This window comes from Python bivittatus, unplaced genomic scaffold (genome assembly GCF_059951505.1).
Source record: "Python bivittatus isolate LINGU-HERP-01145 unplaced genomic scaffold, Pbiv_v1 ctg000700_np1212, whole genome shotgun sequence".
NCBI classification, from domain to species: Eukaryota; Metazoa; Chordata; class Lepidosauria; order Squamata; family Pythonidae; genus Python; species Python bivittatus.
The window spans coordinates 91,450,690-91,522,778 of record NW_028277098.1 but is presented as its reverse complement, the minus strand read 5'-3'; the positions used below and the strand labels follow the sequence as shown (position 1 = coordinate 91,522,778).

Here is a 72,089-nt window from a genome sequence, read left to right as displayed (position 1 = left end):
GGCAGCCTCAATACAACTGGACACATTATGTCTGTGTCAGCCAAGGTAGTGATGTCCTCAGACCTAACTAGTCTTGTGGACCTGCTCCATGGGCTGCAAGGGTGAAAGCTCAGGTCCAGCTGCTCCACTGCCTCTTCTTCTCTGATTTCCCTTTTAAAGTCTGCAATTATAGAATTTTGGAAACAGATTGACCAATTCAGGGAGGACTACCAGCTGGATAGTGCCAATTAGAAACACCAGAGGCAGCTGCTTGTTGTCATTATGAGTAGCTGTGAGTGTTTTGTGTGCACTCACAAAAATACACATGCTTTCACATGTATGGATGTTTGCATAATCATAATTCTGGCCATGGCTGAAATTTGGATGGGCAGAAGCTTATAAGATTCAGATTTATTTATTTATTTATTCAGAAGATTTATACAGCCATAGAACTCCTACAATTGTGACTCTTGGTGGTGGACATGAAGCAAAAGCCCCCCAAATAATATGCAAATAAAACCATACAAGGTCAACAAAAAACAAAATCTCTCACCCATCCTACACTCCACCTTCAGATGATGGGCTCATCTATCATCGTGGCCCGATGCTCAGGGGAAAGGCCAAGTTGTTAAAGCTTTCCTGAAGTCTGTTGGGGCAGGGCCATCTGTATCTTGGGGTGGGGAGATTGTTTCAAAGGACAGGCGCTGCAACAGAAAAGATACACATCCCCAGTCCCATCAGATGACATTGCTTCAAGGAGGGAACTTGGTACATGCTCATTCTGTGAGAGCATGTGGGATTAAACACACCTGAAACATTATTTATGTATAACTGAATACATGTTGATCATAATGAGAAGCTGATTTTTTACATTATAGCATGCTCTTTAAGCAACTTTTTTTTCTCTTTGCTTATATGGAAAGATAGATAAATAGATAGATGATAGATGATTTATCTACCACCTCAAGCTAAACAGATTCTAGCCATGGTACAGATATTAAAACAAATTGCAAAATAATATTCACAATAATACAAAACGCAAGACACGTTGTACATCACATACTCTTTGTTTCAAGTGCCATATATATATTATGTGTCTCTGCGTGTTTTTTGTATCCTGGAAATTGCTATGACCTCAGACTAATGCAATAAAGATCACTGGCTTATAATATATCAACTAGTACCTTTCCAGCATGTAAAACCACCAAGATTTCTTGATTGCTCGTTCTCTCTCTCTCTCTTTTTAATTTTCTCAAACTATGGTTGGAATTCAAATCCTTTCTGCTACTTTGACTATAATGAAAAACAAAAAGGATCAATATCAGAAGGTTGGAATAAACAGGAAGTAACTGAGGATGTAGGAAGGAGAGCAAAAAGGTTCATGAGTTCATTCAGGGGACCCACAAGTTATTTAGAACAAAGGAAGGCCAACAGTTTTTCTTGTTTGCAGCCTGGCTTAAGGTGCAAAATGAGAGACCCAGTCAGGGTGTTTTGTTTTGTTTTGGTTTTAAAGGAAGTTGTTCTGGTGAGGTACATCAGAGATGCAGAGAAAAAGGAGGTTAGGTCATTGCATCCTGTCCCAGAGACATCCTGCGCACCTGTGGACAACTTGGTTTCTGGCAACAAAAACTAGTTGGCAAAAATATGAGTCTTACCATGGATTCAGTCTTATTGGTGCCAACAAGCTGTTCAATTACCTCTCACTTGTAGCTGACTTCTGTCCTAGTCAGTGAACTATTTTTACAGTGGGTCTTGGTTTTATACAAGTGTGGAATCAAAACGCAGGACACAAATGAAGAATAATCAAGGCTTCACTGCAGTGTTTATTGAGCAGTACATACTGGAGGGGGACCCCACCAGAAGTTAGTGGGAGGCACTCCCCTACAGGCAAAATGGATGTTCTGATATTTATACAGTTCTATGAAAAGGGGAAGGGAAAAAGAACGTATACACATACATATTCATATGATGATGCAGGCATACCTAAATAAGCAATAATTCTCAAGTTACTCTCTGCCCCTCTATTGTCTGTTATCTGCTAGTAAAACAATAGTGTCACAGAGAAGAAGAAACAAATTAGTTCAAGGTGCCAAATGCCAGGAAGAAGGCATCCTCCCTCAGGGCAGATGCCCAGGTTGCTATGGGGATGTTTGTGATAAGAAGTTTACAACCGGCCTGGTTCACATCAGCTTCGATGATGCTTCTATATTCCTTTATGTTTCAATCTTATTAAGGTGATCCCATTCATCTGAGGCCTCTAAAAACTTTTCACCCAAAGATTCACTCAAAGATATATTTTTCTCACACAAGTAACGAAAGAAAATCTGCTCACCCTGCAGAAGACAGATTGAGAATCCTTTCCTAAGGTCTTTAACTATGGAAGAAGATAGGCAAGTCTAGGTTTCAGAGAAGGCCTCTGGAGCAGAGATTATGATAGGACCAGTCTTGGGTGTGGCTTCTATCATTAGGCAGAGTGAGGCAAAGGGTTAGGGTGGCAGTTTCTGGGGAACAGCAGTGGAAGTCCTCATGAACACTCAAAAATAATCTTCTTCAACTTGATGCAACTCCTAAAATTCCAACCACAATATCCAATACCTACAATGGCTAGGATTTGGGAGTCCCCTTGTCACAACACAGCTGGAGGACACCAAGTTGGGGAAGATATCTGATGGGTACCAGGTTGGGGAAGACAGACATTCCCTCCTGTCAAAAGATAGGATTTGGGGCTCCTAAGTTAGCCCACTGCCTTACATTTCAACTGCCATTTCATACATGGTTTGGAGACAGGGTGCCATTTCATTCTTTGCCTTAGGCAATAAAATGTCTTCAGCCAACCCCGATCAGAAGGAGCTAGATTTTGTTCCAGAGTATTCAGTTGTTGCCATTCATCTTGTAAATTAAATGTAAGCACTAAAAAGGCTGGTGGGGGGAAGGCAGGTTCATGCCCTCACATTCCTACATATTTCATCCCCATTCCTCATCATATGCCTCCCCATGGTTGCAAGCATTATGTATACAAAGCATGCAGCTATGCCTGTGCATAAAGAAGGGATTAGATCCAAACCAGGATTTTGGGTTAGGGACTGGGGAGTAACTCTTCTCTATTATGCCCAATTTGGAAAAAGCAGCCTTCATTTCTGCTGTTAGCCTTGAATAAGGCTTTCTCGTATACAAACCATGGGAACAAACTGGGGGTCCCTATCTGCTATGGCAGAGGTGAAAGGGTTAAATCCGTCCTCCACAACTTCCCTTCACATACATCTCTCCACACTTCCCTTACTAGAATCCTAATCTAGATGAGGTGTTTGTTTCCTGGAAATTAAAGGTAATGGGTAGGCTAGCTATATGCTTTCACCATTCACAGGTGTTTGAGGAGTTTGGCTGCATGCTCTATATAATGTGTGAAGCATCCTTTTCAACTGTCCATATATGGTCTTCTAACTCCACTCCATAATGTTGCAGCAACTAAGGTATTCAGTTTGTATAAGCAATTGCTTCCTATTCTTGTTGACCACAGCTCTCCAAGTTTACAGCCAGGGCTCTTTCATACCACTGGCAATTCAGGGAAGCAATGCCAGAGTTTGGGTTAGGATCTTTTACATGAATAGCATGTGGTCTATAACTCAACAATGGGGCCAGCCTTAGAGAGTCACACGCATTATATAGAACTGAAAAACTGCTAGAATCCAATGAAGTTTCCTTGGAACAGGCTTAACACCTAGTGCTTTCATGAACACATCCTTGTAGGTTTCTTGGGCAGTAACAAAGAAATGGTTTGCCATTGTCTTCTAGGCTGTTTTCTTGACATCTCAGTCTGGAATTGGGAGTACCTGGCAATCTCCCATCCAAGTACCAGCCAGGTCTGGCCTGCTTAGCTTTTGGAGATCAGCCCGGATTGGCTAAGTGCTGATACCCAGCTGGCAGATACATCTGCAGGGGGTCAAACAAGGCAAGATGGTGGCTGCAACCATGTGATTGAAGTAAAAAGGGGTGGGGCTTCAATTGTGCAATCACGACTGCCATCTTGACTCTTTTGTCACCCCTTCCCCCTGCAGAAGCCCTTGCTAGCTGGTGAGGTTCCTACTAAGCTGCTGCAATTTGGACAAGCAATCCTGCTGGGAAAGACATACTGTATTAAGACCCAGCAGTAATGCTGTCTTCTACTGACCCTGTGCAAACTCATAAAGAGATGCTCCTGAAATTCTTTAAAAATACTGCACCACACAACCTAGAGGTGCTAAGCCCATGCAAATAGAAAGAATTCTGTGTACATTTATTTAGTGGGCAGGACAATCCCCCAACCTAGCTTTGCAAGTTCTGCTGAAAGCGCATCTTTGCTGGGAAATGTATCCACGGAGGTTGTCCCAATCATAGCATCGCTCGAGAAGAAAGCCTTGATCCAAATGCTTCACCATCATAAGCCTTCTGCTTAATGACACGTTCTTTTATCAGCTGCAAATAGCAAAATTAACTTGCTGATCAGGTAGCATTGATTCTTCTGCCTCCCCCCTGCCCCGCCATTGGATGTGACAAGCCAACGAGCTGCAGTTGAACAAGAAAGCAGGAATCAGCGATCAGCATCTCCCCTGCTTTCTCTCTCTGCCTCTCGTGAAGGTGAAACAGAGGACTTCATTAATTTGCGTGCAATATAAATTCAAACGGCAGCACGAGGGAGCTGCAGCCGCCTCTGAACCACAGAGCCCAGCTGAAATTTCTGGGCCAATTCCTTGGCATATCTCCCATTTGCCTTCATCTGGATGCCACTGGCAAGAGCATCAGACAAGCAATTTGCTTTCCAAGCAGACCGTATGGCAATAACCACAGAATCCAGTGTGATTCTGTGTTCATTATTTGAACTGGGTCTGCTGTATGGGAGATATGCCAGGGCCAGTTAACTTGGGGAGATCTCTTAGGATCTTCCTTCTCCTTTCCTCTCTTGCCAGTCTAATGGAAGCAATGTGGCAATACTTAGAAGAACAGGGGTATATCCACACTGCAACTTACGTTGGTTCTGTATTGGTTTAGGTGCCAATACTATTGTGATGGAATGGAATTACGAAGGCCAGGCTCAGGGAGATAAACATTTTCTTAGCTCCCCAGAAGAGCGTGGGAGGAACAAGAGGATGAGACTGGCACCTCCCTGAGGAATTCACAGTGTTGTGGCTGGCTGACTTTGGGAGCTAGGGTTTCAGTCTGGGAAGATTCTTGCTAGAGGTTGTAGCTAATAAACATAGCTGGACTGAATTTGCATTGGCTCTTGGAGTTCCTTGGGCTAGGGCTGACAACTATTCAGGGACAGTAGGAAAATGCTAACGATCAGTCTCCCCTTCTTCCAGACCCCAGATACCACAAAGCCTGTGAGCCAATTACTTTCAGCTTCAAAAAGAGTAGCTGGCAGACTGTGTTTTGGTATTTGGAGATGCTGCTTCAGACAGGACATTTTCCAGTCAGGATGTTACTTCAAACATGGCTGACACTTTAATTCTTTATACAACACACCATAGAACACAGTATATTTGTGAGATGTTTGTTTGTTTATTTATTAAATTTCTCCCCCGCCCATCTCCCACCAATGGGGGACTCTGGGCGACTCACACAAAACATGAAAACCATAAATACATATAAATATATAAAGCATCAAAATTTTAAAAACATTACTAAAAAAAAGGAAAAGGAGAGTCCAAGAAGATGAAGAATCTGGGGCTGGAGACAGCAGGCCTCTATGGGGCTAGCCATCCCCCCGCTTGAAGTATTCCCTCCCCACAGATAACATCCCCACAGATGTTATTTGTTGCTTATATGATAGTGTACACACAGTAGTCCATTCAACAAATGCTTCTCACATAAGTCCCATCCTCGTTCTGATTTGGGTCATAGTATCTGCAGTTTTAATCCACATTTGCTTTTCACAACCAGGCAACTTCTGCATTTCCTCCATGATGCTGGTTCAGGCTGTGGTGCTATACAGACCATATAGGACAAGCATCTGGCTGGGATGCCCTTATTGGATCTTGCTGATTTTCTGGCTGAAATTGTAGATGGTTTACTTTCTTCTTTTTCAGTTGTTTCATCACTTGTGTTGATTTCAATCTCTGTGCTTTGTTGTACTGGTTGAAGCTCTTCTTCAGAATGGGCAGCTGATCTCACTTCACGAAACTTCAGACTGACCGAGGCTTCATCAGTAATCACACTGCTACTGATGGTTACTTTATTGGTGCAGGATTCTGTCCCTTTTCTGAGATTTGCTGTAGCCGACAAGGATACCTTCCTTTGCACAAGTTCCCACTTTGTACATTTTTCTCTGGGCACATGTACCTAGGCTTTCCTTCATGGGTTTCAGATCAGGTTTCTTTCCGTCCCATAGTTCGTATGGAGTTTTCTCTGATGCTTTGCCAGGCAAGCAATTTTGAAGATGGCAAGTAGTCATAATTGCTTCTGGTCAGTACATGGTAGGCATATCTGAATCAAAAAGTGTGCCCCTTCCGCTTTCACACAAAGTGCAGTTCATTCTCTCTGCATCACCATTTGGTTCTGGGTTGTATGGTCCAGTAGCCTGGAACATAATTCCATGTTTTCTCAGGATTGCTCGTGTTTGCCACTTGCATCCTCAGTCCCATTATCTACACAAGGTATTTCTGGCGTTTTACAAAACCCATGGCTTACGTGGGCAAGATACACTTCAAGCTTCTCTGGTCCTTCATCCTTGCTGTGTAGCAGGTAGAGTATGGGGTACCTGGAGTAGTCATCAATACATCTGAGAAAATATTTCTTCTTTCCTGGAGTCCGAGTTTTCATTGGACCACATAGATCTGTGTGAATTAGGTCCAGAGGCTGTGAGCTCTACTGTTGCTGGTTTTTGGAAAAGGTTTCTTTGTCATTTTTTCCTTTTCTACAACTAGTGCATTTCATTATCAGACCATGTGGGTCAATTTTTATGCCACTGGCATGCTGAACTTGTACTAGCCTTTTTATCAGGAGTGCACAATAATCTTCTTATGATTCAGGATTTCTGTGCCCAAGCTGCCAGTGCCACGTGTGAATACAGTGTGTATATCTTTCCTCTTTGGCAGCCTTAACCACTTCAATGCAGTCCAGCCGATACAGCTTATCCCTGATTTTTCCTTTTGCGGGTAAGTGACTCCCTTTGGTGATAATGCAGCTGACACCTTTGAACGTAACTACATTCCCTTGTTTAGTTAGCTTCTTCACAGATAACAAGTTCCTTTCAAGAGCTGGTACTTAGCACATTTTTGAAAGGTATCTTTCTGGTGACTGTTTGAGAGGCAGGGCAGTGAAGGTAGCCTTCCCCCACTCCTTCTGAGACCGTACGCTGTCCATTAGCTGTGGCAATTCTTTCTGTTTTGCTTTGGTCAAGATGAGTGAAGAAATTCTTGTCTTTGGTCATGTGACTTATAGCTCCTGAGTCAATACACCAGGCATGAAATGATGAAGCACCGTCCTTGGAGGAAAAGTATCTGAAGTGCCTTCCAGTTTAACACATTTGGCCTTTTGGGGGTTAGCTTACCTCTTTAGCTGATTCATCGTAGCTTTCCAGACTCTGGCATTGGCTTTTTTTTTTGACCTGGCTTTTTGTGCACAAAACATTCATGGGTTTCACGTTGCACATTACAGTTTTTAGTCTGATTCTTAGTTTCTAAAGTGGTTTCTCAAGCACCTTTGTCATTTGCACTTTCTGTTTTTCACTTGTATTCATCCACAAGCTTGCCTTTAATGTACTCCAATGTAAGCTCATCACCTGGGTGAGCATCAAGTGCTGTGACAAGTGTTTCATAACTGTCTGGGAGGCCGCTGAGCAGTTGTGCTGCAACATGGAAGCCTTTTATTTCTTCTCCTCCCACCATTTCTAATGTATATCTAATATAGTCCTTTCAACAGCGTTGTCTGGTACAGCTTTCTGATTAGATATAGTTTATTGCTGAGATTTGCTCTCTCGTGTACTTTTTGTAGCTCCTCCCACATTCCTTTCACCATTTCACAATTGCATATATGCACAATTTGATCATCATCTATGCTCAGGAAGATGGTGCTTTGCACCTTCTGATCTTTCTCTTGCAACTCCTCTGTAGATGGGTTTGGCCTGGAAGTATACACTTCCATGTATCTTCTCTTATTAGCAGCATCTTAATTTTAAACTTCCAAGACTGGTAATTCTGGTTAGTCAGATTAGCTACTGAGAACTTTGCGGAAGCACTCTTAGTAGCCATTACCTCTGCTTTCTGACCTCGCCTCTTGCCGACAGTTTCTGCTGTAGAGCTGAGCTGTGACTATCACTGAAGTAGAATTCACACGGACTGTAACTGGGGCCGCATCTGGGCCCATAACCGTTAGCAGAGCGCTTTGGTATCTGGAGATGCTGCTTCAGTCAGGACGCTTTCCAGTCAGGATGTTACTTCAGCCACGGCTGATACTTTATTCTTTATACAACGCACTATAGAACACAGTATATTTGTGAGAGGTTATTTGTTGCTCATACGACATAGACACAGACACACAACACATGGTGCCATGCGCCAGGATATAGGAAGAACAAACTACGTGAAACCCCTCAAATAGGCCATGAAAACAGAAGGGTTTGCTAGATAAATGTCAACTTCATTGAATGTGTGCAAAAATGACAGAATGAACATCTCTAAGATACCACAGACGATGACTCCAAAAACAAGAGAGGGTGCTCAGGTGAACAGGATAAGGTGATGGTACCCTCACTAGCTAAACCTTTTTAGAAGCTACTGAAATGAAAAGGAACTGTAGATTTCGGTGCCATCATACCGAGCAAGGTGTCATGCATGATCTGTTTCATCTCTCAGTTTTTCTAGAACTCAAAACTAGCCTGTTCGGCAGAGCTCTGAGCTTGCAGTGACCGTGGTTTAGGCACCAGGCTAGAAACCAGGAGACGGCAAGTTCTAGTCCCGCCTTAGGCATGAAAGCCGGCTGGGTGACTTTGGTCCGGTCCCTCTCTCTCAGCCCAACTCACCTCACAGGGTAGTTGTTGTGGGGAAAATAGGAGGAGGAAGGAAGGTTAGGTATGTTTGCTGCCTTGAGTTATTTATAAAAATAATAAAAAGTGGGATAAAAAAATATTTTTTAAAAATGAAGCTTTTCGTTCAGAAAGTGAACAAAGAAAGTTGTAAGCCTGAGTTGTCTCTATACATCCTGAATCTCTGGACATACAGGCATAACAAGTGACGCTGGAGGTGTGACTCTCTGTATGTCATAAAGGAATTACAGCACCCTGGCAAGACAGAGGGGGAAGATTTGTGAGGTGCCCCTCTTTTAAGCTCCTGAGTCATGTGGTGGAAGGAGAAACTCAGAACTGTTGGGCTTCTACTGCAAAAAAAACAGCCCGGCATCTCATTTCTTGTGCTGGGAGGGAGTGGGAAGCTGTCGCAGTGATGCTGGAGGATGCTGAGGGACTTGATAGTGCTGGTGGTGTGGATCTGTGTGTGCAAAATATGAGTGCATACAGTGCAGTTTGTACATGCGCAGCACTGAAAACCTTAAGCATTCATGATACAGACAGCAGTTCCTAAATTTATGCCAGCTGCATTTACCATGACAAGCTTTTGAGGGCTATAACATCAGCCAGAGGATGGCAACCTGTGGCTACAGGTCTCCATGGTGGAACTACAGGGACCACAACATTAATAGGAAGTTATTTATTTAAGAAAAATAAAAAATCAAACTATTGCAATACTTATTTTTGCATTTATCATTTTTTCAACTCCCTGGGACAATTCCATCTTTACAAGGTCTTGGAAAATCACCAGAGCTGATGTCAGTCTGACCTTGGGGAGAAGGCTCTTCTATAGGGCAGGGACCATCACTGAAAAACACTGCTTCCAGGCCTCTGCTTCCTCGCCTCCCAACGGTAGGGAACTGTCAATAGTTTTTCCTGTGAGGAGGGTGTAGCCCTGGAGGATACCTGGGAGCCAAACCACATTTACTGGTTAAAACCAGCACTTTGAGTTGGAAACATACTGGAAGCCAATGCAGGGCCCAATGTAGATCCCTGATTTATACTAATGTTTCACTAATTGCAGTTTGTGGTTGCCAAATCCCATGAGATACTGGTAACTTTTCCATCTGAAAATTTTAAGAGGTCTTGAGTGGCCATTTAAAAAATATTTTAATTTTAGTGCCTGCATTAGGGATCATCTACATTACCTTCCTGGATCACCAGTGGTCTCCAGACTACAGATTGGGGATTGTTGCTCTGAGCCAGGTGTTCACAAAGTGCAGCACATCAAAAAAATCAAACTATTGCAATATTTATTTTTTGTGATCTCCTTTTGTGATCTCCAGATCCCCGAGTATAGGTGTGGCAAAACCTGGGCTACTTTTGGGGAGTTTGGGGATCATTTTTAGGGATGAATGGGTGTTTTATTTATTGCAAACATTGAAACTCATTATGCCCCTAAAAATCTTCCAACCTCCTAAAATCAGGCCAATGGAAATTGTACTTTGTAAATATGGTTTTGACACATTACGCAAAGCCCAGCTGGGCCTCTGAACAGTCAGAAATTGCACCGTCCTGCTTTACTTAATGTTGGCTTGTTAAATAAGCCACAATTCTTCAGATTCACACAGTGCCTTGTTACGAGCTGCTTTGGGGAAACCATAGTGGCTCGGCTCACACAACAGGGCAAACTAAACCAAACCAATCACATTCTGATTTACTGCGAGGTGTGAACCCAGCCAATCTGCCTTTCTTTCGGCATGCAGGCTTTCCCCACTACCTTTGCTGCAGGCCTGCTCTGCTGATGAATCTGATTTTGCTCCCCCTTTTTAATACTTGTTAGAGCTTCCAGACAGTTAGCTGGAACAGGAATTAAAATCTGCACACCAGACACAGGGACCTGGGAAGGCCTTTCTCATGTTGCTTGACCTCAGTGAACCAGCTAATTCTGCCATTAGCAAAATTCACCACTGATCAAGAGAATAATAAAAAGCCTGCATGGGTATAATTGAAGCCCAGGGTCATCTGAATGCAATTCAGTAAGTGAACAAAGCATTGACAAAAAGGGGCTAACAAGGTGGAAAAGAAGCTGGTATGCCTATGTCAAAAAAGAATGACAAATGCTACAGTATTTTAAGCTACAGATTCTTGTGTCAGAACGCAGGCCAATAAAAGTTTTCTGAGCTGGATGGTGGCGTTCTTCTTTCAGCATTGTAGAACACTAAAAAATGTTGTTTTCATGTTTTTCTCCATGACAGCTAGAACCTTTCTTTCTTTTTAGAGGAAGAGGAGGAGAAGGAGAAGGAGAAGGAGAAGGAGAAATAATGATTGTGGTGATGATGATTGATGATGATGATAATGACGATGATGATGGCATTTTCATTGATTTGCAAAACTCCCAGATCTTCTTAAAACAGAGACTGTTGGAAGACTTATCTGCTTAGTCCTCCTGCAGAAACTCAAACTTTGGTTGCGTTTCCGAACCCTCCAGTTTGTGGCATTAATCGTCACTCCATCTGCACCCTGCAATAGCTGGAGGGAACAGCAATTAATGCAGGCTGCCATCTCTTCATTATTGTGATGACAGTCCTCAGCAAGCTGTATGAAATGGATTGGCAGCAGCGTACAGATGCAGGAAACTCAAAACGTGGTATGAAAGCACCATTTTTACATGGTACAGCTGGATTTGCAGAATGCGCAGCAATTTATCAGCCTGTAGCATCTGTTCCTATGCTGTCAGCGTTTGATTTGCAGATTCAGATGTCTTTGATAATAATGACTTAGGCTGGCTAGACAAGGGAAGGGGGAGCAGGAGGCAGTGAAGGGTAAAGTGTTACTTTTGCAATCTTCAGCCCCAAAGTAGAAACAAATAGTGTTTGATGAGATGGGAATTAGACAGGGATGGGGAGAAGTTTGCTTCGTTCACATGAAAATGAGTACTTAGCTAACATCACTCTTTTGAGCCAATACACAAATGGAAATGTAGCTATCATTTAAAATGTCTGCTTTTCCAAATCTTGCAATATAATTTGCCGGGTTTAACAAAATGTATATTAGATAAATGTTTGTACCAAAATTCACCTATTAAAAAAATGCAAAAAATGCAGTATTGGGAAATAGTTTGCAAACCTGGACATTAGGTTAATTAGGCTGAGGTCAAACAATCTAGGTTATGATATAGCATTATTAAAGAGTCACTAGACCAGTGTTTCTCAACCTTAGCAACTTTAAGATATGTGGACTTCAACCACATGGCTGGGGAATTCTGGGAGTGTCCACGTATCTTAAAGTTGTCAAGGTTGAGAAACACTGCACTAAATTAACTACTGAATTCCAAGTTCTATTACAGCTTTCCCCAGCCTGGTGTCCTCTAGGCAGGTTGAGAATACAACTCCCAGAATTTTAGAATACTCAACCTAGCCCACATTTGCCTCTCTCTCTCTCTCTCTCTCTCTCTCTCTCCTTCCCTCCCTCTCTCTCTTTCTCTCTCTCTCTCTCATTCCCACCTGGAAGATGGAACTTTGGAGCAAAGTTCTGCTGTATAATTGCCAACTTCGATATTTTCCTGGGTCTCCTGGCCCCATGTGGATCCATAGACGTTTCAAGGAGGTGGGGGGGGGGGGGAATAGTGACTGCAAATTACGACTTTACCATCCAGAAAAAGAAATTCCTCATGGCAATTAATTATGACGCATAGGACAACTTTCCAAAATTTCAGATATGCCAATGGGCCCAAAAGACTTTGAGACACCCATACAAGATAAGAGTCTGTCCTCCTCTGATTTAAAATCCACAACAATAAAAAAGCTGACCATTCTCTCAAATCAAAGTGCAAAGGGAGGGCAACTATTTAGTTTGTCACCACAAGATGGCGATCTAAGTAACCTATTTGTTTTCAGGTTGGAAACTTCTATGGATTTTTCATATGTTTAATGATCCAGTACTCCAAATCAGAGATGGGAACTCATCTCCCTCGATGTTGCTGAATTATGGCTGCCAGCATTTCTCATTTGGGGCATCCTAACCACGGCTAATGGGAGCGAAACATGAGCGAGATCTGGAGGATCGTGGGTTGTCTCTCCCTGATGCAGCAGGCCTACTGGGTTCGCAGAATCGGAAGGAAAACCATCTGAGTTTTCCACAACCATAATATAACAATTGTGGATCTGCCACTACTCCCTTATTTATCAATTTCACTATTTCTTAACCCATCAGGAAATAGGAAACCTGGTAAACCCTCAAGATATTTAGATTCCCATTCTCACAGTTCTTTCCCATTGGCCATGCTGATAGTGGATGATAGAAACTGAAAGCAAATCGCTTGTTATGCAAGGAGGGGGGGGGGTGCCCTGCTTTTAAAAGAAAAAGAAATTCCATGCGGAGCTAGCCAGAACAAGGCAGGGATATACTAAGGAAGTATTGCCCTTAAGCATTGGACCAAGAAATTAGATGAGCTTCTAGAGGAGAGATTTATGCAGACATCAACTGCCTCAAGACATGATGTGGTTTAATTTTTGTTAGTGACTTTGTGGTTCTTTTAACTGGATGTTAGCCACCCAGAATTGCATGGTGAATTGGTGGCTGTACAAGTGGGACGGACGGATGGATCGATGGGCGGATGGATACCTAAATGAATATGTTCAGCCCTTTGCTCCTCAACTATGATAGTCATCAAGACTAAGTTCATTATTATCCATAGTTTATAGTATCAAAAAGGTATATAAATGAATGTTGTACCTTATGCATATGTATACAGATAAAGAATAACTGGACTCATTTTCCAGCCCTCTGATGATTCTTGTTACTCTTGTTACTCTTCTGCACCCCTGTTCCCACTTCTTGGAATCTTTTTTGAACCTATCCCAAAAACTGGACACAGTACTTGAGGTGGGGTCTGACCAGTGTCTGTTCTGTTTCTAAAGCCAGAAGCGGAATCTCTGGGGTTTTGAATTGCTGCCTCTGTGGGTTAAAAGAAGCCAAGGGGATGGAAAGGATGATAATATTTGGTTTGTGATCAACTACAATTCCAAGATCCTTTTCACACTTACTATTACCAAGCCAAATATCCTAATTTGCATCTGTATGTTTGATTTCTTTTCCTAAGCAAAGAACATTGGCTTTTTTAGATTTTATTCTATTAGTTTCAATCCACTTCTATTAACATCTAAAGGTGATCCTTCCAGATAGTGCTAAACTTTCTCCAGCTCTGGCCAGTGTGGCCTATTGCATCGAACTGTGGAAGTTGTAGTTCAGCTGGATTGATTTTTTTTCCCCCTTGGAGACACTTCCATTTTGGTTTATTGGGAGACAGGGGAAACTTATAGTATATTGGCTCAGAAAGTTGACAATTTAATCAATCGAACAATATTACATTGCTTATTAAATTTTATCATCATGAGGATATGAATACAATATCACTGGTTGCAAAGCTTAGATGTGAATTTGATAAATTTGTTTAAAAAGCACAGTTTGGGGACATTAAAGATCATTCTTGTGTCTGAAAAGGACTGAAATTTATGAGTTTAAAAGGGCTTTATAAAATGGACAGTATTATTAAGATTATTACATACGTATTTAAGGACAGGAATCACTTGGTTGCACATGTTTCCTTTTCAAAACTTAAGGTTTATTCTTCTTTTTGCGTAAAATATGTGCTGAACACTGAGTGTTTTGTATGTGCCATTGAATGACAGGGTTGACAATGATAATTCTCCTGAACTGGATAGATCTGCCTAAAATGCAAATAAAGTAAAAGCTTTCTATTTGCTTGTTTAACAACGTTGTGTGTGTTCCTTGCTGGTCATAAAATATTTACTTTAGTTGATAGCAGATAAGTTAATGGCTCTAAATGAAATTATTCAAGACCAAAGTACAGCCATAGACGTGATACAGTAAACCTCAAGCAGGAATCTGATAAGTATCTTCACACCACCAAGAACTGGATCTGCATTCCTCATTGTTATGATGAAGGCAAGTCTTCAAAAGCATCCCTAAGAGGACATGGGTTTTTAAAGCAAAAAATACATTTGTGGTTTGGCTCCGACTACACCAAGTTGAGGCCTGGAGGATTAAAGTTTCAACTTATAATTTCCTTTATTTTAATTTATGAGGTTAGCATGGAAAACAGAAGAAAGAAGCAGGGAGATTAATGATTACAAATCAAAATTACTGCTTTGGGGTAAAAAGCCTAAAAGCCATCTCTGGTCTATAAGTGGTAAGATCTATAAATTGAGCAGGTATGAAGCTTCAGATATTGGAGGGTGGTTTTTCATCATTCTGGAGCCCTCAGAGAACACACCATGTAGGTGACCTAAAATGCCCAGTCAACCATTGCCAAAGGATTGGAGATCTTTCTTGTATCAGGGATATTTTTTCTTATATCAGGGGTGTCTGCGGGGGGTGCAAGGGAGCAAACCCCCCCTCAAGATAATGGCTGTAACCGCACAATCAAAGCTCTGTAGGCCAAGCCTTGATCCACCTCCCTAGGTAGACACCTAGATATTCCAGCAGCCTTAATACATATTTAAACCTTAAGGGTATCCCATTGAAGATTGAGGTGAGGATCTGGGCTGCTGTTTAACTTTTGATTAAATCTAGTCTCTTCCAGACTTGGACCTTTAGTATTGACTGATTCCTACCAATCTTCATGGTGCTGCCATTCAGAGGTTAAACTCTGTTCATATAGGTTTCCATGGACATCACTCTTGGTTTCAGGGCTTGATCATGCTAAAGTGAGCATCAAAGCAAGAGTTAATGATATGGAACACCAAATAGATGTCTCTGGTTCCAAGCCATGACAACATGGATAGAATAAATTGCTCGCGTAAACCAGCCAAATATCTTTGCAATTTAATAACTCCTGCACACAGGAAGCATACTCATTAGCAAGATGCAATAGCTTACCCTTTGCCATGGTATATAGAAAATACAGAAAAGTTCCCTTGGGTGAAAGAGTTTGGCCTTGTGGTTCTACAGGTCTAGACCATGCGCTCTTAAGGATCACTTTATTAACCTACATTTATTTATGACCACTTTATTAACCTATAAATAAAAAGAGCTAGATTCTGTGTGGTAGTTTGAAAAGTTAAAGAACAATATAACATTGAAGCTAAAATTTAAACTTGGAACACTGTAAGTTTGAGACAGGATTATAACAAGCTGACAATGATGCATTTTATATACAGTTATGCTCTGAGGGTCCCCCCCCCCTTTTTGTTCTGGTCTATGAGAAGCAATAAATAAATAATAAAAGCAAGAGGAGAAATATCTTACTCAGTTTCATGGAAGACTGTCACACAGAAGGGGAACATTTGGACTGGCTCATACAACTTGCTAAGTCATGATTTGTTTATATGAACCCAGCCATGGTGCATAAACTGTAGTCTGTGATTTACTGTGTTGCACAAACTCCAACAATTGTAGTCTATTCCATAAACTATGATCGAATGAAATGAAGCTGAACTCAATTGTGTTCTTAGCTGCCTCATATGAATTCAATCTAATGGGTTCAAATTACAGTAGAATTTTAAGAACTCATAAATATACTACATGCTTTCTTTGTTTTTATATTTTTATGTCTTTAATGGCCACCCAATAAAGTGATATGTGTGTGTGTAGAGAAACTCATGTAATAACTTAATAACTTAGTATATTAGTATGTTAATGTTTTATTCACATTGTTATTTTATAATTTAGTCAATTAGTTTTAAATAGTTAGATTTTTCAGTATTCTACTACTTAAGGTGTTTTGTAGTTGGAACCATTTTATTTCTATTAATCATTTAGAAAATATCTATGTAATCTAAATCTGAGTGCTGGAACCCTTTTACAAAACTTGTATAAAATGCTGGTCAGTGACCAAAATAAAGATTTGTGTTGGAGATGAACTGAAAATTCTTGATGGGAAAAGCAGTTGTGTAATGGAAATGATTCTCTAGAGAATTGGCTGGGTCTTCCTTGTTAAATATTTACAAAGGCTGGATGGCCATTTGTGGACTTCCTATGTTAAGGTGAAGATTGAACTATATACAGTTTAGATAGAAAAAAGAAAAAAGATCACGATTAAAGGCTAACACTCTCATTCCATCAATGTCTGGCATACCGGAATGGGTATTCATGAGGTAATATCTGACTTAAAATGGCAGATGGTATTCTCCTTTCTCGAGCCAACATACTGCTGAAGCCACACAATGTTTTCATGAGTGTCACAAAGTAGTGCATGCATTCGTTATTACGAACCATTATATTCAACTCAAATTTTTAATATAATAGGTTTTATGGCAGTCTGTTCATAAGTACAAGTTGTCCATAAGTCAGATGTCCTTAACCCAGGGATTGTACCTTCTAACTCTACTCTGCTCTCTGTCTTATTTTGTTTATAACATGTTACCCCCGTCTTCAGTTATTCCCTTAAGTGGCTTGCATAGAGTCTATACAAGCAATTACACCTCTTCCAATCAGTAAAATAACAAAGACAAGCAGTGATGAGCAATATTACTGTCAAGAATTAAAAGGTCTTTAAAAATCCAGCATAATGAATTTATTTTACTTGAAAGCCTTGGCCAAATCAAAGCAAATTTCAGCTAGTTCCAATCAGCTGGAGATGAACCTTCATTAAAAAAATAAGATAAATAAAATGCATTAAAAAGATGCATTAAATAAATAAATAAAATTTAATAAAGATGCATAAGAGAAGAAAAGGTGGCAGAAATTTATGAAATATTTGTTCATATTAATATTAATTAATATGAACTGATGTAAATTTGGAAAGTACTTTCATTTACATAGAAATACAATACATCTCTCCCTAATGGAGAAGACAGTAACCTCTAGTCCAGCTATATTTTTTACCTAGATCTTATCTGTCAATGGATACTAATCTAAAATCCTAGCATTTATTTTCTTCTGATTCCTTATCTTTAAACTTGCATTTCAACATTTGTAAGCATGCTGCATATAATCTCAAAAAATGGTTGCCACAATTGGTTGATTTACCAGAAGGCAAAATAGTGAAGTTGTTCCCTACCACACACCCTACCCTCCCAGCATGCTTTCTACCATCTCAACTAACCTTTGCCTTTTTTTCTGGGCAGGTAGACACACTTCCAAACAAAGTACTAAGCTGCAGCTTACATATCATTCATTTTGTATGAATGCCTCTGGGACAAGTTTTGCTCTGTGACACCCATGCTTCCCAGCTTCCCAGCGAGTAGCAGTTTCTAGCCAACTTTGGCTGATGAAGAGCAGGGTTGGACTCATTTAGAACTGGGGTGGGAAAGCTCTATGAAATCACAAGGGTGTAGACTAGTTTGGGAAGTTGTCCCAAAAGAAGACAATGGTATATCACTTCTGTATTGCTTCATGTGTCCACAAAGGTCACCATGAGTTGAGCCTGACACATGGAATCTTTTGAGCTTCTTCTTTAATGTTTTAAATACAAAACAAATGCAATAAAGAAAGAAATATCTGGTGAGGCATGAGTCTTGTGCTCATCAAGATCAGTGTGCACCGTCTTGGGGACCCAGGACATAGAAGGCAGTAGATGCCTTCAGAAGATTGTCTTTTGGAAGACAGAATTCTAAGCACCAGGCAGACTAAAGAGTTTTCTAGGCAAAGCTCTCCAGGGAAGGAAGATTCATAAATGGGATGCCATGACTGTAAATCAGCAGTGAGAAACAGAGCAAGGCATCAATGACAAGGCAAGTTCATAAGGGAGAAGGTCTGTCCCATAAGATCTACTGGGTCCATGTCTGTATCCCTGTTCTCTCCACACCCAACCAATTCATACAAATAATATGCAATCAAGAGTTAACCCAACCAGAATCCCAATACAGCTGTGAAGATCACTTAGGATAATTTAATCTGTGCCAAAAGTGGGGGCTGGGAGTATTATCCTCCTTGCTGTGTATTGATTCTATTCAAATGTTATGCTAATAGGGCTTCTTAGGTGGTTCAGCCTATACAGATGAGAGCTAATAGATTCCTGCAAATTATTCCAGTTTAAAATTAATGTGCTGGATTTGAATTTACCCCTATAAATCCACGAAGACTGTAGGACTGCTAAACTTCAGGTTTCTGCTTATTCAGTGTGTTACTCTGCATTTTGTGATAGCATTTTATTCATGTTTTCCCAGACATCCTTCTAGTTATAAATACTTCCTCTTTGCTTTATTGGGACAAAGGTGGAATACATAGTATATCACCCCAGGAAGTTTACATTCTGATCAAGGCAGCAGTTATTCTAAAAGTCATGTACAACACTGCATTGCTTATTAAACTTTACCCTAATGGGAACACTATATCACTAGTTGCAAAGTTTAGATTTGAATTTGATTGCAAAGTTTAATCAAGGTTTGTGATCTATGGCTGGAGGTAGCCAGCTCTGTGAATTTTTTTTCAGTATACAAGAACCTGGGGACACATAACATTGCGAATGAAAAACGAAAACATTGCCAATAACTATTTGAAGTGAATGCTGAGCTAATCAAATTGACGAATTAATTTCCGTTAGCAAATTACTTAGAGCTAAATAGCATATCACATTATCTAGGTTTTCAGGGCACAACAATTTGATACATGGATCATGTGAAATGGATGGCAAGTTTCAGAGGCTGAACTCAGCTCATAAAATCTTGTTAAGTTTCATCTGTTTATTACCCTTCAGTGGGGGAAGGAGAGAATCTACATCCTGTGACACCTTCACCAAGCTGGAAGTTGGAATGTGCTAGACTTTCTTCTCCTGAGCTGGAGGTTGAACTCCAACCCATCTGAAAGGCATGGGGTTGCTTTTAGGTGAAGGAAGCTTCATTGTTATGGGAGGACCACATTTCTGGGCATATTCCTCTGCATGTGGAAATGTCATTCCACTGAGTGGATTAAATGGAAGCACACTAGAGCTACATCTCAGTCGTACATTGGCCCTTTGCTTCCTGCAGGGAAACACTAACATTTTCCTAAACTATGGTTCATTTTAACCAAGCTTTATTGGCTAAGCCATAATCAGCTGGCTTCACACATTAGCCTAAACCACAAATCATGGTTTATACCTTGCAATCCTTGCTTACACAAATATTTAGTCTCAATCAAACAGGCTATGTTATGGTTTAATGCAATGTCTCTGTTCAGCCACTGGCTTTCATTAGCAATCTGCCACGTAATGGAGAATAAGCAAGACAATACTTAGAAACTTTCTCGTGTCCCAAGAGAACAGCTTTATTTTCTGACTACTTGCACTACAACAGGTCACCTGACTTTTGTATCTTGCTGACCCAATCACAGGTGTCTGTGGGTGAGAGCAGTGGAGGCAGATGGCATCACACGCATCATGTCATCATTGTGCAAATTATACAATTTGTGTGATGTTATCATGATGATCTGATGTCATGGTGGCTTTTCACGGATGGCTATGGACTCAGTCAACCACTAGAGTCCATAGCAAAGCAATACAGCCTGGGGCAGAAGAAAAACAAAGGCTTACAACAATCCAACTAAAAATTAGAAAGGCAGCAATTCAAGCAATTCATAGTATGAACTATGATATAAGAATAATGAAGAAGAAGAGAAAGAAGAATAATGATATTTCTTGGCCAAAGTGGAGCAGAAATTTTAAAATAACTTTAGTAATTAGATGGAGAGGGAATGGGGTATGAAAATAGCATGGATAACTGCTTCCCTCTAAATCAAGACTGGACTATGACCCTGCTTAAGCCAATATCATGTATTAAAGCTCATCACTCAGTCTGTGAGCAGAGCACCTCATTGATTCATTCATTGATTCATTCATTTTAAAGCAGCTCTCATCTGACACCTCTGGGTGGTATACAGGAGCAAGCCCCCCAAAACTAGACTAACTCAACCATTAAAAACCATTAATGAACACATAGCCACTCCTAATCATCCTTGGGTCTGAAGAGTGGTTGAAACAGAGTTACATGATTTGCATAATTTGCCCATGGATGACTTGATGTCTGTGATGTCATTGTTGACATACCAGGCACCTGAGACGTGGAGATTAAAATTTAGTTATTAAAAATTAGTAGTATATCTACTACTCCAATCCTAACTCTAAAGAATTCCTTAGTTTTATTCATGGGGGTTCATGTATCTCTGTAGGGGACTGTGGCATCATGTTTTCTGGTCTCCCCAGTTCCACTCTCTTCCCTCCTGAATTCCTGTAAATGTTCTTGCTTACTTACCAGTTCTGTGTATATATATATATATATATATATATATATATATATATATATATAAATTTTATAAACAACATTAGCCACTCAGAAAACAATTGGCCTAGTTTGTGTTTTGTCAAATAACTTCATTCCCCATCTCTTAAACAGGCTAACCTTTTAATACCACTGTGAGCCTCCTGGCACAAATAGCCTTTAATAGAGAGGAAAAACCAACTGAAATTGGTGGAGGTGATTGTTCCACAGAGTTATTCCTTCTGTATTGTCTTGGCATTCATGGAGTGCTTCTGTAAAACAAAGGTACAGTCTGAGGAGCACATGTGGACCCAGCACCCAAAACTATTTTTAAAAAGGCGATACCAAATGTTAAAGGAAAATATTATTAAATACATGATTGCTATTAACTATATTTAATTTTAATTACTTTTAAATCTTAATGAGATCACATTGAACCCATCCATTGCTTTGTGGAGGATGAACCTAGTTAGCCATTAGAAAGCCAAGGGTGGTCCTTGGCCCAAAAAATGTGACACAACCTTTGATCACACTATTGTGGCCATCAATCTTGACTTTTTGAATCACACACTGTGGACCCCCTTGCTCAGAAACCTGGCTAGAAATCCAAACCTATTCACATTACAATATCTGCACTTACTTGGGAGTACTCAGCGGGACCTATATAGGAATTTACCATAATTATACTGGGGTAGGAGTCCAGATGCCTTTTATAAGAGACTGGCTTTTTTATATATATATCTTTTACCAGTCTAATTTGTTCATGAAATTGTGAGAATAAAGTACAATATTGAATTTCACACAGTTGCTCTTCAGGCAAAAATGTTCGTTTTTTTTTTAAAAGATGCACACCATGACAAGTTGAACTGCTTAATTAGCGCATCAAACACTCTGTTATATTTGATTCTGTACAAAGACACATGTTTATATGCACACCTCCATTCCCCCCAGTGAAGAACAGCTGCGGCCCAGCTGTTTGGTCTTGCAAGAGGGACCTTTTGAATTTCGCAATATCATTGACAAGAGTTCAAGGTTTGTTTGTTTCTTAATTGATGGTAGCTATTGATTTGAATTTGCATCAACGGATGCCAGGTCAGCATGTTTTCAGTGCTGAAGGTGGAAGAAGGTTATCAGAAAACTTTAAAAGCTTGCAATACATTTAGGGAAACACAGCAATACTACGGGGGTGGGAAAGGGAGCCATGATAGAGAATTATGCTGCAGTAGCTTCTATAGGTTCAGAAGTTCGAAGGCTGTGGCTTTTAACATTCATTGAAGCAGAACATAAAATAGGAGTGCTTTTTGTAAAAAAAAATAAATGAAGATTTGTTTTTTTAAAAATCAGCACGTTGGAAAATAGAATTCATAATGAAAGTAAAACAGAGCAGAACTTTAGTAATCTCAAAATTGTTGTAATTTACAAAGAAAATCCAGTGGTGTTCACTAATTCTGAATTTCAGTCAGCTTCCTCTGTAAAAAGCACTTTACTAATCTGACTTTGGGGTCAAAGAGATCCTAATTAATTACTACCTTCTAATGAAGGGCAATTGACATTGATCTGAAATGAGTACTTTAAAAAGATGAAACTACGATAAAGATAATTAGACTGGATCTGTACTTAGCTTGGAGAGGGCTCTTGTAAATCAGAAAGACATTTTACTCATCCATCAACATGACCAAGTTGACATTGAACCTGTTTTATAGTTTGGTTGTGTAGCTATGTAGGCATGTGTTGAAATATGTAGTGCTCCTCATGTTAGTTCCTACTTTATACACTTTTCACCCCAAAACACATCATAGTTTTTTACTATACATATAGAGGTGTCTGCAGAGCGGGAGTCAAAAAAGTCACAAGATAACATCCACAACCATGTGATTGAAGTCCCACCCTTTTTTATGTGCATCACAACACTTGTAAAACAGGGATAAGGCTTTGATTGCATTGTTGTGGTTGCCAACTTGATTTTTTTGACACTCCCCCTCCAGATACCCCTGGCCATACAGGTTCTAAAACAAATAAATCCCTTTCACTCAGAGGCATCCACAAGGGAGGTTAAAAATTCAAGATGGCAGGGATGACCACATGTTGAAGCATGTGATATACATCAAGATGGGCGGAGCTTTGATCATATCTTGATTTTTTTTTACCCCTCCCCTCGCCCCCAAATGTTCATGCTAACACTGAATAGGCACAATGTTCTTATTTGAAGTGCTGCATAAACATTAAATTCTTATTATGGCAGCAATGAAGGATTTCTTCCCAGTACAAATGGTAGTATCACAGGACAGACAGAAGAAATGGTAGTTTCTTCAGGAGCCAACAATATATGCCACCAGAGCTGATGTGCTTTTAGAAAACAAACAGACCGTTTGCATTTTAATGGCAAAGACACAGTCACATCATCTGTATTGTGTCCCTTACGTGGGGAGTGAGGAACTTATGTGCTTGAACTACAACTCCCAGGAGCCTTAGCAGGCTGGTCAATGATGAGGGAGGTTCCAAGCTGTCGTTCAACAATATCTGCACACCTGTAGGGTTCCCCTTCCCTGCTTTGAACAATCCCAGGTTCCATCCTTTTTTTTTTTTTTTTTTTAATATTCCAAAACTTGGCTGACTGTGGATCAATTTGGACCTGGCCATTTTTTTAAAATGTGCTACTAGTTTATCTTCAAAGCAAGAGTGGGGGATAATTCAAAGTCAGTTTCATTCTTCCTCCCCATCATGTTCTTCACAAAGATTCCACCTCCACTTTGTACGTGACACACCCAAGCACATATTTAAAAAAAAACTCTAATAGCTGTGCTCTTGGGGGTTTTCATCTCCAGTTAAGACTTCCTTTTTCTTAACTAAAAGGTTCTGCATTTGCCCTCCTGCATTTTATTAAAGCCCATTTAATTTATCAACGGTATCCTTCCCTTTGTATATGTTTATATAAACGACTGATCTATCCCCTATTCTATGAATTTGTATTTTCTACAGAACTCTACAACCTTGATTTGATCCTCTGGGCATTTCTTTGTTATAAATATTTAACAGTAACACTTACATACTTGTTTATGCATCCAGCCATGCTTGCAGAATTTTGTTGACAGAGCAGAGGCAGTAATTCCAATTTTTTATTTACCATAATAAGGGGGGAATTCATTCCTTCTTAATTAAAGCCCTGCTGTTCTCATTCATTCTTTACTGCACACAAGCAGAGTACTCAAAAGGGAAACAATGGGGAGGGGGGATATGGAGAAATTTCCAAATTTGTTCTCAAGGATCTGGATAATTCGTAAAGAGTTAGTTTGCAAACTAGTTTGTGCAACAGCGTAGATCAGTGAAAAATGCACGCATTGCGTTGCACGTATAAGCTCCCAGTTTTAGTCTCTTGATTCTCCATCGAAAGGGTCTTGGGTGGAAGACTTGGATCTCTGTTACAGATTGTGGACAGCTGCTATTAATTGGCATATTGCTATTAACTGGAATACAATATTGGACTAGATGTGCCAGTATTCTGTTTACTCAGGAAGAGTGCAAATGAATGTGCAAAATCAGGACTGCTGCTGCATTCCCAGAGTATTTGTTGAATACTCAATACCTTGAAGAGTATCCGGAAGCTTCAGCTGGTCCAGAATGCAGCTGCGCGAGGTATTTTTGGGGTCCGAAGAAGGACCCAGATAACACCTTTGCTCCGTGAGCTGCATTGGGTACCAGTTTGCTTCTGGGTCCAATTCAAGGTGTTGGTTATCACCTTTAAAGCCCTACATGGCATGGGGCCAGGCTACCTGAGGGACCACCTCGCCCCCACAATTTCAACCTGTCTCACCCGATCTCACAGAGAGGACATGCTCCGGACCCCCTCGGCAAAAGAACTCCGACTAGCGGGGTCCAGAAGGTGGGCCTTCTCTGCTGTAGCCCCCGCCCTTTGGAACATCTTGCCCCCGGAGGTGAGACAGGCCCCCTCACTCCCGGCCTCTTGGAGGGATTTGAAGACCTGGCTCTGCCATCTGGCCTGGGGCGGGGAGGGAGGTTGTCAGAAATGGGGTTGGCTAGCCCCCTAGAGGCCTAGTGTGGCTTCCATCGGCCTCTTGGATTTTTTTTTCTCTTCTTTCCATTTGTGTAGATATGTCTGTCTTTTATAAATTTTAATTATGTATTTATTGTTTTAAATTGATGTAAACCGCCCAGAGTCCCCCATTTCAGGGAGATGGGTGGGGATAAGTCTATGTATGTATGTACTGTATGTATGTATGTATAAATAAATTTGTGTGGGTGTGGGTGTCTGTGTGTGGACTGCAATTCTTCATATATTGAAAGGACATGGCAGAGAAGTGGTGGGTCCATCCTATGCAGAGAGGGTTTATGTCGACATTTCCACACCAGTCAAATTCTACAGATGGAATGGTACATTGCGGTAATGGATTTAATCTCAGTCAGCAAAATATCTTCACAAAGACACATGCCAAGGTCACATTCTTTCTCTATGGAACTGCTTCTGTTTACTAGATGCTAATAGTCAGATTGCTACTTAAATTCTCCTCCATTAGAATAGCACAGCTTTAAAAGTGCTTTAATTTAGCTGGGTTGTGTCCATTTTTTTCTCCCAAAACAACAAAATATATGAAGCAGGAGAAAATTGGGAGTAAAACCAATGTAGATATAAAAATAAGATGGATGGATTTTCCATAAAAATCTGCCCGTAAAAATTAATTAGAGATGGAAGTTCATGCTATAGTTTCTGTGCATCACTAGTGATGGTAAATTAGCGGGGCGCTTTACTACAACACCGTTTTTTTTAATGTTTTCTTTTTATTTCAGTGCATCGCATGGTTCCCGCTCACCCCACAAGTTTTAATGGTGTCATATCGGTCTGCTGTTCCTTTATCTTCCTTTTTACTGGGGTTACTTTCCAAGATCTCAGATTAGAAATAAAGCAAATGGATGAAATATATAGTACTCTGCCTGATCATAACTTTTTTATAGTAACAGTGATATCCAGTGCCTTCCTTAATTCTCATTATTTCATTCTGAGTGGAAGAAGAAATAAGAAGGAAACATATCACAAAAAGAGAGGCAGTGAGGGAGGCAATATTTAATATTTTTGGATTCCTCTGGATAACATCCTCCCCATATGCTACCAAACATTTGAATGAGCTGTCAGAACATCAGAGACCCATAATTTCAACTCAATATTGATTTGTTTTAGAATTTCTAATTCCATGCCTTCATCCTGAAAGATGGAGAGCAGGGTGGGCAGTCTACACAAAACATCAATCCATATCACAGTAAAACTGAGGAATGCATCAAACATTATAAGCAATAAAACTGAGAGATGATCGGAAGAAAACTATTCAACCAATGAAACCCTGAGAAATCAATAAAATGTTTAAAGAAATAAGCATTTCTTTTCCTAAGGGGGCAAACCATGCTATGTCTACACCACTCATGCCTTCCTTGAAAGGACATTTTAAGTTCAATGTGGAGGAGGTGTCACCTGGGAATTTCTTTTTCTTCGCTGTGAACTTTTACAGATTGCTTGGATCAAATTTGGATTTGAATGGCCACCTGCTCAACAAAGCACCTTCCCTAATGAAGAGAACAATCTTGTTTCATGAAGATAATCACAAGCAGTCTGGAATGAGAAGAAGCAGTCCCCCAAGTACTTCAGTCGTAAGCCTTCTATGGCTTTGAACTGGGCACAGGAAACTGTGTTGCCACATGAAACCAAGACATGCTCAACCAGCCCCCTCACGCCCTCGCATGGCCAGCTAAATGAGGCTCACAGCAAAGTATGCTGGTGTAGTGGTGAAAGCGTTGGACTAGGCCTGGGAAGACCCAGATTTGTGTCCACCCTCAGACATGGAAAGTTACAGGCTGACTTTGGGCCAGTCTCTGAGCAACCTGACAGGTAGATAAACTAACTGTTCCAAGCACTCACCTACACTCAACCAACCCTGCCCCACCATATGTTAAGGAGAACCACTGGAGGTTGCTTTTTCTCCACCAGCAAATGATGCTCCAGCAATCCACCAACTGCTTTTCTTTTTTCTTGTCCTGCATTGAAACAGAACCACTCATCAGCCTTGTTAAGGAAGCAGAATAGGGATTGGCAATGAGGGCAGTGCAGATTACACTGGCATATTTTTCTGCTAGGTCACAGGGGAGGAAAACACATTAACATGGCCATGTGGCTGTGCTCTATATGTGCTCAGTTTTATATACTGTGGGTTATATGTCACTACATTTCCAAAGACTAGGCATCATATATATAAATAAAATAAATATTTATCATATCATATCATATCATATATCATATCATATCATATCATTGTTTATAATAATATAGTATAAAATAACCAGTTTGGTGTAGTAGTTAAGGTACCAGGCTAGAAACCGGGAGATTGTGAGTTCTAGTTCTGCCTTAGGCATGAAACCAGTTGGGTGACCTTGGGACCTCTTTCTTAGCCCTAGGAAGAAGGAGGCAATGGTAGGCCACTTCTGAAATTCTTGCCAAGAAAACTCAAGGGACTATCCAGACAGTCACTAGGAGTCAACACTGACTCAGAGGCACAATATATATATTGTGTGTGTGCATTTTTGTATTTATAACACTGCTGAGGCTCTGGATTGCAGCTGGGTAGAAATATGGTAAATAAATACACACATACACAATCTATATGGGGCTATATATACACAACAAAAATGAGCACTTATTCCTAACTAAATGTATGTTTTTATTGAAACCAACTCCATTTTATTCACGCTGTTCTGTTTTATAGTGTTACGGTTTAAGTGAGTTTAAATTATAAAACTGTGGATTCTCTCCCTCATCAAAGTTGACCAAATGACCTAGCTACTGAGCCAACAAACCAGACGTATTGCATACACTCAATACACTCACGTATTGCAAAGGATTTAGGGTTCATTCTGGATATGCCGTGGACTTGTTTCTGGTTAAGTTCTCAGGTCATCCATGATGTATATATGACAGCAAAGAACCCAATGCATGTGAAAGATTCCTCTCTTACTTTACCAGTCATTCTTCCATGAGCTTCAGGTTCACCACACTTAGGAAGACTGACAGCAATCTCAAAAGAAAAAAAGAAAAAAAAATCAGCTTCCCAAAACAAGTAGAGGAATAAGACTCTACTCTGGGCACTGTTTGGTCTTCAGTCTCTGATAATTCTGGGACCAAACCTCCCATCAGTTAAAATCTATTACTGTAGTCTCACCAAGGAAGCTTCAAAGACAGGCTCCCACAGGCACCCCATTTGTTTGGGGAACAAGAAGAGTTGGTAACATTTCTTTTTATAAAGTAGCTGAAGCCATTCTGTTTTGCTGAACAAATATTTGCACCCTCTTTTTTAAAAAATGAAGAAGCTGTCAGAGCTGGCATAAAAAACCTACAAGCACACTGGGGGTTTGCTGGGAACACTTTATTTATGGGAAAACCAGTTATTATGGGGGAAAAAACTTGCTCCTGAACACTGTATTTTCACGACTGTAAAATTAGTCCCAAGACAATGGTGAAAATAGAAAGTTTAAGTCTTCCTTGAAGCACATGTGAAGGGCAAGTCCATTCCCAGTCCTGCATTGCTATCTATCATACATAGATCTGCATTGTTGCCATACATAGATATGTACCCACCACACCCATCACACCTCTTTTCAGAGTAGCAACATTATGCAAAATGGAGAAAAAGAGGAAGCTGCATTCAGCAGAAGAAAGCAGATGAGAGAAAAGGAAAAGGAATTCAGTCAAGATTGTGCCTCTCAGTCTTTCTCAGTCAAGAAAATGCCTCTCATTCTACACCTCCTTGTCCACTTTTCCAATACCAAACTTCAGAAGTAGGTTTATATAGCTCTCTCTCTCTACTCCCTTGGAGTGAGAGATCCATAACATCCTATTGCTCTTAATACTGCCTCTTCCCAGGTTCCATGGATTGTAGCCATGTGTATGGAATAAGAATGTATTCTTCATAACAACATTGCTGGGGTAAAAATCCAGTACCATTCCAATGCCACAATATTTCCGCATTAATGCACTACAAAGCAAAACCAAAACTGTATGCTTTCCTGCCATTCTCATTCAAGTTGATGAAGGGTAATTTGTTTTTGAAATTAAGGAAAGGAAAGGAAAGGAAAGGAAAGGAAAGGAAAGGAAAGGAAAGGAAAGGAAAGGAAAGGAAAGGAAAGGAAAGGAAAGGAAAGGAAAGGAAAGGAAAGGAAAGGAAAGGAAAGGAAAGGAAAGGAAAGATCAGAGGTGGAATATGTTTTTACACTTTTTTAGGATGAGATGGTATTACATGGGGGCCAAGAATGTACAATGGCCCTTCCACTGTACAATCACATCTTCACTAGTTTACACCCTCTCTGATTTCCCACCATCTCTGGCCTCTTGTTGTTGTGAGCCAAGGATATTGTAGGGAGATATCAAAATGTCTAACAGAAAATAACATCAACAGTAGTTCAGAGAACTTTATGATACATTCCCTGTCTCCCTACTCTGTCTTTGCAAGCAATTTTGGTTTGAACAATCTGCCTCCCAACCGTGTTGGATGGAGAGTCTTCGGATCCTGGGTTGCTATTCTATTCTGTTTATCAAAAAAGAGGGTATATTTACATAATGGTGCCAGAGTATGCACTGAATTAAACTGGATTTTCCATCTCTTATAGAGATGCAGCATGGAGGGGTAGGAAGCAAATATAGCTCAGGGATGAGAAACAATCACCATATCTGAAGTAAGTGATGCAGTGGAAAATATGGTCAAAGTAATTTGTCCTACAGGCACAACAAACTTTACAGAGGCAGAATATTCAACAGCAATGGAACAGCCAATATCATGACACCATTTTTTGTGTTGACACACGGGGGGATAGATAGCACAACAATGCAGAATTGTTCATAATGGGATTTCCAAATAAATATGCATAGGATTGGATTGCCTGTAAGCAATATTCAGAGTACATACCAAGAAGCCAAAACACTTATTTTATTATTCTGAAGTCACAACAGGATCCCCTATACATGGCAGAATCACAATACAAAACATAAGGCACATAGAAGATATTATTTTGCATACAGATAGGTTTTCTGTGTGACACAATGGAGTAGTAATCTCTTGAATGTCTTTATTTTTAAGAAATACAGTAGTTGCTAATTACTTCTTCTGATGGCCCCTCATCTGTTGCTGCCAGCATGCAGAAGTCTATACATCTTTATTCAGTATTACTAACTACACGTAGAAAAAGAATGTCATTGTGACAAGGAACAGTTGGCTCTCTTCAAGGACATTTTTATATGGTATCAGAAGACAAGTGAGTGAGTGAAGATACTATCATCATTATATTATGTATTATTTCATTATCATCACCTTAATGTTGTTGCAAATTAAAATGGACAGCTGCTGGGCTGAATGGGTTTTAATCTTTCACCTTCTGCCAACTGAAGTGCAGAATCTCTACATCCTACAGTAAACAGTGCTAGAGGATGGGAGGAACTCACATATGGAAGATCATTAGTGACGTTATACAAGAACCACAGCCATCCTGGGACAGCTTTCTTGACATGTGCATGCAATGCTTATCAATGGTAGCAGACTAGCTTATCAAGCAATAGTTCTGATTATTTAACCTAGCGTATGAAGCAATAATGCTGATCAGCTCTATAACCACTGTTTAAAATGCTTGTCAAGTGATATTGGAGCAGCTTGAAAAACCCCTCTTCAATCAAACTGCACGAGTGATAGTTCTGGCCATAACTCTGTGACTGCTGTTATTTTATTGCACTTCCAGACCTAGTGTCTAGAAAAGCTGGACATTTCTTTCATTGATCTTTCCAAGGTACTGTCTACAGTGTCAAGTCAATGTTACAGTTGTTTAATTCTCTGTTCTAATGCAATAACTTCTCTTTCAATCTCATAGGGGAGGTCAGCATTCACTTGCTCTGTAAAATATTTCTTGATTTCTTCCACCTCCTTTTCCCAAAACTCTTTGGAAATGTCACACAGTCTCTGGAGGCTGACTCCTTCCAAGCCTTTCAAGTTCAGTCCTGTGTCACTGGGGACATAGCCAATGGCTGTGAGCTGTGCACAGTCGTCTCCCTGGATGCGGTTAAACATCCATTCCAGCACCCGGGAGTTCTCACCATAGCCGGGCCAAAGGAATCTTCCTTGCTCATCTTTCCGGAACCAGTTGACATGGAAGATTTTTGGGAGTTTTGCCGTAGGCCGATGTGCCATGCTGAGCCAGTGGGAAAGATACTGACCAAAGTTGTACCCAAAGAAAGGTCTCATGGCAAAAGGGTCATTCATGATGATTTTTCCTGGGGAAAAAGCACAGATGTAGCAGGGAAGCCTCATCCATAATTAGAGCTCCATTATTTTTAAGATCACCTGGTCCAAATTTGCACACTTGAAATCATGCAGTCTTAACATCTGGCTTTAATGCTGGAGCAGTTAAGCTCAAACAACTCTTAATCTAGGCTTCCTGGTTGGGACCCACAGGGTACAAGGGTGATTATGATTAATTTTTTCTTTAATCCGTAGGTGGTGCTGCCCCCTGAGCAGGATTAAGGCCATGGTCCTGATTGGAATTGCCCACTTCCTGATGTTTGCAATGGGAGGAAGCTCCCACTGCAAGTAAAGGTACTGTGGAGTGAGCAACATCACACTCAAACCTGGGGTAAAGGAGTAAAGCCCCATTCTCCAATGTCATCTTTGAGATCTGGCTTGCCCCTCCTGCCCCACCAATTATTTCTCCCCATGATCTATCTCCCTCTCTCTCTCTCTCTCTTGTTATGTCAGTGCAGACAATGTGATAAAAATCACATCTTTTTAGTTTCAGGGGACTCTTGTGTGGATTACAGCAGGGAGGTGCAGAAGGTAAATCTGTTGGATCCAAGCTTGCAAAATACACACATACAAACACACACATGTACAGGCAGACTTGCCTAACTATGCACGCTAATCTCTGAAAGTGAAATATTGTCTATCCAATCAAATCTCTGCAAGTGAAGGAGAACAAGCATAAAAGAACCATATTAACCTTTTCCTGTTGGTTAGCTCAAAAGTACATCTAATCCCACATCTTCTTCCTCCTTGATAGACAATTTCCTGAAAAGCAGTATGGGTATCTTTCCCCATTTTTTCCCCCATATCTGTCCCTATTATCAGGCAACTGGGTCCTACATGGCTGATGGAGCCACTAACAAATGCTGCTTGGAAGCATACATGAGCTTCATCAAGCCCTTTCAGAGGTTGTTTCCCAGAACCACGTCTTGCTTCTGAACATGGAGAGTACTTAATAATTATCCACACTTCAGTCATTAGGATAGAATGGAGCCTCCTGCTCAGAACAAAATCTAAATATTTCTACCTCTTTATTAACACAATGGCACAACTGCATGCCCCATACGGGGTGGCAATTGTTTAAGTACCAAAACATAGTAGTTATACTACAGGGAGGGAGGGAGGGAGGGAGGGAGGGAGGGAGGGAAGGAAGGAAGGAAGGAAGGAAGGAAGGAAGGAAGGAAGGAAGGAAGGAAGGAAGGAAGGAAGGAAGGAAGGAAGGAAGGAAGGAAGGAAGGAAGGAAGGTAGGTCAGTCTTTGGAACTCTCAGAATTTCTAGGTGAAAACGATGAGCCCTGCAGTTTAAATGCCAAGGCGTTATTTCACGTTGACTTACCTTTATATTCAGCAGCGGCTGTTGCTTCCGATCTCATTGTTGCACCAATGAATACTCCGTGCTGCCAGTTAAGAGCCTCATAAACTAGAGGCACACCTGGAGAAAACAGGATGGTTGGAATATTTAAAGGTTAGTGGTGCTGCACATAATTGAGTTTACTGCTTTAGATCACTGCAGCGGCTGGCATACATTCACCAGCATTTGTAAATCTGGGTTCAGTGCATAGCCATCCTCCCTGTGGCTTATCTAATCTATTCAGAATGTAAACAGTTCTATCTATCTTAAGGTACAAAGAGTCAGGAAAGGAGATTTATGTTAGCTATAGCCTTTGCCTCTGCAAAGGTACTGCTGAGTAATGATTGGGGTGGGAAGAGAGTTCAGTGGTTGTGAATGGCAGGAAAATGCCACTTTCTCTGATCAAAGGCTGTTTAGAACTACTCTATGTGTATCATGAAAGCTATTGTGGCTTGCAAATGAACTGCAGCTAGACATTATAAGCCAGCTGGCCCAATGTGGTGCCCTGTAGATGTGTTGGGACTGCAACTCCTACTGTATCAGGCATTCTGTTAAGAAATAACCTTCTCTTCTGCAGCAATCTTGTTGACTTCAAAAAAATTACAGGTTGCCTAGAATCATGGGCTCAGAAAAGGCAATTGAAGCCACTGAATCCAACCGCTCTGTTCAAAGAAGGAATTCAAATTAAGGCATCTCTGAGAGATGGGTGTCCAGTTCTGCATGAAGATATCCAGAAAAGGGGGACCCACCTTCTCTCTCAGGTCATTTCCCCATACATCTTCTAGAGTCATCCAATTATCATTGAGCTAAAATAATAGTAATGAGGACAGGTTTCATATAACTTCAATTGTGGTTGGGTTGATAATATGAAGATGCCATAAGTCACTAATGAGGAAATGGACTGTTATTAACCTACTATCAAGCCACCCTTATTGTTAATTTGTTTTGCAATATTTAACTGGAATCTGACTCCCTGTAATTTTAGACAATTACTCTATATCCAGTTCTCTGAGGTACAGGAAAGAAGTGATGGTCTTCTTCTGTGAACCACTTCTGTTATTTTCTCTCTTCTTCTCTCTTCCTTAATGTAATTTGTCCCTAGTATTTATCAAAGCTAGTTTTTCAAACAACCTAATTTACATAAAAAACACTGAATTGCTTTCAATACTTCTTTAAGCTGAAGAAGCCATTATCATAGTTTGCAGTTCTTACCTTCAGGTCTCCGTCCTCCAAATATGATGCCCTCAATTGGCACTCCTTCTGGATTTTCCCAGGCAGGATCGATTATAGGACATTGGCTAGCAGGAGTGCAGAATCGGGAATTGGGATGAGCACAAGGCTCCCCTGTACAAATATATTCAGACAAATATATAGTATATCACACTTCCATCATTACAGTAATCAAAAATGCAGCCTAAATAATAGAGAGAGTAGGAAGAGTAGATCTTCTTCATACCATTCTTGTCAGTCCATTTTTTCTTTTTCCAAGACAAGAGTGTGACTCCTGGTGGAAGCTCTTGATCAATACCTTCCCAATATACACCTCCATCACTAGTTTCTCCTACATTGGTGAAGATGGTATTCTTTTTTATTGTCTTCATAGCATTGGGATTTGTTTTCACAGATGTCCCAGGAGCAACTCCAAAAAAGCCATTCTCTGGATTGATGGCTCTTAAGTTACCTAGGAGACATTAGGTAGGATGTTACCTTCAGATATCATTCATAAGGTGGCTAAGATGCCAGGGAAACAGTGGAGATCTTCTCTATTATCATTATCTCCTCCTCCTTCTGCCTATTCATCACTTGGCACATTCTCCTCCCTCTGAACATTCATCAACCCAGTCTTTACTCAACTCTACTGTAACTTTACCATTTTTTCACCTATGATGATTATTTTTGCATTCCATCTGGCACTCTCTGGTAGAACTGAGATTACAGCTCCCAAAATTCTAAGCCAGCATGGAAGGATAGTGTCAGCATGAGGAAAGCCAACCCTAACTTTGAAATGACCTAAGTTGAAATATCATGTGCACCTCAAATGATCATTTAGGATTCTTCCTCTCCTTCACTTAATGGTAGCACCTGCATTCACAAAATGTGCTATCCCCTACACCACCCCTCCAATTGCTACCATATTCTCCCCGGGAGAATTTATTTATATTTCAAATTTAGTCACTGCCCATCTCACTCAGAAAGCAATTCTGGGTGGTTTACAATAAAAATAAGAATAAAAGCCAATTAAAATACAATAAAAACAGTGTTCATAAATACATAATATATTCCAAGGAACTGATGGTAAATATTCTCCCATTTTGTAATCAACTCAGTCTCATATTCTTCAAGGCCTTGCCACATCTTGCCACATCCTTCATCACCTCTCATTCTATAAAGAAATCCAGAACACTGGAGAAAACCCTTGAAGAACAATTGTTCTCGGGACCATGAGTTGGCATCTGGGTATCTGCAGAACCATTTACTCCAACTAAAACTGGCTTGACTTATAAGGTCATTGCAGGAAAAACTGCTTATTGTCCCTACTTATGAGAGGCAAAGGAAACTGAGTCAGTAACAGTGCCACCCTCTGGAATAATCTCCCAGTTGAAATTGAACTGCCCCCCTTCCTGATGGCTTTCAGGAAGACACTGAAAACTGAATTACTGTATTTTGTAAAGCCTTCTAGCTTAGAACATGCCATCCATTTATTTTTACTGGTAAATGGGTGTGTCTTATGAAATAATTTTGTTTTAGAAGTTTTTAATTTATGCCATGGATGTTTTAGTGTTGCCTTATATCATGCAAACTGCAAAGTCGATTTTGATTGCCACTGGATATAAATGCAATAAATAAATAGTGCGCCCAGATGCCTTTCTCAGATGTGTACACATTAATCATTACTTTTTCCCTTCTTGGAACAACAACACAAGTGATAGGAAGGAAAAAATATTGAAGAATGAAGTATCCCACCTAACTGAAACAGAGAGGGTTTTCCCCAAAACACCAATCACCAAGATATTCTTTTGAAAATGATAGAGATTCCTATACATACGCAGTTTTTTCCAAAGAATTTTCAAATATGAAACAACTCATGCCATTTCCATATACTGTACATGTGATTCTTTGGAGAATGCAAAGTTTGGAAGGGTAACTATACATGTGAGATGTATCATTTGTTTCTACCCCATATGGGTATCTTAAAAATGCAAGATGATTAAAATGTATGTATTTGCAATTGTCCTGGGCTGCCATTTAGGGCAACCCCTTTCCAGTTGTAAAACCATTTGTTTGCATGATCATCAGTTTATTTCCAAACAGGATACTAACACATTTAAAATATTTTAAATATGTTTTAGAAATAAAGGATTGTTATTTCCAGAACGTGGGATCAAGTACAGTTTTGATCTTCTATCATGTGGGTCTTGAGTGTTCTCAGAGCAAAGGATCCCTAAATCAATAGTTCTTGACCTTCTGTATTGTAAGTAACTTCCACTAATCATTCTGTCAAAGTATCTGTGTCCCACAAAGATAGAAAACAGCCTGCCTTTACAGAGAAGGACAAATACATATTTACATTCAATAGAATTATATTTGTAAGGTACATATTTACATTATATTTAGAATTATATCTGTAAAGAATGGTAAGTTTGAAGGACACAGAAATTGGAGTAACCCTGTTGATAAAGATTTTATGCTATAATTGTAAAGTAAAAAGTGAGAGCTCAATGGGGCTGAAGCAGTATTTGCCACAGTGGTAATACCTTCTCCTAAGCTAGATCCAAAAACATGCTATACTTTATTTTATTTTCCCCAAGACTACTTTTGTGTACCACCTACAACAATTTTCAACTTATTTTTGAGCTACTACTATCCTCCTCAGCTGATTTCCTCCCATGATGAGCTCAATATGTAATTATATTTGTTCAGTTCAGCTCTGGATGTTCTAAAAGACTGTTTGCTAATACATGAGATTGAACCTGTTTAAGAATAACAAGAATGGCGCCCAACTGCAAACTCATACTGACTTCAATATTAAGAAACATTAAGAGAGCCAGGAAAAAGGAAGACGAACCAGCAAACAATCACTTCTGGAATGGCTGAACTGCTGATCTGAATCTACCACCATTAAATCTAGGCAGCTTTGGGCCATCAACTTCCAAGGCTAAACTCCCAACTGAGTTCTGAGTAAGTTACCTTTGTCATCAAATTTCATCCAAGCGATATCGTCTCCAACACATTCAATTTTCCACCCTGGCAGAGTTGGATTCATCATGGCCAGGTTCGTTTTTCCACATGCGCTAGGAAAAGCCGCAGCAAAGTATTTCTTTTCACCTCTTGGATTTGTGATACCTAGAATCTGTTTAAAAACACAAGCAACCTTTTTTTCCACTCTCTCAAAACTCACCAGGCAGCACCAAGCAAAAACAGTAAGATCTATGAAGTGTTAATAATGGCAACTTCCAAACCTGTCATTACTCTGAATGTGTATGTGATTTCAATTATGCTGGTTGCACATGGAATATAGTTCAGGCAATGTAAGATTATAGTTTACACTGTACTAAAATTGTATAGATATACATACATTTTCCGCAGAGTGCCTATCTTTTTCTCAATTTGAGAAAAACCCACTTTGAGATGGGAAGCAGTACATAAATGTTATAAATAAATAATAAACAAACTTGTATGCCGCCTGACTCTCAATGACTCTGGGTGGCTCACACATAAATACATCTGATTAAAATTGTATTTTTAATGCTACCCAAAGCATTCACAGACTACTGCTTTATCTTCATAACAGCCGTCTGAAGTAGAATCAGATGGACACAGAATGACAAATTTTATCTCACACTGCCTGATCCATTCTTCTGGTTGCTATACATGGATTTTCCATATTTAAGTATTTTGCTCCTCATACAACCCATGTCTTGATTTAGATAATTTCCCAGCTAGTAACTTACAGCATCTGCAAAGCATCACTCAGCCATTGAGACAAAGCCTATCCTCATTATTGTTATTTTGGCAAGATAGCTGAATGACTCTGGAAGATACTATTGGTCATCAGTGAAGAAATTACCTTGGTTTTACTGTGAGCACAGCATCTCAGCATAATTTTCAGACTTGCAGGCTTTACATGGTTTTTTTTTACTAGAATTCCAGAATTGGACATCCTGAGCCAAGTATGTAGAACACACTTAGGGAATATAACTTTCTGAGTGTAGGTATTTATTCTGAGTAACTGAACTGAGCTTGTAGTCCTTCCTTATCAACATTCTAGTCAGACCTCCATCCTCCAGGACAGCTTTCTTTATTCCATTATTGAAGTCAGAAACACTTGCTGATCCGAATTCTTCAGATTTTTTTTCCCCCAGTGGATGCCTATCTATCAAAACATCCTTACAGAATTCAGTGAAAATCCCTCTCCATTTTTTTTTTTTAATACTCATACACTTGTCCAGAGATGAGTTCCAGGGGAAGCTAAACAATCAGGAACTTCCATTCATGGGACTATAGTCACTCTGGCATCAGATTGATATCTTAGTGAGTTGACTGGGATTGAAAATAATCTGGTCATCAAAACGTTTCTCACCAGCATATGTTCTGCAAGCCAGCCCTCTTCCTTGGCAATCCTGCTGGCAATTCTGAGAGCAAAGCACTTCTTTCCTAGAAGAGAGTTTCCTCCGTAGCCACTTCCAAAAGAAATGATCTCTCTGTGATCGGGGATGTGAGCAATCAACGTCAAATCTGGGTTGCATGGCCAGTTATTTACTAGAGGCTCTACAAAAAGCAAAAGAGAAGTTGTTACTTCTGATCGATCAGCTGGGTAAAAGTGACATCTATTTCTTTTTCTATTTTTACCATACACCTTTCTAAACCACATACCATCTTTTCTGTCTGGTAAATTAAAGCTGAGTTGTAATACAGTGCACAGCTATTTGCTACTGAGCCCTAATACAGTGGCTCTTAGTAGACCACATCCTTTGAAAAAAGCTAATTCTTCATATGTGCTTTGAGAAAGGGATGTGATGGGAAACAGTGGACCAGACTGCACTTAATTTCTCATCCAAGTTAGAAATAATCAGCCATTTGGAAGGACAAAATATCCAGGATTGCTTTGTTGGTTCTTTCTTTAATGAATAATTTCTGGTTTGTTGCCTTTAATGACAAACCAGTCCCAACTTAGCATCCCTTATTCTTGGCAACTCTGTAAACTACAGCACTCTGAATATTCTGCTTAGTAAATTTATTAACAAAGACAATATCTTTTGGGAAAGAGAGGATGAACAAAGTACATTTTAGCCTAAGAACAGCTTACTTTTTAATGGTAAAGGGCACCCAACTGAATGGAGGCATTTTACAAATTCCCCATTGCCCAGAGCTTCTAGGACAGATGTTCCCATATGGGTCATAATTCTCATGCTGGCCACCACGTAAGGAGAGTCAGTCAGCTCAATCCCAAACTTGGATAAAGGAGAACCAAGGGGTCCCATGCTGAATGGGATGACATACATGGTGCGCCCTGCAAAAGACAATCAGAGGAGGGGTTTAAAAACAACATTGTAAATCTCTATTGAGTCTCTGTACCAGCCCTCCCCAGTCAGATAGCCTGCAGCTGGACTGGACTCCCATCATTCTGAGCCAACATGGGAGTTCAGATTCAACACATCTGGGGGCACCAGGTTGAAGAAGGCTGCTCCCCCATTCTACACCATTTCTCCCTCCCTAAAAACATTCTTGTATTTTACTGGGTGGTTGAAGGTTTTGTTTGTTTACAGAACTTGGGTACAAATCATTTTAATACCGAGTAACAGCTGGCAAAATCAGCATCTAAGGGCCAGATTCCAAATTCAGAAGAATTAAGCAAACATTCTGCCACTTAATGTGTATTGGATTTATTGATTACTACTCTTCTGGCCCATGTTTTACTGTGAATTTATGCCATATTCCAGCAGGATACCCTTAGGCTGTTCCAGGTTTAAGTTTAGGAGACAAGTGTAGTCTGCAAGCTCATTCTAGCTTTATGGAGATCATGGCCTCACTAAGGAAATTCAGAGTGTAGATGAGAGAACTTGATCATCAAAGAGGATGTATCAATAATATTGGGGAAATTTCAAATTTTGCAGAAGTTTTGGAACATCCTTGAGGGAGGATGTTTGAAAAAAATAAGGGGGGGGGGCTATCAGGGAGGGAAACAGGGTAGCTGAACAACAGCACTCCACACTGCAACTTTTTTGTTGCAGATCAGTCTGGGCCATCCAAGTCTTCATGAAATACACTTTTTAAGAAATAGGTGACTGGATTCATGAGTGGCATATTGCTGTCAGTCCAAATCCAGATGTGACTTTTGGGTAGTCTAGGAAACCTGAAGAGAGCTAGCACTGGTGCATTATAGGCCTACCCAAACACAACTGGAGATAAACCATCATTCTATAGTTTTTCCAGAGGTAAACATGATTATAATAAAGGCATTCACACTCACTCCATTATTAATAGAATTCATTCTTTTTTGTTATGCTTCAAAAACTTACAGGACTGCTTAGCCATGGAACAAATGAAACAAATGTGAACATCCTTGAATGAATGTTCTTCTATCACACCGGGGGAGGAAGCAGCTGTATTTTAATTCTAACTGTGAAATTCTTTCTTGTGACTTTACCTTCCATGCACCCAGGGAATCTGACACTGAAGGCCTTCTCAAAGTCTTCCTCCGACATCCAGCGTCCCAGCTGGCTCACTCCGCTTTGGGGAATCGGGATGGTGTCTCGCTGCTCTGGAGTCACGATTACAGTTTTGCTTTCAATTCTCGCCACGTCCCTTGGATCTGTGCAAGCTAACCAGCTGTGGAGACAAGAAGCAGAACATTTACACTTGTCATGTGAGCAATAAAAATGACAGAAATCCAATTCAATTTCTCCTTATCTCAAGACAGTCTAGCACCATACAATGTTGGATCGTGAAAGGAATATTATTTATTTAAGTGCAGTCAAACCATTTACTCCTGGTGATGTTTTGCTGATGAAAATGAGTTTATTCTTGACAGAGACATTTAAGAAATGGAGCCCAACTCCTGCTAGGTTCTCAGCTATCTTTTGTAAACTACTTTTGGGGGGGAAGGGGGAGGAGGTAAAATATGTACCTCATTATCTAAAATATTGCTGTGCATTCCCCATTTCTAACTGGAATGGAAAATACTAGAAATGCCTCTTTATATTTATTTCCAAATATTAAAACAGAGCTTCTAGAATGGAATTTTCAGGCTTCATTATTGGAATATTAGAGAGGAGAAGCCAAGATACTTTCAGTCCAGGAGAAGCTACAGGGGGTCAAAAAAGTCAAGATGGCAAACATGACTGTATGAAGTCCCATCTGTTTTTTATGTATGCTGCACGTGCAAGGATCTAAAAAAGGGTTAAGGCTTTGATTGTGCAGTTGTGATTGCCATTGGCTTTTTTGCAACCCCTCACCCTGCACAGTCATCTCTGCTTCAGTATTCTCTTTCTCTTTCTCTTTCTCTCTGTTCCAAAACTGTCCCAAAGTTGTTTTTCTCTACATATCTGCATACATACACATACACAAATACAGATGAACCAAAAAGTCTATGATGGAGAGTTTGGATTATCATCTTTCCATACTCTTCTACGCCAAACACTCAAAAGCAATGTCCAGATATTTCCTAAATATTCACGGTCATTTAGGAAACATCTACCAAATCTCCTTGGCAAAACCTCTTATCCTCCTACAAAAAATGTAATGGATCAGAAATTCCAATACACAAAAATATGGAAGATACTGCATTCCTTGTGACATTTGACAAAAGATAAACCTTTGTATCATTTTTCAGCAATGCTACTCATGAGAGAGAAGAGCACCAGACTTTGCTCTGGAACTCTTTCCAAATTAACCCTAACACATTACAGAAGATTCCATTGAAAGAAGAAACGTCAAGTCTTCATGGTACATACTCAGTTCAGGTGGACCACTGACTAAGGCTATCAATACCCAGAGTCTTTGTCTCTGTTTCTTGGCCTTTCCCAAATATTCTTTCTTTGCCACGTCCCTGTGAGGTTCTCTTCATCTTAAGAACAGACCTAAATCACTTATTTTTCAGCAACATGCTTAGTACATGCTACATTTTAACTTACTAAACTTCAAACAAGGGATGTGGAATCTCAAATTGTACATAGATAACCACTCTATGCAGGATGCTACCCATAAGTCTTAGGAAGCTGCTGCCTCGTCTTATAGCCGATAATGAGAAGAGATGAGAATTGGGGCTGCATTTCCCTGAGAGTGGAGATCGTGGTTTTTTTTTCCTTCCTGCATTCCTCCTGACTTTCAGGAGTTGCTGCTTGCTTATGATAGGAAGGAAAACATGAACATGTTTCCCTCTTATGTTACAATCTCAACCTTGACTCCTAAAAAAATAAACAAAACTTTAAGAAGCATTTTAGGGTTGCATAATCTATAAGAATAGTGTGGCCAAGCTCCGGTAGATTTTTTTTAGATCTGCACTCAGACTTTTGGGACACCCTGTATAAATGAGGCATACAATGAAAGCTTATTTAAATATCTAATTGTAGGGAAGAAGGTTCCATTTTTTCGCCAAGTTTGGTAAATCAAAAAGTCCATCATGGCAGCAAAGCCAAAGATGCGAACTATGCCACTTGTGTCAATTTACATTATGTGTGTGATTGCATAATTTGTGCTAATCGCAAATTGGCATAACTATCCAAATGGCATAAATTGCAATGGAATTTGATCTGTGGCATAAGAGGTCTGTGGCATTAAGTCCTAGAAAATCAAAGTTTCAGTGAACCAGGAAACTGAACTTGAGATAACTCTCTTGCTCGCTTATTCCTCTACGTTCCAGCTAAGATGCCTGTTTTATTTTGCGTTCTTGATGTGTTGCTTGTGTAATTATTCTTTTAAGCAGTTGAAAAATAATAAATTTATAAAATTTCTCCCTGGAGGTTTGGAATAGGGGAGCGCCAGTCAGCACTCTACATACCAATTTCTAGAGGTTTGTTTTCCTTAAAGAACATATGGCTGTTTCATCAGACCAGAAATGTGCTTCCGAACCCCCGTGGCTTAAATAATGTTACATTTGCTCTGCATATGAAGATTTAATGTATTACTTGATTTTATTTCATCTTTCCCACACAAAGAGGATAGATCTCAAAAATTAAAAATCGGAATGACTGCAAAGTGACAGAGAAAGGTGGTATTTTTAGAAGGAAAATCATGATTTTGAAAGATATTGCTGTCTGAAGTTTTCCCCAGTAAAGACATTCAATAATGGGAAAATCTTTATCTATTGATATTCTGATAGCTACATAGCCACTAAAAATATGGCACATCCATTAAAGAGTGGCAGTTCTATATTGGAATAACACAGAAAAAAGAAAGGGAACCTGAGTCTTTGTTCTTCCCTGCATTGAACTATCCAGAAGATACATTAAATTAATGGCAGTAACACACTCGCTACTTATGGACAGTTCCCCACTGCTAAGCTGAACTGCTCTCCACCCCTCCTTGATTTATTCTGGCAGGAAATTTGCTGCCCCATAGCTGATCTCTCTCTTGTCTCTCTTGCCTCTGTTCCTGGTCACTAAAGTCTCTAGATGTCCCTCTAACAGGTCTTGCACGCACTTTCAGGGTACTTTTGGACAATGTTGGAGTAAGGGGGAAAACACACAGGAGAGAAAAGTTATTTCCAGCCCATGTTTGCACCATGGCTAAGTACAAGTTAGGGAAGGCCCTAAGGGAGGGGCCATTGTTCAGTGGATCATGTATTTGGCTTCGCACTAGCAAACAATACTTGTTCCTTACCAATTTTCATATTTTCTAAGCTTCTTGATCATGCCTTGTTCCACCATGAGCTCCAAGATCTTTTTGTTCTCATCCTCTGAGCCATCACAGATGTGGATGGCCTTTGGCTGGCACAGCTTGGCATTGCTTTCAATGAAGTTTCTCACATCAGGTACCAGGCTCTTCAGATCCCCTTGGACCACTTTTGGAGTAGCGTTCATTCGTGTTTGCACTTCGGGTGGCATTGCCTGTTCTTTGCAAGTGATGATGATAATATGTAGCCTGTGATATGAACTGCAAATTAGAGAAAAAAGATAATGTGCTGCCTCTATTACATTAAAATTTGCAATTGTTAGCAAAAAACACAGTGATAAGAACGTATACTGCCTTCAACAGAACTGAGTGAAACAACTGGATGTACTGTCTACATCAATGGATGAACAACTTGTTACCCTCCACATGTCTGGAAGCTATCTCCTTCAGTCCTTGGCCATTTAGAACTGATGGGTACTGGAATCCAACAAATCTGGAGAAAACCATGTTAGTGATCCTTACCTGTACTAGCAGTGTCCCACACTGAAAACACCAGGAAGAAAAGGCAGGAATAGAAACAACAGGACTTTTTGCGTGGCATGTGTTCTACCACTGAGTTACAACTTTTCTCAAAAAGAAGCATTTTTTTTCAGACTAAGCAATATAAGGAACCACAAAGAACTGAATCATTTTTTAAAATCAAAATAAAATGCATGCAGATGCTATATTTGTAAATACTTACTTTACCAGAGCAGTTTTTGTTTTTAGCTTTGGAGAAGATTTAGTTGGTCCTTTCAGGGAGTATGGTGCTGCTTACTAAAATTCTTCCTGGGACTTCTGGTTTTCCTTCCTTAAATACTCTGTCTTGCTTACAGTCCGTCTCACCAATCAAGGTAAAGGAGGCTTGTGTCTTAAATCACCCCAGGAAGACGTATCTTCTGACATCTTGCCAAGGATGGACATCCCCCGAAACACCCAACAAACAGTAGTCACAAAAGGTTTATCATTTAACTGGCTCGATTAATGAGTGCTTGAAGTAGATGCTCTTCAGACCTTTTGCCTTTCCAGTGTTTTTTTTTTCAGTCCAGTTTACGAAATGCCTTGGCTTGACCAACCTTTGGCCCAGTTCTAGTCCTGCGGCGGCGGGGGGGGGGACCTGTCGTCATTTCTCAGCACAAGTGAAAGGCTGAGCACACACGGCAGATGGTTGCAGCAGCTGAGACTGAGGGCACTTGTGTGTAATATTTAGAAAAGCAGGTTTTGTTGTCACAGTAACTGCCTGTTGGCTGTGAACTGGAGGCTTACCCTGGGTGGATTTTCTAGCCTTTGGATTCTCCTTCAGAGTGGAAGAAAGGAACAGGACTCAAGAGCAATTCAAGAGCAGCCAAGGCAATGTTTGCATTCTGTTCACATCTCATGGTTCCCATATCAGTATGAATGGGAATATTTTAATTTGGCTTGGGGGAAGGATTAGAGGTGCACTGCTTTGGATATTTCTTCCAATCTTGCTTTGGTTTCAGGCAACCAAGTTGCTCTCTCATCTTCCAATCTAGACTCAGTAGATTCAAGTATTTCCTTCTTTCCAAGGGTAGGTACCATCACTCATTTCCTACAAAACTGGTCCCAAATATTTTTCTACCTGAGGCACAGATCAAGCTGCTACCCTCTCACATTCCACATGCAAAAATCAAGTGGACTCTTAGCTGTGTCCTTTTTCAACACAGGTGATGGACAGAAATGTCCATGAACCTGAAGGAAATATGCTGAGCAGACACACACAACAGGTGGTCTCTGAGACAAGATGGAAAGGAGGAATGGGGAAGGAGATCAAATGGAAGAAGATCAAGACCTATTTATTCTCCAGAGTAGAGGATAAGGAATATGGTTTTCAGTTACAGCAAGGCAGATTCCAGTCAAATGATAGGAAAAACCTAGCAGTCTGACAGTGGCACCAATTACCTGAAAAGTGGGGAGCTAACTCTCCTTTGTTGGGGCTATTCAAGCAGGGATTGGAGAGCCCTCTGTCAGGGATGCCTTAATATCCTGAGTTTAAAAGCACATCAAATAAAGAAACCCAATGGGTGTGGTCAAAGAAGTCAAGATGGCAGCCACAATGGTGCAACTGAAGCTCCATTTGTTTTTTATATGTATTGCATGGGTGGAGTTTTGATCATTCCCTGTGAACACCCCGCCTGCAGGAAGGCACCAGGGCAGAAAACAACCTCAAAGAAGAGGATTGGGTAACTACTTAGATCACTGTTTCTCAGCCTTGGCAACTCTAAGATGTGTTGACTTCAACTCCCAGAATTCCTCAGCCAGCATGGCTCACTGGGGAATTCTAGGAGTTGGTCCACACATCTTAGAGTTGTTAAGGTTGAGAAACACTGACCTAGATCCTATAAAACAGGACAACTAAAAGTGGGCAATTCCTGCTCTTGGAAAACCGGCAAATAAGCATAAACAAATCTGTGTCTTTCCCAAATAACAGAGTGAAACTCTGCTTCCTTCTCTTTACCTTGCTGGAAGCCTGGAGAAAAGTTGGTGTCAAAAAAGGATGTGGGTGGATGGAAGGAACTTAGGAAACAGAATCTAATGGACTGGTGATCAGATGCCCTCAACCGAAGCACATGATCTGGACAACTTTTTTCTCATCACTCACCAGCCAGATATGTTTTGTGTCCCATAGTTTGTGTGTGACAGCATGGGGTCTGCAGTAAGGGGTCAATATCTGCAAAATGGTAGCCATGGTTGTATGATCAAACCCTGCCTTTCTTTTTATGTAATGTACATCCTGACTTTTTTAACCGCCTCTCCCCAATGCCCCTGATCAAAAGCATCTTGAGAATAAGGTGAAAAAAGAGGAGCTCCACACATAAGGAGTTAGGGTTGGAGGAGGAATATGATATACAAGAGAAACCCCTTTTACAGGGGACGAAAATGTAACAGAGTACAGATTGTACTGAAATTTGTACCAAACATAGATTTCATTATAATATTAGCAAAGCCAGTGATAAGCGTACTAATGTAGTCCTATCTTAACTCTGTTGAAAATGTTTTACTTGCTGCAATCTTCCCCAAAGACAGGCCAAAGTATAGGAGTTCAGCAAGTGCAGAATGAATGGAAAGATAGCTGAGTCCCTGCCTCAGCAGAATTGCATAACTGAGTGCCTCGAGCCTTGAGGATAGAAACTGTATTTTGATTATTCTTAAAGAGAATTAAATGCAATTGTGGAGCAAGAAAAACCTAGTCTAAATGATGAGGGGGCTGGATGATCTCACCTGTATGGAAAGATGACTATATTTGAGGCTTTTTAAAGTAGAGAGCAAGTAAAGAGAGAATTGATGGAAATGGATCTAATAATGCATAATGCTCATACATTGTCCCCTTTTCTTCTTATATATTAGAATTCATCCAATGAATTTGAACTTGTGGACAATTCAGAGTCTAAAGTTAAACTACAGAATTTGACCAATTTGGGGCAAAGCTAAGCTAAAAAACTTCCAACAAGAAATGAGGTGATGGCCACTGAGATGGCTTTACAAGAGACTGGATTAATTCATGGAAACTGGTTATCAGCATCTGGTAGATATGATGACCTCTAGGATCAGAGGCAACATAACTCTGAGTGCATCAGTTGCTGGAGAATGACAGAGGCTGGACTAAAGCAGCTTTAATCTGATCTTCCAGGTTCTTTTATGCTCTGTCAATAACTCAGTAACTAAATAATTGAGCAACTAATTCTGTCAATAACCAAGAATCCCCATATACTCAATTCCATATGAGTACTCAATGGCAGGGGCAGACAATAAGGGAAAACCACATTCATGGTCTCCAAAGGCATTTGGATGGTTACTGGTTGAAACACAGTGATGTTTTAAATAGATCTTTGATGATCCACATGGCAAACAAAAGATATTATGTCCTATACAACGACAGGTTAAGTTGAGAGAATATTTCAGAAATGAGGAGACATTGCTATCATTTCATTGGCAATGGAAAGATGGTGGCCATTGGCCCAACGATGGTTGGATGACAGTTATGTCATATTAAGACAGCATGCATATCCTCCAAATATAAACAAATTATAGTTCTTGACGTGGTCACCAGTTGAGTTGAGGAATAGATAGCGGTTTCTCCACTGCCGCTAGAGTGGAAATGCAAAGTTCTGTTCTCTGCATGCCTGTCTAGATATCTATAGGGACAATTGTTGGCCACTAAAGTTCTATAACAGGAGAAGTTACTATGCCTCTACAGACACAGGCTCATTTGTATGAATGTTTATGTATAATGATAACTTTCTAACCTGTATGGCTAATGAAAACCCATAGATCAGGGGTACCCACCAGGAAGGTAAAATAAGTTATAATGGTGGCTGAAACTACTATCTTGATTTTTTTTACCTCCCCTGAAGACACCTCTGACCACAGGCAATAAGTAGTTAAAACCGCTATGAAGCCAATCTGGTCAGGGTCTGGTGTAATTTTGTCCAACCCCATAACTAGCCAAAGTGCTTGGGCAGAATTGCATGGTAGAACATGTTTTACATACAGAAGGCAACACTTTTATTTCCATAGGCAGGAATGGGGAACTTACAGCCCACATTAGAATTTTTTTTCCCATTCAAGTTAAAAAATACCAAGAACAGGAGGTAAAAAGATGTTTGCCTGAGATCTTGGAGAACTGCTACCAGCCAGAGTAGTCAAAACTGAGTTAAAGAAATCAATGGCCTGGTTTATTATAAAGTATGAAATCATTGCTCTTCAATGTATTATTAAAAGAGGTTGCAAAATCCAGCCTTTCTTGTGGTGGAATCAGCTCACTGTTCTGCAAAATATTTTAATAATATAGCAAATATTAAAAATAAGATGGCTGTGTGGTACAGTATGCTAACATTAATTCTGCATAATGTTTTGGGTGATGTCAATTAAAGGGTATATATAAAATCTACAGAACTACTCTAGCAAGATTCTGAGAGAGTTAAATCATTAAATGTTTGATTAATAAAGCTTGCTGGAGGAGCTGAAACTAGGGCTCCCTCCACCCCAGATTGTATGAAAAATAGATTTGTTTCTCAGAAGCTTAAGACATTGTCTTTTCTTGAGTTAGTCCACTGGTCCACCTGGCTCAGTGCTTTTGACAACAAGTAGCAGGATCTCTCGGGAGTTTTAAAGAGGTGACTTTTTCATCCCTATTTGTTGATGTTGGCCTTTCTGCATGCAAAGCATGCACTCTAGCATTGACCTACATGCAAAGCCTTCTTTTCCTGGAATTTAAATTGCTATATTACTAGGTTGGATAAATCCATTAGATTGTTGCAAATAAAAAAGAATAAAAAGAATTCTAGCCTCATGCATATCACTGGCAGTTTAAAACTCTTGGACAGTTTTTGACCAAAGATCAATGATTTACATATCTCAAAAGTGTGTTCATGTCTTCCTTCTAGAGACTTTTATTATATTTTCAAAAGTTAAGGATGAAAACAGTGAAGCAATGTGGCGTGTCTTTGATGACACCAAGGCCAAACATATTTGATAAAATGTAAGCCCTATAAGGCAGGGAAGGATAAAAGAAATTGCAGGTTGCTCTAAAAGTGTTATTTGCACTGAAAAGAGGTCAAAACAAAGAAAACTTAACTAGAGCACCAGATTTCCCACACTTTGGACTTACATACATAATAAACACAAGCACGGAATGCAAAACAAAACATATGTTTGCAGTATTATGTGCTGGAGTACTTAAAACTTTTTGGAGAACCCTTTTTCCTTCCTTTTAGACCAATGTTTCTCAACCTTGGCCACTTTAAGATGGGTGGACTTCAACTCCCAGAATTCCCCAGCCAGCATTTTGGGAGTTGAAGTCCACCCATCTTAAAGTGGCCAAGGTTGAGAAACATTGCATCAGAGCATGCCTGTATCTTAGAAGCTGGCATATTCCCACAAATACAATTTTCACAGAGGGAGAACACTAATTCACTTGAATACTTCCACCCCACACTTTGCAAGCCGAAGAATCCCAGGGATGTTTTGTGGCTTAACAACATAACATTAAGATAATTATAGTTCAGTAAGAGCCAAGAGGGGGAAAAAGAACCCACATCAGTTAAAAAAAAAAGTTAAGCAGAGCACCCAAATGGATGATTGTTATAGGCTGAAGGTACTTGAGAATAACATTGCTTTTTTCCTCCCTTTGCACAGAAACGGTAGGTGAGTCGGGAGCTAAACAGACTTAGAGTTCTTTTAGAAACCATGCTGGCTGGGGGATTCTGGGAGTTGAAGTCCACCCATCTTAAAGTGGCCAAGGCTGAGAAACTTACAGATAAGTATGTTAACTTTCTGAGTGGAGGGAGAGAAATATATACCAGGAAGGAAGGAAGGAAGGAAGGAAGGAAGGAAGGAAGGGCTGGCTGGCTGGCTGGCTGGCTGGCAAGGATACTTCTACAAAACTCTACTTGAGAAGGAGAAAACTCTTAACAAAGCTTGCAATTTTCAATTTCTAAACCAAGCATTTCTATAAATAGATCCTATCTTAAAGAATTTTTTTAAAAATCCACAATCTTTCTTTGCCAATTCCCTAACCTTCATAGATTCTAGTAGCATTGTAGAAGCAGGTGGTTATTTATCTACAGAAGCAGTATCTAAATCACACTGGTTCTGGATCATTACATTGTCTCAGCTAGAGTGAGGATACTGAACATGAAGTGTGATGAATGCTCTCACACGTTACCAGCCTGTTACTAACAGTACATGCTGACTTCTATGGGAAGGCCAGAAGCTTTGCTGATGATTACTGAACAAGGGAGGCAATTCTTCTGTCCCCTGACTTAATTTTAATTTAATTTTAATTTTTGAAAATGGGAAGCTGGTACACTGCCAAGCAAAGCACCAGTCCCTGGCATCATTTTAAGAGAATATAGGCAATTTAGAAAGTAAAAGTGGTGGGTAACTGCAGCATTCCACTTTCTTTGGAAGCGTTCCGCTATTTAGGAAACAAATTAAGCAACAGTAAGCTGGTGTGGAAGACAGCATCTGGAAAGGCTTGAGGGAATGGCGGGAAGCAACGTCATGGAATCGTTCGTTGCTACATGAGGGATTTGTTCTACCTACAACGGCAGCAATTTTATGACCCTGGAAACTTCCCCATGGCAGCCATGTTTGGAGAGTTCCCACAACATTCTTACATTTCAAACAGGCCCACCACCCCCAAAACAGCTACCACAGGTTGATCCAAAGCTGTGGTCAAAGTGGGATGAAAAACCAAGTAGTTTTACTTCAAGCTACATATATGTATGTCTGTTGAAAAAAAATGCGTGATTGCTTTAGGTCTGCCTGAAGAGAAGTTCAATTGTCTCATCTGCCTTCAGGCATCCTCAAAAGTAAAGGCATCACGGTATTAGCCATTTTATTTTTAATGGGATTTTTTCTCTCTCATTGATTCTCCACACTGAGCTGATAATCACTGCATTTTCCATCTTTACTCAAAGCTCTCTTTGCTGGATAGTTACAACAAACTGTGATCTCATGGAATATATCTTTTTTTTTAATGTTAGCCTTACATTAAATCATGTTTGAGTAGAGCTACCATGTCTCTGCTTGAGAAAATCTGATGACAATTAGAAGGCAGCAAAAGATTTGGAGAAATCTTAAATTTTTAACAACTAAAGATGGGCTTGTGACAGCTACAGGGCAGGGGGAAACTATCTTCTAGTTGCTGAAATGTTTCTTCCTGTTTACAACTGAATTGATCACGGCAGTGAATTTGCTAATGGATTGAGAAAGTCTTTGCTTATCATATGGAAAAATACTATACCTTCTCACATTCAATAGCTATCAACCTCTGAACTTAGAAGAGTATTTGGACACTTTGACTTATGTCCTTGGTAGTGTGTATGTGTTTGTGTTGTATGCATGTAAATACACACACACACACATACATACAATTCATCTGTGTGCCTTCACTCTGTTCATGGTATCTCCAAAACTTTTTCTGCCTTCTAATTGTCCAAGAAGGATAAGGAGATTATTGGAGAAGACAGTATGTAGGCCACTGAATGGTGAAGTTGTGGTTACAGTGGAGATTGTTTAGGCCAGGGGTGAAGCATTGCAATCCTTCAAGTACATTCCAGGCTTGTGAATCTGCTGTAACTACAAATATGAATATTGGATATTTCTGAAGTTCTAGTGTCTCAATAAGCAGTTATTACCAAGTGTGTTTTCTGGCACAACTCAAAGAAAAAACATCCTTCTAGATTACCTGAACTTGACTATACAGAAGGCTGATATCCCAATAGGCCCTTACTTATATGTAAACCACATTACACAGTAATCCGCCCAAGGAATAGTGGAGCCACCTGGCTAAATGCAACATCATCAGCTCTTTTAAGGAACTGACATGACTTCCTGGATGACGCAGTGTTCTAGCTACAAATTGGGGAGTAGTAAACAGATCAAAAGGAAACTCTGATCTACTTTAGCCAAAGAGAAAATTTTAGCTACTCATCATCTCGTCTTTCTTTTTGACGCTTGAATGTGATTCTGATGAGCATCTTCTTGGAAACTATCAAATTATTTAAATGAGCGTGAATTCTTTTTCCAGATAAAAGCATTCAAGTAAGCACCTGAAAAGGAAGGTTTTCAGGGTTCCTGCTTTGACGGACAGCATTCAGGCTTTTCAAAATAGAAGTTTTAAGTGTTTCAGTTGAGGAGCTGATTTGCTGCAACTCAATAGTGGAAGGAAACAAAGGCAGGTATACTTTCATCCTGGCAGGGAGGAGGAAAAGAATCACTGGAACAGGAAACAAACTTTCAGAAGATCTCTTTAGAAGCAGAAGACCTCCTTATGACACCTGGAAGTAGGGAATATCGGTCATGTCTTAGTACTAGCAGATTGGCTTCCATCATTATTTGTGGTCTCATTGTTCCAAGAAATAAGTTAAAAGAGGGTGGGGGGGAAGAAAGACAAAGACAAGTGGGGGTGGCTTCACCATTTGCATCTAACCATGGTACAAACATGTCTCTGGTGACAATTTCTTTTCTGCCATGTCTGGATGATTTTGCCTTTATGGTATTAATGTCATCCCTCTTAAGCCAAAAGCATTCCACAGTAGCCACAAGGTCTAAAAAATTAGTAACACTTCATCACCTGTTACTATTGGAGGTGACCAATAATTAAGTGACCAAGTAATGGGAAAATTTAAGCAACGCTTATTGGCTCTTTTAGGCTGATGCAGGCATATTCCACCTCTCTAGTTTCTGGTTGGATTCATCTGCCATTATTCTTCTGTTGTCTCCCTAAACAGCTGGAGACAGTAGCACTATGCCAGTTGTCTATCAGGAGTACACAACAGAACTTGACGGCTCAAACAGCAGTACCAAGTGTTTTAATACTATGTTGCCTAGTTTAGTGCAAGGATGAAATACCAGAACAATGAAACAACAGGACCAAATCCCCTTCTACCACCCATTTCCTCCTGAACAAAACCTGGAGGTATCTGGAGTATGATTCAAGAGACCAAAGAAGCCTTAAAAATAATAAAATTAGGAAAGCGACAGGCCCAGATGGGCTGATGGCTCAATATTACAAAATATTAGAGGACAGATTGGTGGAAAGATGATGAATGATGATGAATGAAATTCAAACAACATAAACAAGACATGGGAAGAAGCATATATAACCTTAACACACAAAGAAGAGAATGACCCAAATAAAGTTCAGTCATGCAGACCAATTTCTCTACTGAATGTTGATTACAAGATATTTACTACTATATTGACTGAATTTGTAAGGAAGTGCATCCCCAAATTGACCTACACAGATCAGTCAGGCTATATTTCAAAGAAGTTGATAGATAATAGATTTATCATAAATGCACCAGAATATATCAACACTAAGAAAAAGAAGGCAGCAGAAATATTTTTGGATGCAAAAAAAGCTTTTGACAACTTGGAATGGTTATTTTTTTTGAGAGGTTCTAAATAAAAATAATCCCGGAGGAGAATTTAAAACCTGGATAGAGAGTTATATCAACAGTAAACAGCAAATATTATAGCGAATGGAACACTCTCTGCAAATTTTTCAATATGTAAAGGTACAAAGTAAGGGTGTCTGTCGACTTTCTCCTTTACTAGTTGTAATTGCTTTGGAACTCCTAGTAAACAAGATCTGAAAAGATAAATAACCAGGATTAAAATTCAAGGAGAAGAATGTAAGATGAAGTGCCATGCAGATGATATAGTCAGTGAACTATAGCTTGGTGAGGGTTATCTTATATGACTGTATCCAAGGAAAGATGCAAAGTGAGAAAGAACAGTTTCTGGTTGGGATCTACCTCAAAAGGAAGAAAACTTTCTATTTGATTTTGGCCAACTGTGTTCAGAAGAGGTACTCTGGTCTGTTAAAAAGATTGAGGGCAATGCAGTTTGCCCACCCTACTCATTTCTACAGCAGAAGATATCTAGTATTTAGTATTTTCAGGTACTATAAAAATTCTTGGGTTTATACAGGGGAGAAATTAATTGTTTGGGGTTTTTTAAAAACAAAAATTATCCCACCTTTATTACTTTTTCTTAATAAATAACTCAAGGCAGAGAAAATACCTAATCCTCCTTCCTCTTCCTATTTCCCTACAACAACAACCCTGTGAGGTGAGTTGGGCTGAGACAGAGGGACTAGCCCAAAGTCACCCAGCCAGCTTTCACACCTTAGGTGGGACTAGAGCTCACAGTCTCCTGCTTTCTAGCCTGGTGCCTTCACCACTAGACCAAACTGGCTCTCCGTTTTATTATTATTAATTCCTTTCATTTTTCAAAACTTTTTTTAAATAACACGACTTCCAATATTGTTAAGTTGTTCTCTGATTAGTTCAGCATGCTCATCAGTGTCAAAGAACAGAAGGAAAAATAAGGCTTTACGGAAAAGATATCAAATGCCAGTGGGAGTTTCAACATGTAGGACAGAAGCAATTTTGAAGTGGAACCACTTAGAACAGTGTTTCTCAATCGTGGCTGCTTTCAGATGTGTGGACTTCAACTCCCAGAATTCCCCAGCCAGCCTTGCTGGCTGGGGAATTCTGGGAGTTGAAGTCCACACATCTGAAAGCTGCCAAGGTTGCGAAACACTGACTTAGAGGCAAAGGTTTTAAAAAATGGTGGCAGACTTGTAATTGCTATCTCCAGAACATGGACTAGTGGAAAATAACTACTGTACATGCTTTCACAAATAACAGATAAGCTCAGAAGCTAAGAATGCTGCAGAAATAAAACAGAATGAGAATGGAGTTAACCATAACTGTTCAGTGGGTACAGCGATACCCTAATACAGTGTTTTTCAAACTTGGCAACTTTAAGCTGTGTGGACTACAATCCCCAGAATAGCTGGCTGGGGAATTCTGGGAGATGAAGTCCACACAGCTTAAAGTTGCCAAGTTTAAAAAACATTGCTCTAATAGAATATAGTTAAGGCAATGGAGCAGGTCTGTACCAGGACATATTCTTTAAGATGAGTCGACTTGCAGCTGAGAGTCTGGACCACATCCCAGGCTTGCTTGGAAACAGTAATGCTGGGTTAAGGGGCCCTAACAAAATTTGAATAGCAGTTCAGAATCACATTTGTCCCACTGCATTCATTACGGAAAGAAAAATGCATCAAACTCCCCCCAGCCCCCCTGCAGCACTCTCCAAATATACTGAGCATGCAACACCTACTGTAAAGGTCCCTTTTGAAAGCTAGAGAGCTACTAACAGTCCCACAAATCAGACTTCCCCAACCTGGTGCTTCCCCACAAAGTACCTCACACACTAGGATTAGCAGTCCCAGCACACATGAAGCAACATGCAACCTGTGGTGATCAGCCTTCTGCTCCTGTTGCAGCTGGCCCTCCTTCTCCCAGCAGCCTTCTCACACCAGTGCTTCTCAACCTTAGCCCCTTTAATGCTAAGCTGGGGAAGCATGGCTGGCTGGGGAATTCTGGGAGTTGAAGTCCATGGATCTCGAAAGTTGCCAAGGTTGAGAAATCCTGTTCTACACCCATGGCCCAAATGTTCTCCAGAAGGTCCCTTGGGTCTTCCAAGCCAGAACAGGGGAAATGGGGAACAAAGGGCAATGCTGGCAGAGAAGAAATCCATTGCACTGGCAAGCAGATGCTACTGGATGCCATCCAGAGGGGGAACAGTACAAGATATTAGATTGCTTAATAATGGTGAAAACTGCTCTGTTTTGTAGGACTTGCCCAACAGCCATTCCTCCAGCTAAGACTTTTGCAATATTCCCAGATATTTCAGTGAATTGGCCGCATAGTAAACGAGCTATAATCGTTGCCTGAAGGACGAGTTTCTGACAAGTGGCTATGTAAGACTGAGATGCCAGATGTGCTCCAGAGCCAGAGGTGTTCAAACTGTTTCAGGCTGCAGAACCTGTAAGTTAAAAAAAACCATTCCCAGAATCCCCGATTCAAGAGGCAAAGTCTTAGCGACTGATTTATTTTCCTTAGTCTCTCACAGAAACCAGGTCAAGTTCTCACACAATCCAGGGTGTGCCACACGCAGCCTTGACTTCTGTCCCTGAGCACACCCTAGGATGTTCCTGGTTGGGAATATTATCCTATCTTCCTGTTGTCACCATCGGGGGCAAGGTTTAAGTGACCGTCTTTAAGAAGCACAAAGGATATTATAAAAAGATCTGGCAATAACCAAGGTAACACCCGCTAGCTCATGACGGTGAAGATGTGCCATTTTTCAATCTATCTTTTGAGGCCTCCAGGTCCAGAGCACTGTCACAAGGTCCAGGCGCATGTGGTCCCTTGCCTGTCCACTGACTTGTCCTGAAAGTCAGCAGAGTGACCCAAACTGACCCTGGTCCGCTCTGAGCCTTCTTGGCAGAGGAGAAACAATCCCTGAATCTGTTAATACCTTTTCCAATTAAGCCCGCTGCTGCAAGAGACAATTTTGTGCACCTTTGAATGAAGTTCCAGTGATGAATAAAGACACAGCTTGGAGGTCCTCACCACCCTTTGTATCAAGACCCTTGACCTCCCCTTTAGGCTCAAAATGGACTAGGCTGTGGGCTTTTTCTGGAAATTATCCCACTAGTTGAGAGAGTGCTTCCTAATAAAATTCAGAATGAACCCATGATTGATGTTTGTTTAGGATTTTAGCTGGACGATGCCAACGGCTTACTCGCGGGTAAGCAGCACATTTACAGTTCCAGTCTGTGAAGGTTTACCCCGCAGAGTTGAATGAAACTTTCAGGCAGGCATGCACAGGATTGAAGCCATTTACACGACAGCGAGCTCCTTCAAGTTCAAAGCGACGTTGATGAATCTTTCAGCAGCGTCGGAGCTATTATTTTACTTTGAGAAAAGTAAAGCCCCCCTCCCACCCCCCGGGATTGGACGGGCCTGCTCTTCAAGAAGCGCGCCCCAGACAGGAGCGCGTCCCGACGGCCGGGTTCTCGTTGCAACGTTTGCAACGTGCGGAGGACGGGAAGACGGTCCGGCGCCTGCAGGGAGAGACAACTCGCCCTGCTGGAAGAAGGCGAGAAATTCAGGGTCTCTCTCGTGGGTGAGGACGGAGCGGGGGCCTGCAGGCATCCAAAGAGGGTCTCCAGACTGGGGGTGGGAGGTGATCAGAGCAAGAATGGGGGGAGTGGGCCAGGGGTATGTGAAGCTTATTTGTGGCCTTGGAGGGAGAGAGGGAAATCTGGAAATTTTAGGGAAAAACGGGAAATAAGGATTCAGGCAGAAGGGGTCCCCGGACAGCAGATTTAAGGTGGTGAGTTTTCCTGTGCCTGCTTACTTGGAAGTAGATCTCAGTATTTTTGCAAAGCACGCATGCATGGGGATTAAGAGGCGCCACGCGAGGGGTTTTTCTTCCGAGTCAGTATGCCTAGGAAGAGTGCGTGCGTCCGGGATTCAGTGCGCAGAACCTCCGAACTCCCTGCGTGGTAATTCAGGCACCGAGTTAAATAGGAATTTCCCACGGGTGTATCAATGTGCGTGCCACTTATTCCGAAAGCCCGGCCGATTTCATCAGAAATGAATGTTAAGCAACCTTGAAGGCATTTTTTAAAGCTCCGTATTGCTTCAGCATGGATTCATAGGGTGAACGTTTTTTTGCACGGATCAGGAATTAATCGGAAAGCAGGATGTAGAAATGTAAGGGGAGTGAAATACACCCACGCGCGTGCAATTATAACATGGGGTACTGCAGAAACTTTTTTTAAGAAAAAATATGCTGCAAGATGGGAAGCCCTGCTTCTAAATAAAAGTGTTCGGGCATTAACAGAAAAATGAGTGACGGGATTTGGAATATGGAGAATTCAAAATAACTTGGAAACCGGGTATAAATAAAATAGAGAAAGTACGTAAAAGTATTTTACAAAAGTAAAGTATTTGAGAAACTGAAAAATGGTGGTGGTCTTAGGAAAGGAAGCTCTCTTTTAAGAAATCAGATTGGAAGAGGCGTTAGGATAATCTAATGAAACGAGAGTTTGTGGTGCTATAAAATATGTACATAAATACTCTGGCAGGTTATATCATTTGTGGCATAGTAAAAACTTAAAATTATTTATATACATATATATATAAAAATTACATGCACAGAATCTTTGCTCTCTTCACCTTTTGGAGATTTTTTTTTTAGTTTGCCATAGGCAGCCAAAGCAATTAAAAGAGCATGATTGAAAAAAGAAATAAGAGGTTGAGGATTAGAAGGAGAAAGGATCACAAGTATTTGTATCACTTTAGGAATAATATAGAGTTTAAAAAATGGATATGTGTTGCCGGCATGTGAGATCAATAATATTGAGAATCTAATTTGACATTTGTAAAATATGAAACAGAATTAAAGCATAAGCAGTGCTAGACAGAAAAAATTGGGAATCGAGCCTCTTAGAAAATGACCAAAATCTTAATATTTACCCTTGATGTATGACCCTTGTACACAAATAAGTACAAATGATGTTACGCTTTCGAGTTTTTGTAGGAAAAGGAAAAATAATGGATGATTATCTTCTTACTTTCTCCAATCCCCACTTCTGTAGATGTGGAAGATTTTTAATACTGTACATGAGTTAAACTTTTTAAAGTCTTTGCCTCCGAGGTTAAAATAGAAAGTGAAGCAGGACAAAAAGCAGGAATCATTTATCATTTATCATTTACTTTTGAAAGCTCAAAAGGATTTTTAAAAAACAACAAATTGTTCAGGACCCAGGGTTAAAACCTAGATCGGTGTTTCTCAACCTTGGCCATTTTAAGATTTGTGGACTGGCTGGGGAATTCTGGGAGTTGAAGTTCATGCATCTTAACATGGCCAAGGTTGAGAAACACTGACCTAGATGATGGGTTTATCAAAATTCCTTGGGAACCAGTGGGTCTGAGCAAAGAACTGGTCTAGGAAGAGCTGAAAAGTGGGAGGAACCTCTTTTACTAGTCCCTCCAAACTAGGTTTACCAGATGTGGGGGGCAGAACTATGGTTGTCTGGAGATTTGCAGATCAGATCTGGTAGATACGTAATGGCAGTCATAGGGATGGCTTGCTGGTTCATAACATGCCTATGATAATGAGTGTGGCCAACAGCAAATTTACCTGAAGGTTAGCTGATAGCTGTTCCCCTGGTCTCTAACCCAGAGTTTCTCAACCTCAGCAACTTTAAGATGTGTGGACTTCAACTCCCAGAAATTCCCCAGCCAGCTTGCTGGGAGTTGAAGTCCACACATCTTAAAGTTGGTAAGGTTTAGAAACCCTGCTCTAACCTGTTACAGTGTTCCTGACTATTTTAGCTTGCTTTTGCCCTTCTTCTCAGGATAGATGTGTGAATAAAGCATTGAGTTACAGCCGCTTACTTTTATTTTCTGCGACTTCCTTTTGGATGTATATGGGATCCAAAGCCATTCTTGCAAATATGGAGTAAGTTAGAGGCTGAAGCTTGTTTTGTACCCCACCAGTTTCCCATTTATTTCTAATTTTTATCCTTAACTAAGTTAAGTGGGGCAGGAAGGATGGTACTGTATCTCTAGGAAAATATTACCTCCCCTTAAAACTTTGCTTTGTTGTTGTTCCAGTTTTCATTTTTCAACGCGTTCGACACCACAATGGACAGCCAGGAGGACACAGAACCTGATGACCATTTCACTAAAATCAAAATTGAAGGAAGTATCCAGAACAAAGTCAATTTGGATAACATATCCTTTGAGCAAGTGGGAAGCTGTAGCTATCCAGAAGTGGTCCAAGATGTCCATTCCATCTTGTTCAGGAAAGTGCTGGAAGAAGTTGATCATCAGCCCCCATCATCTTCAGAAGGAGAGAAGAACCTCATTTTGCTGAAGACAGTGCATTTGAAAATAGAGGAAGATGATATCCAGGGGTCTTGTTTAACTGATCACCCAGGGGAACTGCACACTATGTTGCCAAGAGAGGCAGGCTTCATCCAGTCATTGGAGAGAATGCCGGAGAGCATAGACATTCAGGAAAACCCAAGGAAAATCTTGGCAATAAGTTTGCCGGAAGGTATTTATGCAATCCATGAGATGGAAGTGATCAGTGGTCCAAAAGAAACACCATCATTTCATGAGGACAGATGGTCAATTGAGAAGGATCCAGATATTCCTGGGATTCAGGTAATTTTCATTCTTGATTATGCATTAGGCAATTGGCTGCGGGTAGTTTTAGATCTTTTCAGTGTACAGGGATTTATGTTGATTTCCTTTGGTCTACTCAGATTGAAGATATTATATGAGAAAGAGAGCTGTATTAGTCTGATAGGAGAGACTATGCATCTGATGAATTGACTGCAGCTCGCAAAAGCTGATGCCTTTTAATCAAATGTATTAGTCTGAAAAGACGCTACCAGACTCCTTCTGGCAAATTGCAGATCTGAGTATCTGAGCTTTGTCCTTAAGGTGCAAAGAATGTGGTAGTCTGATTGGTTTTGCTATGCAGTATGGTGATACAAATAAAATGACTTGCATAAAGAAACTGCAAGAGAGACATAGGTAGGGGCAACAATGAAGATTTGAAGGGGAAAGGGAGACTGGGAGCTCACAAGGATATTCACATGGTGCTTATCAGCGAGTCTTTACAGGAGCTACTTCGGTTCCTGAAGTCATGCAGTTCTGTCCCAAGAAAAGACAAATTTGATTTAAGGAGGTACCAGCAAGCACAATCTGAGCCCTCTTGTGTGCTCCAAATAACAGTTTCCCTTCTGAATCGGATCACTGTGCAGCCCTTGACATAGTTGTCCAGCGAATCCAACATGAGGATTCTTAATACAAATTGCTCTGACATTTTCGTAAAAGAGCATTAAGTCTATAAATCCAAGGCCGCTGTCTTGCAAGCAGTGGAACAGATGTGAAATGTTTCTGCAAGTGATACCACCCACCAGCAAACAGACACTCCTTTTCTGCATTCCTGGTGGAACAAATAAGGTTGAAGAATTATTGCAAAGGCTTTGTCTCCTGTTTGTGGAAAGGAATAAATGTCTTCAGCAGTAGAAACTCAACTGATATAAATTCAGATCTAAAAGAGTTTCTGTTTATACTACACAGTTGCCAGCTTTTCATCAAAAGATCTGAAATCCATATCTGCTAACAGATTTCCATGGATGAAACAACTGAACCAAGTATATAAATTTTAAAATGCAACAACAAAACAGAACTGGCTGCTCTGAAAACCGAGGGGGGGATCAATGACCAATTGGTGTTTGGGAGAACGTTTTTTGGGGAAAACACCCTGTTTCTCTTTTTGAGTGAAAGACATACTTTAAGGTCAGGTTTTGCCTATTGAAAATATATGGTACAAAGATTTTTAAGACAATCTACAGCAGTGTTTCTCAACCTTGGCAGCTTTAAGATGTGTTGACTTCAAGTCCAAGAATTCTGGGAGTTGAAGTCTGCACATTGTAAAGTTACCAAGGTTGAGAAACACTGATCGACAGCATTGGAAATGATTATTTATGTGTACACTGATGATTGGAATATACAACCCTTAAGTCCCGTGACGATGAGTTCTTAGACCTATATCCTTCCTTTTCTTCATGTGATCAAGGTGGGGAGGCCTCGCTTCATTTTGCCCCCACAACAACAACCTAGGTTGGATTGAGGGAGAGAATGATTGGCTTTAATAATCCAGAGACTTTCTAAACTTAAAAGTGAACCCGAACCTGGGCTTACCAGTTTTGGGTAACTTTGGGCAAGTCACTCTCTCTCTCTGTCTCAGCCCTAGGAAGAAGGCAATGGCAAACTACTTCTGAAATTGTTTCCAAGAAAGCTTTATGGCCTTGTCTGTGTTGTCACCAATAGTCAAGACTGAGTTGCAAGTCCAGTATTTTAACCGTTGTCATCCACTGGCATCTTGGAATCCAGAGCAGACTTCTGCTTCAGAAGAATACAAGACATCTGAATGACTGCCTATCTTATTCTGAGTTGAGGACAGCAAAAGGAAACTTGCTACACTAAGCACCCCATTAGCATTTCTTTCCCTTCAGGTAAATGGATTACGACCATTGCACAAAATTTGACGTGCCCACCTTGCACTTATATGCGTGTGCAGTGCTTTAAAGAAACTCCATAAGCTCTCATGCGTGCAGAGCTGGCACGCTGTCCTTCATTGTGTCTCCATTCTTGTGATTCAGCATCTCTTCTCAAAGGACCACAGTCCCTGAAGCCGTCTGTTCTGTGCTTCCAGAGGGCAGCAGTAAAATGGTGATTTTGGGCTGCATGGTTTTGTTGCAAAAGCAGTGAAATTAAATGCCCTAATTCCCCCACTAGTCTTCATTGAACCTTATTCCTAGAGGTCCCCAGATGCTTAAAACCTGGACTGAAAAAGCTGGTCATCCAGATGACGTGTCCGTTCCTTCTGTGGCTTTGGAAGAGAATAAATTTTTCAGTTTTAAGTTTCTGGGTGTTATTATAAAGGAGGACTTGACCTGGGGTGCTCATATTGCAGCCTTGGTTAAGAGGGCCCAGCAGAGATTATACTACCTGAGACTTCTCAGGAAACAACAACTGAATGAAAAAGTGCTGGTGACCTTCTACCGCTGTACCATTGAGAGCATTTTGACCTACTGCACCTGTGTATGGTTTGCTAACTGCACAGTGGCAGATAGGAAAGCACTCCAGAGGGTTACCACCACTGCCCAGAGGATCATTGGTTGCCCTCTCCCCTCTTTGGAAGAACTTTATAGTTCCTGCTGCCTTAAGAAGGCTCAAAATATTCTTAAGGATCCATCCCACCCGGGACATTCTTTTTTTGAACTATTACCATCTGGCAGACGGTACAGGATAATGAAAACAAGGACCAATAGGCTGAAGAATAGCTTCTACCTTAGAGCTGCAACTATACTGAATTCTATCGTATAGTGCAGTATTAATGCAGCATCAGGGGTTGTGCAATATGGAATGTGAAGGTTGTGTTATATGTGTTTTATGTGTGTTATGTGTTTTATGGTTTTTATATTTTTAAAGCTGCACTGGGGTGGCATTAATTTTGTTGTACAAGTTGTACAATGACAATAAAGATTTCTATTCTAAATATGCTCCTGGCAACAGAAAGGAGAGCCAGTTTAGTGTAGCAGTTAAGACATCAGGCTAGACCATGAGTTCTAGTCCTGCCTTTGGCACAAAGCCAGCTCGGTGGCCTTGGGCCAGTCAGTCTCTCTCAGCCCTGGGAAGAAGGCAGTGGCAACCCACTTCTGAAATCTTGCCAAGAAAACTTCAGGGACTAGCCAGGAGTCAACACTGATTCAAAGGTACAAAAACAACAGAAAAGTCGCCTACTTCAGTATACAGGGATCCTCTATGATTGCCATTATTACTACTAAGAAACTAGTCCTTTAACATGGGATGTATAACTTTATGGCCCTAGTTACTCTGTGGATTGAAGTCCTGTTGTTAGTTGCAAATTATAAATGATTTACTTACAGGTGCTGATTACCATTACAATGAAACACGGTCATCCTTTATTGAAATTGTTGTGCAAAGCTTCATGTATTCAGAGAAAGAAAGAGATATGAAGCTTTTATATATATAATTTGTTAATGTTGTGTAGCTTTCTTGTTTTTCCTTTTTGTTAATTGTTTTTTTTTCTCTTTATTGGGTTTTATTAAATAAATAAATAAAGCCAAAAATGGTAATAAATTATGATGTGGTATAAGAAATTGTCTTTCTAGCTGTGGATGCCGCTCCAGTTGAAATCAAGCTGGCTTCAGTCATGCATATTTCTCCTTTAAAAAAACAGGTTAATAGAGAAAAAGATGCAGCTGGAGATGAAGACAAGGACCGGCAGCTTCTTGTAGCTGAAGAGGGAAGAATTAGCCCTCTGCCTGACTCTGAAGCAGCAGATATTCCAAACGGAGGAAATAAAGCCACGCTGTTGCACAATTCTGAAAATAAAAACCAAAGCAAGGACAGTGTATTCCAACCTTCTGTTGCAATAAGCTCTGACGTTACTTCAGAAACCCAGGAGAGCATAGTCCAACAAGGGAAAGGTATAAAGTCACTTGCACAGTTTTCTTCTTAGATACCTATGATGGTAAAGGGAAGGACTTTCAGTTCCTTGGTAGCATTGACATCAGCAGCAGGGTCTAGCTGTTATTAGGAAAGTGGGTGGACTTTCACTCCAATCAGGCAGAGACATTCTTAACAATGGTGATAGTTTCTTTTTCTTCTTCTCCTTGGACGTATTGCCTTTTAATTCATTTATTTATAATTATTTATCTGTAGGTAACTCAGCCTGGACTCATGTTTTTACTGTTAGCCGGAGTGTTTTAATATGGTCAGTTGGCTATTCAATAAAACAATACAAATACAAATTACTAGCACGCACACATAGGAAAATCCAGACTATTTTTATGAAAACCTGGGGCAAAATGCTCATTTGAGTCTAATGTTTTCTCTTGTTACCTACTGAAGTCATGAGAAGTTCAAACATTGAACAACTTTGGGGGATTATATTAGGTTAACTGCCTTGAATAAAAAGTCTTGATCCATCTACTTAGGGTAGAGCTCCCCTCTGGGGGCAGTTGTTCTCATTATTCTCCCCCAAGCCTTGGTATTTGCTAATTGTTTGTTATGCATATGTCCCACCCTTCCTCCAAGGAGCAAAAGCCTGCATATATGGTTTCACTTCTTCCTTTGCTCTTGCAACTACCCAGTGATGTAGTTCAGACTGAGAAACTTTCTAATAGAAGAGAATGTATGTAGCTCAGGGTTGAACTGTGAAGTCCTTGGGGTTCTCTGAGAATCTTTCTCTACTAACCACAGTATAAACATGGCCTGGCAGCATCTTTTTTCTGGTATGTTCCCACAATGTTTTCTTCAGTTCATCCCCAGCCCACGAGTGAGACAGGCTCAAGTCTCCTTAACTGTTCAGGGGTCCAGTATTGTTCTTCTTCCTTCCAGCACTGTGCAAGGGCAACCTCACGTTATATAAAGCATCTTTGTTTTGTCACCCATTCCCTTGCAAGGAAGCAGGGCCCCAGAATAACTTGGGACAGGCAGGAAGGGCAGGATAAGGATCAGTGATGAGGATAGCACTTTTCATGCCAAAATAGTTCTCTGCCAACCAAAGGATTGGTGGAGGATGCACCTCATCAGTAGAGGAAAGATTTAGCTGCATCTGTCTCAAAATACAGATGCTGAATAGAAACAACCTGGATCTCCCCAGTTCAAGTCTGATACTCAGATCTCTGCACAATTAGGAGTGGGGAGCATTGTGTAGGATGTGCTAGAGAGACAGGAGGTGCAGTAGATAGGAAAGAAAAAACGGCTATATTTTGTTCTAGCTCAGTAAAGTCATGGCTGACACTAGATGCATAAACAAAAGAAAAATACATTCAGAATTTTTTTAAAGTATATCAGGTTTAAGAAACCATTTAAAGAGAAGACATGCTGCAGAAATAGTTTATTGGATAATGAATGAAAAAGATACTCAAGAAATAAATTTGCAGAGAGAGTTTGAGTGATTATTTACTGCATTAGCCTAAAGCAGATGCCAGAGGACTTTACAACACCTTTACCTGAAATGCTATTTTCAAGTAGTGCTTATAAAGGGCCATGACACACATAAGGGACACATATAAGTGATTCAGGTTTACAAGTGAAAAATCTAAGGTCACTTAGAAGAATATTTAACAAAGTGCTGTTAAAGAATGCAGTTGTGAAATGGTTTATCTTCCAGGTACAACATACAACACACTAAATCCGGGGCATCTGTGGGTGATTCAAAAAGTCAAGACAGTGGGTGTCTCAATGAGATGAAAATCCACCCAAAATATCTGCCTTTTACTTATTATAACAATTTATATAGCCGTCCATCTTGCAATTATGAGCAGTTCAAACTGCTCACAAGTGTGCAGTATAAGAAGGCATGGAATATATTTATGGAATTATTTACTTATGATAAATATAGGCCAACTTTGCAAGGACAAAATTGTCACAGTTCTCCCAAGGCTTCTTAAACAATAGGAGCAGTGGATATAAACACCAATGAAACTAAAGTGAACATTTCCCTACAAGCAAACATTGTAATGCCAGATTAACAATTTTGTGAAAATTAAATCAAAATGAATGTTTAATTGACCAACCCTATTTCGTATTAGTCCTGGGTTTTTTTTAATACTTTTTATTGAAAAGTTTGACACCACTAAAAGATAATACAAACTGAAATCGAAACGAGAATAGAAAAGAAATACAAAATGCAAAAAGGAAAGAACAGAGAAAAAGAAATAGGGGGGGAAAAAAATAAAGAAGTGACTCACGAACTTCATTGTGCAAGTGCAGGCAAATTTAATATTTTCCCACCCCATATTAGTGGTGTTGGTAATCAGCCCTTGTTGAACATTCCCTGAGGAGTTCATTAGACATACAAAATACGCTTTTATTGGATTAGTCTCACCTTAAGATCATTAGGAGATATAATTAATATTTTTCAAAACTCTTTGCCATTGGTTTGCTAGTCTAGAATGGCAATAAAACCTGAGGAACCTTTGTTGATAATGCATGCTACAAATACGGGATTTGTGCAGAAAAAAAATCCTTATCTTTTGCTTATCAATCTGAATGTGCTCAAAAACAGACAGGTAAAGGGTTTCTGCTGAAATTTGTAAAATTCTGTCAGACTGGTATGAACAGAGGAAGTTCTTTAATTTGCCCAGCCCAGACGTTTTAGGGCTTTAAAACTTAACCCAGTACTCAGAAGAGCTCCAGCAACCAGGCTAGCTGCTGCAGTGTGTCACGTGGATTGACCAGACCTAAGTAAGGAAAGACCTTAAGATTTAATTACAGTCCAAGATTTTTGCAAGGCAGACCAGTAGAAAATGGCCAGTGGTCCATCTGAAGGCTGCTAGTTATTTTCTTGCCAACGTTAACTGCAAGAGCATGAGATGAGGCCTATGGGTTTAGGGAAAAGATCCATCTGGTCCAGCATTTTGTTACAAGTGACCAAGCAGAAGCTTGTTTTTTGCAAACAGATTGATGATCATAGCTGGAATTTAAGGTGATTCCTCAGTGAATTTGTCTAATCTCCTTTTAAAATTGTCTAAGAGGACAACCATAATCACATCTAATGGCTTTAACTGAGCCATACTTTATCTCAACCCTCCTAACATGGTATTTTCCAGATGGAATGAGACTGCACTTCTGGAATCACCATATGGCCAGGGCACTTGTGAATCTGGGAGCGCAGTCCCAAAATATCTGTGGAAGATAGATTGGGACCAGCTGTGAAGGTTGAAGGTGGGTGGCACTATATTGTGCTGGTTCTCCTCCTCCCTTCATAGCCAGTTCCAGTTGGTGTTGATTGGGAGTGAGAGGTCCACCCTTGGTCCCTACATTGTGGAGTGCCACAGGATTTGGTACTTCCTCTACTCCTGTTTTACATCTACATGAAACTGCTGGGTGAGGACATCTGTAGCCATGGGGTTGGGCATCATCAGTATGCTGATGATACCCAGCTGGGTATCTCTGTTCCTGGTGAAGTAAGTGGTGGTGTTGACATCCTGTCTCAGTGCCTGGAGACTGTGGGGGTGGAGGGGTTGAATGGGGAACAACAGGCTTCAGCTGAACCATGGCAGGACTTAGTGGCTTTGGGTTCTGGGGCCACCTGGATCTGGGAATTTACTATCTTTAGTTCTGGATGGGGTGGCACTGCTCCAGACAGACCCAGTGTACAATCTGGGAGTCCTTCTGGACTCATGACTCTTGCTCGATGAGCAAGCGGCAGTTGTGGCTAGGAGGCATTTGCACAATTTCAAGTTGTGTACCAGTTGTACCCATACTTGGACCAGGAGGCCCTGCGCTCAGTCACTCATGTCCTGGTTATCTCCCGCATGGATTACTGTATCACGTTCTACATGGGGCTGCCCTTGAAAAGCAACTGGAAACTTCAGCTGATGCAAAATGTGGTGGTGTGGTCAGCTATGTGCGCACCTAGATTAGCACACATTACACCTCTGCTCCGCAAGCTACATTGGTTACCAGTTTGCTTCCATGTTCAGTTCAAGGTGCTGGTAATGACCTATAAAGCTCTTTATGGCATTGGGGCCACCTCTCCCCAATCACATCTACCCATCTCATCAGGTATGGCAGGAAGGGTATGTTCCGGGTCCTGTCAACAAAGGAATGTCAGAACCCAGGAGAAGAGCCTTTTCTGCCATGGCACCCACCATTGAGAACATCACTCCCCCTGAGGTCAGATTGGCCCCAACCCTGTTGGCCTTCTGGAGGAGCCTGAAGACATGGCTTTGTCATGTAGCCTGGGGATCCAGTAACCTGGGTATGGATCCTGCAAAGTGGCTGAATTGCTAGGGAAATTGAGTGCATTCTCCCACATATTCTTTTTTTAATGTTTTTTATTGTTTTTAATGTTTTTATTGATTTTTGTTTTTGTTGTTATTTTGTTCTATTGTCTTCTGTTTTTAACTTTGTATGCTGCTCAGAGTCACATAAGTGAGCTATGTAAATTTACCAAAAAGATAAATGAATGTTACCATCTGGGTGTGGCAGGCAAGGGATGGACATTAATGTTTCAGTTTAAGGAAAGGTACCTTTTAATGAATTATTTAATCTAGTAGCAACTTTCTTCCAGGAGCCATTCAGCAACACTGCAGTCTGTGTCTGTTCACCACATTCAGCATGTCTGGCCTTAACCGCCATATGAAGAAACATTCCCATGAAAAGCCACATCAGTGCCACATCTGTCTTAAAGCTTTCCGTACACTTTCTCTGTTGCGCAACCACGTGAACACCCATACAGGTATGTTCGCCTTCCTTGTTGTCACCTAAATTGAACCCCATACCAGAACACGTCTTATGGTTCGTTGAACTATTTTTATGACCAATCTTATGAATATAAATCTCATATAAAACATTCCTCTCTTAGTTTTCTGTTTGGGCATATTTTCAGGGGCTGGTTTTCTTAGGCTGTTGATTAGTGTAGAGAGCCACAATTTTTATCTGTCTTGATTAGCCGGGCCCAAAATTTTGGTCTCTAAAGAACTAGTTTGTCTGAACAAAGTTCTCCACCAACTTTCTTGGCATAGGGTTTGCTACTTTGAGACATGCCAAGGAATCTCTTCTTGATCTCTGTGCAGAGACTGGCATGTTTGTCCATTTCAGAGCCAGCCCTGCCATTACGCAGAGTGAGCAAGGTAATTTCATTTTTAAAAAGTTATATATGTGTTTACCCATCCCATTATTCCCTTTAGAGGGTAAGCAGCATAATGCAAAGGGCAGGAAAAGAAAAAGAGTAAGAAGTGGTAAGCAAAAGAAATTAGAGACAGGATCAAAAAAGAAAAGAAAATACAGCTAAAACTAGTTCATACTAACGCTGTTTATTATGTCTCGCCATAACTTTTTGTCATTGCAGACCCGCATTGGTTTATTACCTCTGTACATCACTTCATACATTGTTTTTTGTTCTTTAAACATTTCCCCACTTTCTTTTTGAGGATATCTTTAAATTCATTCATCTGTAACTTTCTCAGTGTTCTTCCTCTTGATCCATGTATTCTTGATACATATATTTGACCTGCAGTTTGAACATCATTCATTCTCTCTATATAACAAACTCCTTCAACATACTTATTACATACTGATCATTCACTGTTGAATTCAATCAATATTCTTTCAGCATCATTCATTTTTGACCCTATCCTTGTTTTACCATACAGACTTCTTACATACACAATTTCCAGTGCATTCAGCTTATGTTTCTCTTCTTGTACCCAACTGTCACTTCCATATCACAGACTGGGCAGAAGAAACACAACCATTTGTGCTTTTTTCAACCAACATTCATTCCTGGCTACAGACCACATGCTGCCACTACCTTTCTGTAAGCATTTAAAGTTCTTAATGTTTCTTCATGCATTTTCCACATTTTTAGTAAACGTTCTGTGAGGTACACAAGTTCATCTGTTTTTTCACCATTTATGTATAATTTGCAATATTTCATTCCATTTCCCCTGTCAGTTGCAACCTGAGTGAACCTTTACCTTAACAAACTGCAGTTTAGTAGACTTCAGATATAATGGACAAAATGTTCATCCAGATGTTACCACAAAATAGTGGTCAAATGCAATCATCCAACGTTATCTGGACAATTCATATAAGTTAACATTATTTGCATCAATCCATGTAATTTGCGTCAATTTGTGTCATCATGTAAATTGATGCAAGTGATGCAAATGACATCATAAATTCATGCAAATGATGTACATTCAGATTTAACAGATATTTGGGTATAACAGACATCTGTCTGCTAAATTGAAATTTTACTCTAACCTGGGCTTTGAAATGTGAATTTTCTGATCCATCTATGGATCATTGCAATTCATTCAGGTTCTCGGCCAACAACATGGCATAATCTGCATAGTGCATGTTCACATCCCCAACCAACACAGCTCTGACATCACCACAGGAATTCCATATACATTTACCCCTAAGTACAATAAACAACCAAGGATTTATCACATATCTTTGTATTACTCCCTGCTCAATTTACTTAGCATTCCATTCTTTATTATATATGCTTTACTTTCATCACTTTAATTGCAACCAATTTTCAATTCTCAAAACATTCCATAATTCAAGCTTATTTATGTTATAATGTGCATTCTCTAAGTCAACAGGCAGACGTAACCTTTTTTTCTCACATTCATACGTTTCTCAGTTACCTATTGAAGGGCAAAAATCCTGCCTGCGTAGCTTGTTTCGCATAAAGCCATAGTGTTGTTCCCAGACAGACTTAACAGACTAACCCCCCTGTAGTTTTTGCATTCAATCTTACTATTTTTCCCATTGCATGTTCTTCCAGTTGCCAAGCACAAATGCCATCCTCACACATACTTCAAAACAAGTCGCATTCCATAAGTCAATCACATCCACAGATTAACATTTCTCCAGTTACACCGTTTACACATGCAGCTGTACCATTTTCCAGCACTCTCACAGTATTAACTGACTTTCTTTTCATCCCCTTTCTCTTGGATACTAACATTTTACAGCATTCATTTCAGCTCCACTGTTGGGCTTAACACTGTCATTCTCATACAGATATCTAAACATGCTTTTCATTGTTCTCTTCCTTCTGCTTCATCCAAGATCATTTCACCAGTTTTATTCTTAATTCCAATCACTTTGTTCCAAGTAGGTTCCCCATGTAAGTTCTTTCCTTGCATTCACTTTCTATTCATTCTCTTAGGAGTTTATCTTCTAATACATTCTCATACCGGACTTGTACTTTCCCTTTCTGCTGCCCTTCTTCTTTTGTTCTGGTTACTTTCACTTCTTTAATTAGCTTATTTAATCAATTTTACTATTATGGCAAAAAGCAGTTCAGGTTGATTATTAATTGCTTTCTACTGAGTTGGATCCAAACTGTAATACATTGATTTTTTTTTCAGAAGCCATTTCTCTAAAAAGCTTTTTGAGATATTTTCCTTGTGTTGTCTAGAAAACAGTCCACTTTCTTCCAATAATAATTCCTCTTCCTCCTCCTCTTCCTTCTCTTTTGGCAGCCATCTTTTTGGGGTCCAGATCAATATTAGATATGGAGCATAGTAGAACACAAAATGGTTGGTGCTTCACTTTGATGGGGAAAGAAGTTTTCATCAGGACCACTATAAGAGAAACATTAAGCTTCTTGTCCCTGAACACCTGATGTTGCTTTTCCCCACCTCTGCCAGCTGCTATTTTAATTTTTTAAAAATGCTAATTCTATCCACAAAATTAACAACATTTCTAGGTTGCTTTGAAGTGTTTGAAGTGTTTGATGAGTCATTTTCTACCTTACTGGATTCCATGCGTAGATGTAAAACTAACAGCCTGGTATCACAACAAATTTCTCAGTATTCCAGGTAGATTTGGATTTATTTGTTTCAATTTAATACATTCTGAATGTAAGGCAGAATGTCTGATTCCGTCTTG

At 40.2% G+C, this 72,089-nt stretch overlaps 3 protein-coding genes across 3 annotated transcripts in view; 2 read left to right on the top strand and 1 right to left on the bottom strand.

Moving 5' to 3' along the window:
* Positions 1 to 30,115: 30,115 nt before the first annotated feature.
* Positions 30,116 to 44,729, bottom strand: PCK1 (phosphoenolpyruvate carboxykinase 1). Its single transcript, XM_007428288.4, has 10 exons — positions 44,417 to 44,729; positions 43,663 to 43,935; positions 40,490 to 40,671; positions 39,149 to 39,352; positions 38,423 to 38,610; positions 37,030 to 37,192; positions 34,298 to 34,522; positions 34,054 to 34,185; positions 32,827 to 32,922; positions 30,116 to 31,465 (listed from the first exon to the last, which is right to left on the bottom strand). The coding sequence occupies exons 2-10, from the start codon at positions 43,884 to 43,886 to the stop codon at positions 31,011 to 31,013; spliced, it is 1,869 nt and encodes a 622-aa protein (XP_007428350.1). The 5' UTR covers positions 43,887 to 43,935; positions 44,417 to 44,729; the 3' UTR covers positions 30,116 to 31,010.
* A 15,030-nt stretch (positions 44,730 to 59,759) lies between these two features.
* Positions 59,760 to 64,182, top strand: LOC148214272 (uncharacterized). The gene is made up of 2 exons (XM_088153667.1): positions 59,760 to 60,284; positions 63,901 to 64,182. Exons 1-2 carry the CDS (start codon positions 59,760 to 59,762, stop codon positions 64,180 to 64,182), a joined length of 807 nt encoding a protein of 268 aa, XP_088009793.1.
* Positions 64,183 to 68,801: 4,619 nt separating this feature from the next.
* CTCFL (CCCTC-binding factor like) overlaps positions 68,802 to 72,089 on the top strand; it is an 18,708-nt gene continuing 15,420 nt past the window's right edge. The window contains exon 1 of the mRNA XM_088153666.1: positions 68,802 to 68,916. Within this exon, the coding sequence (XP_088009792.1) occupies positions 68,817 to 68,916 (100 nt within the window). The 5' untranslated portion in view covers positions 68,802 to 68,816. The remainder of the gene's footprint in view (positions 68,917 to 72,089) is intronic.

Excerpts from the sequence above, each read along its gene's own strand:
- PCK1 (XM_007428288.4), bottom strand. The coding sequence starts at position 43,886 with ATGCCACCCGAAGTGCAAACACGAATGAACGCTACTCCAAAAGTGGTC. Across the intron at positions 38,611-39,148 it reads GTGCCCTTTACCATTAAAAA|AGCCTCTAGTAAATAACTGG; the intron begins GTAAGCTGTTCT and ends TGCTTTTTGTAG. Across the intron at positions 31,466-32,826 it reads AGCCGCTGCTGAATATAAAG|GAAAAATCATCATGAATGAC; the intron begins GTAAGTCAACGT and ends CTTTTTCCCCAG.
- LOC148214272 (XM_088153667.1), top strand. The coding sequence starts at position 59,760 with ATGGACAGCCAGGAGGACACAGAACCTGATGACCATTTCACTAAAATC. Across the intron at positions 60,285-63,900 it reads CAGATATTCCTGGGATTCAG|GTTAATAGAGAAAAAGATGC; the intron begins GTAATTTTCATT and ends TTAAAAAAACAG.